Raw genomic sequence first — 67,927 nt, forward strand, 5'->3', positions numbered from 1 at the left:
TTTCGAATTAAGTGGGCTTTCGAATTAACCAAACATACAAAAAACATACATACGATTACTGTAAGTAATCAGAGGTGGTCATTTGCTGTCCCTGCTAGTTTGCGGCTCCAAGGGTTATGTTTTCCAGCAATCCCCGGTCCCAGTTTTGCCGCTAAATCGGGGAAACAGCAAGCCTCTCGGCTGCCAGCGCAAAAAAACACACACAACACAAAAAAAATCTCCTGGTCAACTGAAATGCGCGCCTGCGGAAAAGAAGACTTACTTCACTGCAACACAGTGGTGACACGTGGGCAGCATGTCACCTGCTAAACCTAAAAACTATTCTGTAATACAGGGTGCGCCAACACAGACACAAGAAAGAAGTCACGAAACCACAAACGCCACCACAAACGGCGAATGTGGTGTCGTGACTTCTTTCTTGTGTCCGTGTTTGCACGCTGTGTCTTTTCAGAATGAATACTTACCAACTAGCTCAGCTCTCTGTTATTCTAAAAAACTAGCAAGCTGTGAAAGAAACAGCGCCGGCCCTGCAACTTTGCCTTCTCGCGTTGCAGACACATTTTTTCCATTCACTATGAAGTCGTCCGTTCGAATAACGTCGGTGGTGTCAATGTTTCTCGCACACTCTTAACGTGTTCAGAATCGAAGGTGAATCCGCCACTTTCCTGTCGTGGTATTGCACGCTTCTATTCATCCCTATCATCGCCGTCCCTCGGCAAACTAAGCCACGACACCTTTCCGCTCATACCTCTGTAGCCGGAGCGATGACTCGGTACACAGCAAGCCTTCGGCATCGTCACTCACGTACACCATCTGTGTCCTCGCACACATCTCTCACACCTGTCAGTCACACAAATTAAGAAACAACGAGGGAAACTGAACGCCGATACCGCCAGCCAGATTCCTCAGGCCCCCAGCTCCTGTTACGCAGCGAAGCTCTCCTCCATGCCCCCCCCGCGCTTCCAGCACTGCCGTGCGGCAGCTGCGGCGACATAGCGAGCTCTCCCCATAGCATTACGGAGGAATTTCGTGACCAGAAAAGCATTGAAGGACTCTGGTATCCATACAGTGCATTGCCTTGTGGCTCCCAAGGGCCATCGTTTCCAGATTAGTTTCCGGATTAGCGGCGAAATCGGGATTGAGAATTGGCAGATGGGGGCACCCAAAGTTTTCGAATTGACTGGGCTGGTACTGACCAACGCTTCAAATTATCCACTAAAATTTACATTCAAAATACGGGACCGCAGAAATCCTTTGAACTAAGCGGGATTTCGAAATAACAGAGTTCGAATTAATGAGGTTTTACTGTATTTCTTTGTTTTTGAGTACATTTTTATGAAACTTTCGCAGCTTATGTATATTTATATCCTGATTTGAAATATGCAATGAATTTTTTAGTACACTAAGCTGTTTTTAAAATGTCAAATATTTCATGTATATTGTTGGGAACAAGATTTATTTATAAATTGTGAGAGTTATAAAGCAAATCAGCATATCACAGTGAGCTGGAATCAATACTGTATGCAGTAAAACAAGAATGGATGTTCCAGGCCCATTTGAGCAAAAGTTATGGTATGTTGAACATTCCCAGCTTGATCCCAGCTTGACATCGCTCACTTGCCAAATGTTCAACATACCATAACCTTTGTTCGAATGGGCCTAGAACATCCATTCTTGTTTTATTGCATACAGTATTCATTCCACTTTATTGTGATATGCTGATTTGCTTGATAGCTCTCACAGTTTAGAAATAAAGCCTGCTCCTAACAATACTAAAACCTTTTAATAGTTTCAAAACTACATATTGTATTAGAGCAAGAATCGCATGTTTGAAATCAGCACATAAAAATACATAAGCCGTGAAAGTTTCATAATGATATGCTCAAAAACAAAAAACATGTTTCAGAAGCAGCGTCTCCCCTTAAGTGAAAGGCAGGGAGGTTAAAGCTGTGTAGTTTTAAAAAAAAAGATCTCTCAAGGCCAATGACTCTACTGAGATTATTTGATTGAGCTAATGGTGATGAGCAAGTAAATTGCAGTTGCCGCCTAGCTCGCTTACGGCAACATTCATGCCTAACCACTGTTACCGCTCTTGCCCAGCTGCAAAGACATGCACACCACGTCTTGTAAATGGCGATTTCAACACTGAAGCACGTGCCTGACCATAAACTTTTGCTTAGTGCAAATAGGTGGCGGCATACGAAATCATCTAATCTAGCTTGTTGTATGAGAGCTTAATAATAATAATTGTTGGGGTTTAATGTCCCAAAAACATGATATGATTTTGAGAGACACCGTAGTGGAGGGCTCCGGAAATTTCGACCACCTGGGGTTCTTTAACGTGCACCTAAAGCTAAGCACATGGGCCTCAAGCCCATGTGCTTGAGGACGAAATGTGGACGAAAAGATAACTTGCCGCCTACATGGACCGAAAGTATGTGTCGATCCCTGCCGGCGGCAAGTTATGTTATTGCACGTGTTTTTTGGAAGGTGTGATAAAGCTTGTTCTAACGGGGTTTACTTTTAGCAAGTTATTTTTGTAGTAATGACGTTTCACTTTGCTAGTGGACTGACAATGTAGTAAGGTTGACAACTGGGCTAGTGGTATGGTTCCACTATGGTTAAAGCAGCTCAAGCAACACAGACAGGCACTTGTTGAGTCTCTTCCTTCATCTGTGTTGTTTGTGCTGCTTTAACCATAATGGACTGATAATGTCGTCATCAATGTCAAATATGGCTTTGTTGTTGGCATAGAGGATGGAGTCAGTGTAAATAAGTGATGGTGATAAGTTGCTGATGTAAGTTAGGAGTAGGATAAGACCCAAAATTTATTCTTGCTCAACGTCGTGGTTATTTGTAGAAGAAGCAGCAGCTCTGTAGCTAATAACTCCAGTGCTGTTAGTAAAGTAGCTTTGCAAAAGTGTTAATGCAGGTTCGTAAATTCCCAAGGTTGTAAGTTTAGCATACATAAGCTATTGCTGCAGCAGATGCTCACAGGACTGCAACAAATGGGACCTTTGTTCGGTCATAACTCGCTCTCGTACTCGGTGGACCCCCACCCAGTTAGCCTGTAGCGCAGCAGGCACGCTTGCTCGATCGGTCATGTGGTGGGCCTTTGCCCACAAACTGTTACTGTCGTACTGTGTAGCATCCCGTATTAATAAACCCTCATTTGTTGGCAGTCTTGACTGTGAAGCCTTCTATGCTCTGTGTCAGAGAGTCGATGAACCCCACCGTAGCAGGTTTTGTGCATTGGAGGCGAATCGTGCACTTAACAGACTGCCACTCATAGGGTGAGCGTAGCACAAACCTGTCTACACAAGGGAATGTGGAGCAAACCTGCTTCTGTCCCTAAACATAAGGCATTTCCAGAACTTATGAATGATCAGGCACAAAGTCTGCCCTGCAGTGAGAGACACTCCTAATGTGTTCACACAAGAACTTATTGCAACTTTAGTCTCCTGACGTGTTTGTCCTGGCAGTTTTCTGGCATGTTTTTGTGTGCAGCATATTGAAACGTGTATCTGTGAATATCAGGGACATTCTGAGTGGGCTTGGTCACTATTCTTTATTGAGCAAGTGCTTGCGGTGCATTCAAATATTTGGAAGTGGAAACTTACTGGACTTGAACATCATGTAGTTTGCCTGATGCATCTTTTGTTTCGTTGCATTCACATGTACAAATAAACCTCAATATAACAAACATCACTAACAAAATTCTTGATGCAACTGCATATTTTGCTTTCAGAACTTCATGTCGATAGAGCACTAACTATTTTAACCTCAATATAATGAGCTGTGCTTAATATAATAAAATTTCTCTACTGCTGCAAATGAAGACGGAAGCGTATGGAAACTACTACTGTAGGCGCAAGTAGTCAGATGGTTGAATTCAGTAAGGTTGTTTGTGAGTATACTTTTCTAGTTGTGTGCCATGCAGCAAAGAGCAGCCAGCAAAGCTATTTGCTGAATAGCTGGCATGACCTCAGTATGTCAGTGCACGCAGCCCTATCTCGGAACTCGGAAGCCATAATCTGGCAAGTGCAGTGTATTGCCGATGCACCAGGGGGCATCTGTTTTGGTGCGTTGCATGTAGTGCTGTAGCCTTGGTTTAACAAGTGATGTGTTTTTTTTTGTGGCTACTGCTTCTTGCTGCTTACGTCACAGCCTCTTGAGGTTTTTGACAGCTTGAGTAGTGTATATAGCAGTATTCAACACAAGACCTATCACTTAGTTAGGCTGTTATCTTGCAAGCAATCATGGAAAAGATAATGTTGCAAAGATGTCACTGCACGTTTCAAAATACCGCAAGGCTCGCTCTCCACAGTCTTGAAGTGTGAAGAAGGTGTTTCTGACTCCATGAAGATAGGGGCAGACTTCTGGCGAGATAGCTTTAAATATTGAAACGAACTGACAACTTCTTACTGAAAATGAGTGCTTTCAGGGAACTTATCGCCGCCGCAGTGGCCAAGGGGTGACTGTGCTTGGCTGCTGACCTGAAAGACGTGTGTTCGAACTTGGCCACACTGATTGCATTCAGATGGAGGCGAACTGCTAGAGGCCTGTGTACTGTGCAATGTCAGTGCATGTTAAAGAACCCCAGGAGGTTTAATTTATCTGGAGCCCTCCACTACAGCTTCTCGTAGCCTGAGTCGCTTTGGGACATTAAACCCCATAAAGTAACCAGCTAAGTGAGCTTACCAATCCTATACCCACAGTATTGCTGTTTACTCCATAGAACTGGCTTGCAGTTTTCTTTCTTTTCTTTTTTTTTTTTAACAACAGCGACCAAACTTTTAAGCACTTTTAGAATGCAATGCCTGGTCTCATTTGGGCTTAAACCAGAGCACTACCACCTACTCCATAGTACTGATGCATAGCGTAAACTAAAATATTAGATGACTTACTGAATCTTGCTCAGTTTCTTGGATGGATTTTCTTAGGTCAGACGGAAGTATATTTTCTTGGCTGGAATGTAGGTCAATTTTTATAAAAGCCTTTGTATTACCATACTTCATGGGGCCCAGTGTTTTATAAGGCTGACCTTGCTGGCAAGACAATGTCTACACTGGGAGTGCACTTCAATGCAGGATGAACCTTCTGGATCAAGGCATGTGCGCAGGATTCCTCATCCAGCTGGCAGAGGTATGAGCAGTGCTCGAGCTCGGCGCTCTCAAATGCAGTTCTCTTCCACTGGAGGTCTCTCTGCACTGTCTCCTAGCAACAGAGATTCTATGGATCCTATTGCTGGTAAGGTTGTGCTATATTGGTACTAAAAAAAGCGCCAGGCCGGCGCAGAACACGCAGCACAGTCACAGTGAAAGCTGGAAGAGTGGCCTTTCCAGAGCCTGTTGTAGACTCTCTTGGGGCAACTAACACATGCAAGGCACCCACTACGCCATAAACCACCCTAACTTTCATAAAGTAGGGAAGCACCCACTATTCCATTATTCGTCATTCCGCGGATAAGTGAGGTACTTGCTACACATCTGTAAGTCATTATGTGCACTTTGTTTGTGCCGTGGCTGATCGTGATGAACAATTATGGTTGAACCATAATGGGTTGGAAGCATTGAACGACCCACTCGTTGTGCAATTCGCATTGTGTGACACCTGGTTGTTTACTCTTCTACGACGCTATATTATGTATGTTAACGCGATTCCTTGACCGATATGACACCTGTATAGGGTATTATTGCGAAGGAGTTTGAAGCACCAGTGTCGCTCTGTGGTAGAAGAGTCGACTGCCACACAGAGGGCTCGGGTTCAAATACCATCCAATTCTAGAAATTTTTTCTCATGTCATTTTTTCTTATTTTTCGCGATAGCAGTTACGGACACCAGCAGCGGCGGCGGCAAATAACTACGGCAGCAAAATAGACTCTTGTTGTGATCTCATAACAGCTTTCGCTGTAATATATAAGGGCCTCAAACACCTTCAATGTCACCAGAGCCATGGCCGAGAGCACAGAGTGGTTGCTAACCAATGGCTTTGTAGGTGGTGGGTGGAATCAAAGAATAACAGCCTGCCACCGGTGGTATCTGTCACCCAGGTTGACTCCATCACTTCATCTTGAAAAGTGACATTGAGGGCGTGGAGCCTTACCTTCTGCTAGAGGTGGTAATGCTTGGTTGATGATGATAGTTAGTGAGAGTGGCCAATGTTTTCAGTCACATATATAACAAGTTTTATTATTGACTCTTCTGAGAAATGCAAAACAAACCAACCGACCTGCTAACATGTGTCGCGTACCTTGGTGGTAGTACAGTGGCAGAAAAGCATGGAAGAAACTGCTCCCATTTTGCTGGTGGCATTAGTGGATGTGTAATTTGTTTGAGTGGATCTCTCACTGCAGGTCGGTTAGCACGACACACGCTGCATTTTACGCTATATTAAGCAGGAATTTATGGGGTAATTTCCTGTCACTACCCCGTGTTTTTTAATTGTTTTGAGGTATTAGCTTCGAGATACTTGATGTATGGAATGAAAGATAGTTTTGAGTCTGGAGTAATGCGTAAAAATTTATGTTCAGTGTTTATGTGCTATCCATGTAGCATATCAGGATCTGGTATAAGGCTTGTCTTCGTAGAAAGAGAAGCAAGAGCGTTGAAGTAGGTGTTGCTTAATCATATTCATTTGCCCAATTTGACACACCATTCATTGCAAGCTGAACTTGATGCTCACATATTGCAAGCTCAAAAAGTCTTAAATCCTAACTGCACAACATGCAGAAGCAAAACTGCAATTCGGTCTAGTTGGAACAAATTCATCCTTCACTTACTCGCGCAAAACACACAGGGACTAAGGAGACACACAGGGACTAGAGGGACTAGGGACGAAGTCGCGCCTGTCCTCGTAAGTCTCCTCTAGTCCCTGTGTGTTTTGCGCGAGTAAGTGAAGGATGCACAACATGCACATCATAAAAAATGCCATATTAATGCACAAGAAGGGAGATGTTAAAGGTACACTAAAGGTAAACAGTTTACGCCAGAATGAAAGGTTAATGCTTAACAACCTCAAAAAACTTGGAAGACGCTTGAGCTTCTCCTTCAAGGGTAGAATACGATAGCAGAGGTGAGACAGCTGCGCATATTGCGCATTTTTGATACGATTCCGTTTTCCTGCGCCAAGCTGCTCCAAAAGCATAAAAATCGCAAAAATTGCACCGAACTGCTTCGAAACAGCTTCAAAAGCAAGAATTTTGATGCCCACATCAGCTCCAGTAGCAAAAAAAAGACAGAGTTGACAACATGATCTTAAGCGGCGCCAGGAATAACAATAAAATGACATTTGCAGGACACATAGACGCGCCCAAGCGTGTTTCTTCTATGCACCTTTCTAACGAAGGCTCCCATGGTGCCGCCATAATCCCCTCTTGGCTGTTGTAAATATGCGTGACCCTGCAAAAATGTGCTGCCGTACCTCGAGCGTGCTGCTTCTACTCTCTAGGCTGTAATGTTCTGGCGCTACTTGTATTTTGCATTTAATGAAGCCATCGCACGCTGCATCTGCACATCGGGTGTCTGCGGGTAGCGAGAGACCAACGTGGTAGCAGCACTAAAGACTCGTTGTCTAGTGCGCGCCATGAAACTTGCACGATTTGTGGACCCGTGGTGAGAGAACGCGCGGAGCACTGGCAATTTATGCTTGTGAGTGTTCAAACCAGTTAAAACGATATTAACGGGAACCTCGGCGCTTTATTCGTGGCTCATGGCGCGTTGGCGATCGTATGGCACAGTTTTCATACACGGTGATTTGCCTCTGCTTCATGTCGGGTTTTTAATCAAAACGTGCAACGAGCACTTTGATACGCCTAAGAGGCATTGCTTTGTGCCGGCTGTGGGCTACACGAGCATTTAGGCTTAGCTTTACGACCTTTCTATCGGTCGATGGCCGTTTCGCTGTGTGACTGGCACGCCTTTTTTTTTTTTTTTTTTGCAAAAAGTAGAACAGGCCTCCGTACGTCCGGTGCTTCGTTTACGTGAACACATTACTTACGCTGTGCGGTGCCTGAAGCATGCGGTGTATGGTCGGCGGGCACTTTACGCGACTCACGGAGCAGTGCGCGGGGGAATAGCAAGTCTATGTATTATCGCAAGTCTGTGTAGAACAAGCCAACGCGGGCAGTGTTAATACTGCGGTTGCGCGCGTCAAGAGGCATTATCACCTACCCTCCACCCCTCCTCCCGCTTTCGATTGTCTTCATGCTCAAGAAAATGTTAGGGGTTCCGCGGCACTCACTCTGGAAAAGCCATTGGGGTTCTCCAAGGTCAGAAAGCTTGAGAACCCCTGCTCTAGCGATATTGCACGAAAAGCGGCAGCAGACTGATGCGAAGCGCGTCTGTGTCGTCCCCTAATAAAAGTGTGCTGGACGTTTACAACGGCGCTACGCTCGCAGTACCATGCGCTCGTGTTTGACGAGATAGTCACAGGGTGTCTACCGACCGGGAAAACCGGGAACACCGGGAATTCTCAGGGATTTTGGGTAGTCTGGAAATTCTCAGGGAAAACTCAGGGAAATTCTGCTCCCATCAGGGAAAATCCGCAGTAACTTTATTGAAAGGCAACGAAAGTCACGGTAGCGCTGGCTTGATATTTTGTGAACGCATTTTTCAAATCAAACGGCCGCTGCGGCTGCGGGGAAGTGGCGCACCTCGATGCTGTCATCGCCTTCGGAGCGGTGAAGTGGGAGAGAATCCGGCTAATGCGTGGCATGCGGGAACCATGAACCACGACACATCGTATCGCGCAATGTTGTCAGGGTGTTCTGTGACTACGCAGTGTAGTTCTGTATTCTTTCTCGCGCGTGCTGTGCGTTAGCGCCCGATATGGTGTTTTTGTTATCACCACGTGTCAAGTAACAAGCATGATTAGTTGTAGAAGCGATAGCAGTAGATGTAACGAGCTTGAGCTATCTTGCAAGCGATCGTGATCGTTTATGAAGCGGATGTCTTTGACAAGGCTGGTATCTGGCAAGCCATCCCGATCGGCGAGAAAAAGGACGACGCTTGTTGGCTGTTATCGGAGAGCTCACTCGCTCTGATCCCGAGCTTCAAAGATGCTATTTAGGACTCCGTGAAGAATAGAATAAATTTCCAGGCGAGAGCTAGCGTAACTAACGGCCCCATTCACAGCAAGTGAAAGCTTTTTTCATTCTTTTTTTCCCGATGAGGGCACTGCTGAAACAAGTTTTAGGTAGTCGACCGATATTTTGGGGGGCTGCAGCTCGCAATTACCAGCCACACCACGTGGATGTTTGCTACAAAGCCGAATTCCAAAACTTTTCAGAGCCAAGGCATAGCGGCGACCGAAATTCGCGACACCGGCACGCGTCCCATTTGCTCGATTTGGCGCACGATGTCGGAAAACAGTAACGTTTCCACCTTAATCGGATGTGCCGTAATTCAGGATGTTGCCGTGCTTTCATGCGATCTTAGCCCGCAGCTATATTGCTTTTTTTGCGATAGCAATTATATAGACACTCCGACGCGAATTTTTTGCCTTTGCCATGATCTTCCTTATCAAGTCCAAATCGCGATTACATCACCCCGCGCGTTGTATATGCTATATGCGCGAGCGAAAGCACGCGAGCGCTGCCAACGAACGGGGCTTAAAGGGACACTAAAGAGCAAGACGATTTTTCTCGCATTAGTAAAGTAGTCTTCCACGATACCAAAAACACCACGCTTGCTGCGAGAAGACGCTTAATAAGCGAGAAAACTCGCAAAAAGAAAATACAGGTAGCGACGCCACCTTGGAATTCCCGCACCATTTGCCGTGACGTCACATATTTTTGACGGTGCCTGCTTGGGCCTTCGTAGTTCCTAATCGGTTAAATCGAAGTACATTGTCCTCTGAGGGGGCCAGAGATTTGACATAACGAGTTTGTGGAAATTTTGTCGAGCCAGTGGCGCCAAAATACGTTAAATTCTCTTTGAAATCTCTTACGTCACGAATTACAAAGTTTGGCGTGAAATTTAAAAATGAAACTGTGAAATTGGTTTTCTCCTCTAATAATAAACCTATGGTGGTGAAATAAACTACACAAGAGTTCTCCGAGCACACTTTGTCAATCTAAACCAATTCGTTGTTTCTCTTTAGTGTCCCTTTAAGCAGAGATGAAACGAGCTGACTGTCTCGTTCGCGCGATGGGCTCATGGAGATAGGAGCCGGCGGGTTGGGGAGGTGGGGGGGGGAGGTTGGGGAGGTTGGGGAGGGGGGCGTAGTGGTGATCGCCCTCCCCCCCTTAAGCTGCAGCCCCGTCCCCTCCCTTCAGTGCTTGTCATCCACCTCCTTTGTCAGGCCTTCTGTTGAGTTTGCCCCCCTTTTTCAGGTTGCTTTGCCTGCCACTGCCCAAGAGGGGTAAAGAGAATCTTGTCCCTGCTCTCTACCTCTCTAATAGCTCTACCTTTTCCTGCTTCCCTATGCACATTTACAACGAAGGCTTCCTAGGCACCGCCATAATCCCCTCTGGGCTGCTGTAAATATGCGTGACCGACCAAAATGCACTGCTGAGCAAGGGCGTGACCGACCGAAATGCACTGCTGAGCGGGGGGGCTTCAGCCTTTGTACCCCCCCCCCCCCATTAGGTACCTGACTCCGCCCCTGAGCCATAGATAGGGCACTTCTCTTAGTGCAGCGGCTGCGTTTCCTGAAGGAGCGAGCTGCTAGCCTATATTCATATAAAATTCCTCTTTTATTCGTATATAAATCCCTCGCGGTGAAACTATGACTCTTTTTTTCTAACATGGGATGGTTTTCTATGTTTTGCGTTCGTGGAGAGCAAATGGTTCGGCTGGGCAACATGGTAGCAAAGGCGTTGCATTGCTCTGGGCAACACGCGAGGATTTGACAACAACCTGCAGCAGCAGAACAAGCGCAATTCCACAGTTTATTAAACCCGCATTTGTTTCGTATATACATGTGACACTCTGGCAAGGCATCTAACTGTGATTGCTGCACCTCAGGCTCAACAAAATTGATGTTTTTTCACGCAAAAAATCAAAAAAGTTTTTTCATGTTGCCATATTAGTCGAGCATTCTTGTGGCATTTTCAGTTTAAGATTAATCCTTCGGTAACTATGCCTTGCATGAAAGGTCGAATTTCAGTTTAACGAAGGTCGAAGTTTCGATATAACGAAGTGATTTGCCGCTTTTGCCAACTTCGCTATATTGAGGTTTAACTGTTCTATGTACTATTCAAATGAGATTGTCGTTTTTATTTTCTAACGTGCGTATTAGAGAGTGACATCACCGAGCGATATGGTCTCTACCCATCTTGACATAAAACAAAGTTTTGCTTCACTCAGGGAATTTTAGCAAAAACACCCAGGGAAAACCTGGAAAACTCAGGGAATTTAGAAAAGTCAACTCTGTAGACACACTGAGTCAGTGCGGCGAGGTTTCTTGGCGCCGTGCTCTTTGAAGGTGGTCCCACAGGCATGGGCGTCCGGAGGGGGGCGTGCAAGGGGGGACAGCTGCCCCTCCCTGGAATTTCGGATATTTTTTTATGCGGTTCCATTTACTTCTAGTTCTCCTGGTGGCAAGGGTTAACCTTGTGTGGCTATCCAACCTAGGGTAAACCATATCAGGCTACAATAACAGCGTACTAGTACTGCCGTTTTGCAGACTTGTTCACATGTTCTGCCACGTCCTCTTGTTGGGCTCTGTGGTGGGTGGTGGGTGGTAGGTGCTGTTGCCGAACAAGTCACTTTCATGGGATCCTCGAACCCTTTTGCAATCGATCATGCCCCGGAAAGGGTGTGCACTGACGCAACCTCACTCTTCTGTCCTAAAAACAAAGAAACTTTCCTGAAATTTCATGTCCTTCACTGTGAGCAATCGTCAACAAAACCTAGAGCAATTTGGCCATTCCTTGTGGCCAAGTGCCTAAAAGAGACCATTGCACCAGTTATAAGGCTGCAAAAATGGCAAGTGGCAATTTGCTCCTCGAACTAAAAGACTAGGAACAGCACAACAAACTCTCACACCTCGTAGCATTGGGTAACCTCCCCATCCCTGAGCGCACACCGAAACATGAACACAGTGAAAAGTATAGTATCAGACGTAGACCTGATGGCATTGAATGAAGAACTCCTCGACTAATGGAGGGACCAAGGTGTAATCCATGTGCAGTGCATCACAATCAGACGGAACAACAATGAAATCGTAACAAAGCATTTCATACTCTCTTTCAGTTCAGCCACATTACCCGAGACTCTTGAAACCGGCTATGTGAAACTTCATGTCAGACCTTACATCCCGAACCCGAGGCATTGCTTCAAATGCCAGAGATTCGGTCATGCATCTCAGAGCTGCCGAGGGCAGCTTACTTGCGCTAAGTGCGGCACAATCGGTCACTATGCTGATGGCTGCAGTAATGATGAGGTCCATTGTGCAAACTGAGATGGCAGTCACCCCGCATGCTCTAGACGTTGCCCAGCCTGGAAGAAAGAAAAAGAAATAATTACTGTAAAAATAAAGGAAAATATAACGTTCTGTGAAGCATGACAATGGATTTCATCATCATTCGCACTGAAAACATCTTTCGCTGAAGTGGTGCAATGGGGGGCGGCACCACTACGACCCTGGCCGTTGCCCGGACCACGCCTAGCATGCCGAGGCTAACGCCACCCGCCCCTAAGGTGGTAGCAGCCAGCGCTCCCTGCCCTCGGTCAACCTGTCCACACCAATGGCGTCTGCAAGCTCCGGCAGCAGCCAGGGCAATGAAGAGGCCAAGGGGGCCCTATCAACCTCCGGCTCGGTGGGGGCAAAGACTTCGTCGATCGAAGTGAAGCCCGCGTGACGTGCACATCGCTCTCTGGAGCGAGTGTCCAGTGCCTCGCAAGAGGCTATGGACACCAATCTGTCAGACACCGACAGCGCCTAAGGGGTGGCGAGATTCCCTTGACTGCTCCAAAAAGGACAAAACACCAATTACATTGCCTGACAAAGGTCCTGTAAAATAAGTCAATCTCTATCCTTTTGAGACACACAGCACAATTTTTTTTCTTTCATCGTGGACAAAATCATACCATGGAACAGAAGAGGACTACTTTGAAATGTAAATGACATGCAAGAACTGAGTAAGTTCAATCTACAAGTGTGTGTAAGAAACACACCTAACCCCCAAACACACGAACTTCCTCCGACAATACATTACTTTCCGAAAAGATCGCAAGGATGCTGTCGTATCATCAGGTTGTGTGGCCATCATAGCTGATAGAAATATAGCATGTCAGCAATTGAAGCTCCAGATGGCCCTTGAGGCAGTGGCTCCTACTTTTAAGTAAACTCATTACCATTTGCTCTTTGTATATACCACAACATCAGCTGCACAGACACGATTTAGAACCATTAATAGATGAGTTCCCAGAACCCTGTTTGATTCTTGATTTTAATGCACACAGTAGCTTGTGGGGAGATTCTCATTGTGATGCACGAGGTCACCTTATCGAACAACTTTGCTTTTCCTCTGGGGCACGTCTCTTGAATACGAAGGAGCCCATTTACTTTAACCTTGCAAATAAATCATACTCTGGCATAGATCTTAACATTTTATCGCCGACGCTTTTACCTTGCTTTAAATGGAATGTCCCTAGAAACCCGTATGGGAGTGACCACTTCCCAATAATCCCGTGTACGCTGAACCAAGATAACTACCCCTGCAGGTTCCTCACTGGAAGGTTGACTCAGCTGATTGGGAACGGTACTGAACCCTTACTCACATGACGGGGGCTGAGATGTCCACTCTAACCATAGATGATGCTGTTACGTATTTTACAGCTTCTATACTTGACGCCGCATCTAAATGTATTACTCAAATGAGCCGCATGGGTTCCAAGCAACGTGTTTTATGATGGAACGATGCATGATGGAACGATGCAAAACAAAGTGTGAGCTTTGCTTGGCAATTCTCCAACAGAAGAAAACCTAGAAAATTTCAAGAAGGTCAAATCACAGGCCAGGAAAATGTGTCGACAATCTTGACGAGAGAGCTGGACAAAGCTTAGAGTATCAACTTGTACACAGATGAGGGAAAGGTTTGGCATAAGGTGAAGAAAATTAAGGGCCAGCAAACGTATTCCCTGTCATTAGTAAATAGCCATGGGGAAAGCTTGGAGGATCAAGCTAATTTTCTTGGCACACATTTTGAACACATATCGAGCTCCTCACACTACTCCGAAACCTTCCAAAAGTACAAAGCGCGAATAGAACAACAAAAGTTAGAAAGAAAATCTGCAAAACTGAGGCGTACAACGAAGCATTCCACTTAGCAGGACTGCAGGCAGCACTGAACTGTTGTAATATGTACGTCTACCCCAGGTTCAGACTGCGTAATATATGAGATGCTGCAGCAACTAACCTCCGAAACACAAGAAACTCTTCTTTCCCTCTACAACCTTATATGGTTTTCCGGCGAGATCCCCTCATCTTGGAAGGAGGCTATTATAATTCCAATTCTAAAGCAGGGAAATGATACTTTCTCTGTATCAAGCTAGAGACCTGTAGCGCTAAGAAGTTGCCTCTGCAAAGCATTTCAAAAAATGGTTAACTGCGGCTTTCTACGCTTTCTAGAATCAAATTGCTCGACCCATACCAGTGTGGGTTTCGAGAGGGTCGATCCACCACCGATCATCTCATGCGTATTGAGTCGCGCATACGTGGCTTACGTGGTTTTGGATATTGAGAGACCTCTCACGCACAGGTATACGTGGTAATATGTTCAATGTCATCGAAAGCTTTCTGTCTGCAATGTTTTTTCCCAAACATTTGTACAGGAAACCAGAGTGCCATAGGGTGGGGTGCTCAGCTGTATGCTTTTTATTCAGCATATCACAATAATCTGAAATCAAAAATGGATGTTGTAAACCCATATGAACAAAGGTTATGGTATGTTGAACGAGTGAGTCAATTTCAAGCTGGGGTTTCACTCTCGAATGTTCAACATACCATTACTTTTGTTCTAATGGGTTTAGAACATCCATTCTTGCTGCACTGCACATAGTTCTCATTCCAGGTTATTGTGATGTAGCGATCTACTTCGTAACTCTCCGTTTAGAAAAAATCGTGCTCCCCAAAAGACACATGAAATATCTTGTATGTTAGAAACTGCACATTATACTGCAAAATTATTACATAATTGAAATCGGCACACGAATATACATACTCTGGAAGTTTCATCAAAATCGATCAAGAAAAAATTTTTTTTTTTTCAAGTGCCATGTCCCGAGGACATAATACTTAAACCAAGGACCTGACGTTACACTGCCACTTTCTGCGAATCAGCAGGCATCCAAGAGGGATCACTACAGTTCACCGGCTCGTTTTGAAAGGTTTTCATTTTGAAACTGATAACCATGGTGCCACGATTCAAGTCAAGCCTCAGCCAGGCAATAGATTAAATGGCATTGCTCATTCTATGTTGTGTGCTGTCAGTGGGCGCATTTTGCACACATTTTACTGAATGTAGTGTGGCTATGTAGTGTGCGTTATGGATTACGGGACCACATGCTAGTGCTCGTTGGTGTCAGACAATGTAGACCATTTGGGCACACCGTGGCATCATTTCTACCTGGTATTTTGCCGCTGCCAACTAGTAACGAAACCTGACAGGAGCTTTCGTGACACAGCACTGCATGCTGTGGAATGAAAACATTACCATTAACCAAGTGATAGCACGAGTGCAGTCAGCGTGGCCAACTGAAACCAGAACTTGTTGACACTACTGTGCACTATGCTCCATGGCCGTAATATGTAGCAATAATTCTCGCCTACTGCATGTTTCTTTATTGTTGAAATTTACATGAGTTACTCTAACTTGTAACATGTTGCAGTAGTTGTGTGATCAAAATAGAGGGTCTGACGTCATTTTATGAGGTACCGCAGTGCACAACAAAGGGTACCACTACAGTTTCTCAGTTTTGTTTTCTTACTTATGCTCTGCTCTTGCTAAGAGTGGTGTATTTATTGCAAAAGCCTTATTGTCAAATCTAGCTCTACTTAATATTTTTTTCCTTTAGTGTTCCTTTACGCTTAACCTGACCAGTCCCAGTTTTCTGACTGCTGAGGCATCCCAGCTTCCTGGAATGAAACTGGTGTGTTGTTTGTGGGCTAGTCACTTGAGCAAAATGGGAACTCGCATTTATTATTTTTTTAACGAGAAAGGATTGTTTGAACGCTTTCTTTCTCATTGTCTTTTTTTATCTAGTCGCTCTAGCAAGGTTTGTTGTGTATAAAAACCCTATGTATTATGTACTAAGCAGTGTGTGGACGACTGCCTTTGTGCGTGTGCTAGTGTTGTGCTAGCTCTGTGTTCCCTTTTCTGTGCAGAGCTTCTGTCACAGCTTTCATCAGGTGTGCGACGCACAGCCACTTTGGCAGCACCAAGCACGACATCGCAGATTCAGCAGTTGCAGATGCAACTTCAGCTGGAGCGGCAGCAGGCGCAGGCAGCACGCCAGCAGCTGGAGCGATTGCCTCGGCGCCAGGCGCACTTGGCCAGCCCGGCCACTGCGGCTGCCACACTGCACTGCCCACAGACAGCCACTACACCTGCCTCTGTGCCTAGTGGGGAAGCTCCTGCCCCTGCAGCTCATTTCCTGCTCTCCAGGTGTGTATCCCTGCTGCATGTGGTGTTTGCTATGACCACTGCTTTGAAACAGCTACCGCCGCTGTAGCTCAATTGGTAGAGCGTCAGACACATTATCTGAAGGTCGCAGGTTCAACCCCAGCCGGCGGCAAGTTGTCTTTTCATCCACTTTAATTTTTTCACATTTATATCATAATTAGTAACTACAACACAGTTAAAAAGACTACAAATTAAGTCCCCTATACCTTCGTTGACTGTTGGTTTTCATTAACCTTTTGGCAAAATGTGTGTGCTCAGCCGTACCATGTAACAACACTCATACATATGATATAGCCCATCACCACCACTGTACATGTACAGCAAAAACATTCAAATGGTGAAGATACTTCGATACATTAGCAAATTTGTTATTGTAGATCTAGCCGCAAACGGATATACACAAAAATGTTTGCTTGAAAATCTCTTAACCGCAACCAATTTTGTTTCATGTGAATGAAACGTGTGTTAGTATCTTAACACACATGTATTTCTTGCCCAAAGTATATTACCGTATATTGCCGATTGTAAGTCGACTCCGATTATAAGTCAACCCCCCAACTTGCAACCCCATCTAGGAAAAAAAAAGTTGACTCCGAACACAGCCTCATGCTCAGCCATAGCTCACCAATAAGTTTTTCAGAAGAGGGAGTGATGCAAAGAAACATTTATTTGCCCGTGAAACATTGCTTACGACTCGTCGTCGCTTGAGAGAAGGACGCAGTCACGGTCACTGCCATCGTGTGAGCCTCTGCTGCTACTCGCCGTTGGAAGGGGTGCCGGTGGTACTGAGATGCCGCACGTGGAAAACGCCGCGTGGACCATGTCGGTTGGCAGTCCATACCAGGCTTTGTTGACCCATTTGCTCCACTTCACTCAAAGAAGTGCGCTTCAGCTTCCCTGACTGTGTCTTCGGGTTTTCTTGCTGGAGCTATTCGTTGCAGAACGCGCACATGCGGTCTTTGAATTGCTTATTGAGCGCCACGTCTAGTGGCTGGAGAATAAGTGTCAGTCCGCCCGGAATGATGACCAGCTCACATCCAGAGTCCACTACTGCTTCCTTCACTCGATCTGTGATGTGGCCGCGGAAGGAGTCCAGGATGAGCATGCTGCGAGGCTTCAGCAGTGCACCCGGCCGTCTGCACCACATGAGATAAAAACCATTCGAGGACAGTTTCATCAATAAAAAAGCCCTTTTCGTTCACCCGCACGATAACTTTCCGCGGAAACTTTCTTTCTTTGGCATCGTTTTCTTTTTGAACAGAAGACATGGCGGTAGCTTGTGCCCGTCGGCCGTACAGCCCAACATGACAGTGAAATGGTTTTGCGTGTTGCCCGTAGTCAGCAGGCGAACCTGGCGCTCCCCTTTTCTGGACACGGTCCTCTTGCTAGGCATATCAAACCATACAGGGGTCTGGTGGGCATTGCTGATTTGACCCAGCAGGAATGAATGCTTTGCCTTCAGGTCACTCACGTAGCGAAGAAACTTGCACTGTTTTTCTTCGTAGGCTTCGGGCAACCTTTGGCATACAGTTGTGCGTCGTCTTAGGCTCAGGCCGTTCCGTTTCATAAAGTTCGTGACCCATTTCTTGGATACTTCGAACTCTGTTTGCGGGATGCCGATATCCTTCGTGACAGTACGTGCTTTTGCTTCAGTATCATCGTAGCAAACACTCAAGCTCTTGCTTCTCTGGTCGTGAACCCAATCTCGAACCGCCTCCTCAACAGCAGGGTATCGTCCAGACTTCGGTCCGCGAAAGGAACGGTGTGTAGCAGCGCATGCGAAGATCGTGGTCCTTTGTTTTCTCCATTCCCGCATGCACTTTTCCGACACATCGAACTTGCGCCCTGCTTCAACGTTGTTTTCCGACTCTGCATAGAGGATCGCTTGCCGCTTGAAAGCAGCGCTGTACTGTTGCCGGCGTAGCGGTGCCATCTTGGCGTCCGTTTGGCAGCGTCACAAATCGCGCACACCACTGCTCGCAAGCGAAGTGAAATGCAAAAATGGAAATGCAGAAATGCTGCTTTCGAGACCGTGTTTCCCAAGCAGTTTGCATTAATGCAGCGCGGCGATTTTTAAACGCGCTCCGTAGTTTCGCCACTTTCGTCTCGCGTGGTTTCGCTATAGTTTCGCGATCATCGTGGTAGATTGCAATAACGTCCGGCTCCGGAAGCGGCGCGCAAAGCGCGTTGGGAGATAGCAGTTGCCACAACTCCGCTGCCTCTGCGACTGATGTTATCGATGCGTCGAATAGCAGGGAATCCAAAGACGACGACCTTTCGTCGGACCCCACAGATAAGTCGACTTTACGATTCCGCGTATAGGTAGACTCCGATTATAGGTCGACCCCCGAACTTTGGAAGGGCATTTTATGAAAAAAACGTCGACTTATAATCGGCAATATATGGTAGTTTTATTCCAAAACAACTTATTGGGGTTGCTTTAGCTGCTTAACATGACAACTCTTTATACACTGCGCTGTGATCGGTTTTTGCTTGTCACTCTTGTAATTCATGGGAGTCGGTGCTCTGCTTGCCGACCAGCTAGCGGGTTGCCATCTAGTCACAAAAAATTCAATAAGAAGCCTTGGTACGATGGCGCAAATGTTGGCGTGGAGTTCCCAAATATTGACGTGTCCGTTAATGTATTACCGTTTTTGCAATACCGGAACACCGGGCAGGTGTACAGCAGCGACAACGTTGGTAACGACATTTTTTGTGAAGCATCAAAGATATGCAGGGGGCATAAAATTGCCATGAATTTTCATGTTCTACTTACCTTCTGGCGTAAAGCGTTCGTTAGCTACCTACTCACTAAGGTGCAAACTTCAAAAAATTTTTCTTATATGAGAGACGAGAGCCATGCACGGTGCCGACGCAGCTTCTGTTGTCTTCGGTTCCCTAGGCCACTCGTTAGCGAGAAAGTGTGGCAGCGATTCATCGGCAGACCTCATCTGTTCCAGGAAAGCTGCTGATAGCTCGTTTCAAGCGTCACATGGCACGTAATTGAAGCAACGTTCACTAATAACTACACGCATGCCGCTGAAATATCTGTCACTTCCTTTTCTGGACATCGCTAAATGAAATCTGTGAATGCTAGCGATAGATGTATGCAACAATATAGAATTTTCTATGCTTCTTGTCCATGGAAGAGCATTAATCTTTCCATCCTTCAGTCTACGCAATCCGCAAATAAAAAATGGGAGCTTGAATAGTGTTCGAAGGTCCCTTTAAAGCCATTCTTAAGGAAAAAGCTTAAGGCTTACTGGCAGCGCTTATGGGATTGAGACATATTAAGTTACACATGATCAAGCCTCTGTAACTGGCCACCCACACGGGCACGTTGTACAAATGTAACTCTGTCGGCTTTGCATACACACACAGCGCGCATACGCGCCTTTTGTGCGGTGCTGACCCACCCAGCCATGATGGTGAGCCACTTAACGGTCTTCACATCCTGTTACAATGTCCTAAACTGGAAGGCAATAGGAAGCAGCTTTTTTTATTACCTTACTGGCAGCAGGTTCTGCTGATCATCCTTTCATGTTCATAGGTAGGGAACTTCTTTTTAAACATGAATCATTGTTGCCATTTTTAAAAGATGTCAATGTTTTGATATATTCCCAGGCCATCCATAGCATGGCCTCTCAACAGAGACTGCTTTCCGTTGCTCAGCAGCCATCGGGGTTTCGATAGAGTAGTAGGGTGCTCCGTTGACTCGTTAGACTTAGCGACCTTCGAGGGCGCCCATGTAGCAGCTCGAACTTGGACCTTTGAGTAAATGTACTGTTGGCTGAAAGGCCTTCCAAATGCCGTGTGACGCGGTATAACTGATACCGCAGCACCTACATATGTTGTCTCATTCTTTCCCGCATGCGGGAACCCGATTAAAAAAAAAGTAAGCTCTCATCGTTGCCAAAGGTTGAGGGCAGTGATCTCATGATGCTCAAGCGAGGTGGGGCACTAGTTTCTTAGGATTTTAGGTGGGTGTATTGAAGTGATGCCAAAGTTCGTCATAATTAACGACACCAGCATTAATAGGATATGTTAGAGCATTTACAATTCAATTTTGCATTTATCAGACTCAACGCTTCTAAAAGCATAAAAGTCATGAAATTTGTAGTGTGCACGTACTTCACAGGAGTACGGCCACTAGCGTGGGTTCGGACTTAGCGAGCCACAGGGCCGCGTTTGCCGTCGCCTCGCGTGAACTAGCGCGCCACTGCACACGTACGTTCGAGCGCAAAGGCGCCGAGCGCAACGCGGCAAGTACACAGTACTGCTCTCGAGATCCGCAACAGTTTATTGCCTGCGGCAACACCACAAAACGCCGTACAACGCCCGCTCCCAAAGGCGGCGGGAGAAGCAAACAGGCTTCACCACGCCACGGGCGAAAATACAACACAAATGGTGCCGCTAGCACGTCTCCGCGGGCAACGGGCTCACGGCGACACGCCGCTGAGAGAAAACGGGTCTCTCGCGACTATGCTGCGTACTCTTACGATCTGTGACCACAAGGCCCGATCGCTCGAGTGAGGGCAAACTCCGCTCGCGTTGGCTTCGATAAGTACGGTTTCGGCGTAGTACGACCACGCGCGAATGCACCGCACCGCTCTTCAGCCTAGCGTTCGGAGAGGGACAACGTAAGGTAAGCGCTCGCCGCTGGCGCAAGGCACCGTTAGCGAGTTCCGTCCGAGCGAGCCCAAACGAGGAGCCGACGGACGGGAGAGGAAATGCGTGCTTACCCTACGAGGTCCAGAGAGGGTCTCTCCCTCGCTGCGCGAAACGTCTCGCGGGACACGAAACCCGAGCGCAGCGCCCCCCGTCGAGGTCCGGCGCCGGGAGAGAGGAGGTTAACGTCACTCCCCGCTCGCCCAGCGCCGTAAGACGGCGGAGGAGAGGAACGGCATGATCGGACGTGGGGATGGCAGAAATAGGCGAAAACCAGCGCAATGGCGACGGGCAAGCCTCAATCCCCACATCCCCCTCTCCTAAATTTGCCCTTTACCGGTCTGCCAAGGCAGCCGGCGGTCACCCATGCAGTTAAAATAACACTGCTATGAGCAACCATTAGCCTCATCCAGCCCTGGAGCTGCTGCTAAAAAAGAATACATTATAATGCGAGAAAAATCAATAACAAAGACAATACGATTGAAACACATAATACAATAAAATGGCACTGCGGAAGGGAGGTAATTAAGGAAATTAAGAAAAGTGTTCGTGATGCTTGCGCGAAAGAGCGTCCACAGCGCGGAGGGGAGGCAGAGCGTAATAATTGTCAGCGGGGTGAATGCCAGAGTGCGAGGCAGGAGGCTTTTTTTGAAGTCCTCAAGGCGGGAACGGGTCACTGATGGCTCGTCGCTCTTGTCGGCGATTAGCCTAGAGTCCGACGAACGCCGCTTCGGTGATGGTGCGAACGTCCCGAATTTTTCGGCTGGAATGACGGGAGACCTCGCTGGGACAGCCGGCCCTTTTTTTTTTGGGGGATCAATAAGGCCGACCCGAACTGGCTGCGAGGCATCCTGGAGTCGGCAAAGCGCAGGCATACCTGCTATGTCAGCTGGCTTAGCGCAGGAGCCATGGTGGAGAGGGCAGCCAGGCTTCTCGACGACGGCCGAGAGCAGGGGCACCGCTGGTCTGTCCGGCGTCAGCGGGTCATTGACCCGAGTGTCCACGTAGATGAGGTGAATTCACCACGCGCACTCTTTCCAGGCCCGCACCAATGCACCACGCACGTACGCACGCGCACACACACGTCACTGCACATAGCAGCGCTTTCACCAAGCGCGGCCTGAGTTCGCCGTCCAAGGCCACTGCGCCTCACTTTTCACGGTGTCATGTCGCCAACCGCGCGCGCTCGAGTGGGAAGGCGCAAAGCGTCCTTCGTTCTTCTCCCCCCGCAAGCACCGCTATTCAAGAATCCCTCCGCAGGCACAATATAAAACACGGAAAGAAAGTAAAGAGAGCAAAATGACAGTCAATATGCGGCAAACACAACCGAAAAAAAAGACGTATTAAATACACCTGAGTATTCAAATAAAACAGAAAAAAAAACACTAGCAGCAAATTGGGCGGGCCGACTTCTTTGCGAGCACTGGCCGCAAAGAAGCTAGCATACTGAGGCTAGAAAGTAACTGAGGGCCTTCGGTTGCGGAAAACAGAGTCCGCCGTCCGGCGTGAAATCACAAAGGTGACCGCTTCCTCAGATTATACCGATGCGGGGTCCGAATGCGGTCCGCCACACCGGGTGTGCCCCGTCGCTTGCGCGAAGTACCACAGGGCGCTGGCGCAAGCTCGTCAGACCGTGATGCAAAGGCTTTCAGGTCTGCGATATGGGCACGGCTGAGTTTTCCCGAAATGGGATCTTTCAGCAAGTACGCGAGTGGAGTCCAAGCTTTCTCCACTCGGTACGGACCAAGCCACTTAGGAGCGAGCGAGGCTGAGAACCCCTTACTCGCGTCGCTAAGGGCGTGGTTGCGCTTCAGGACAAGATCGCCCACCTCAAATGCTAGGTCGCGATGCTTGCGGTCATATTGGGCCTTCTGCTGAGCCCTAGACGACGTCAAACTTTGCCTTGCTTTACAGAGAGCTCGACAAAGCCGGTCCCGAAGCTGTGATGCGTAAGCAGAACAATCTGTCTGCTTCTCCTCGTCCCCGAGCTGGCATTGAATGACACTGGTCACCGGATTTGCCAACTCCCTTCCAAAATTTAAGAAGGCGGGCGAGAAACCAGTCGAGCGACTCTCGGATGTTCGAATGGCGAACGCGAGCTCGCTCAAATGGTCTGCCCAGTCCCTTTGACTTTCGGCAAAGGCCGCCAGCATTGGTTTGAGCGTACGATTGACGCGCTCCGTCAAATTGGACTGGGGATGGTAGGGTGAAGTGGTGCAGTGATCAATTCGGAGGGAACGGCACGTGACACCAAACACTCGAGCGGTGAAATACGAAGCGTTGTCAGTGATGAGCCTTTCCGGAAAGCCGAACCGGCAAAACACTTCCTGCAGCTTCTCGAGCACCGCTCTCGCTGTCACCTTCCGAAGAGGGAACAATTCCACCCACTTCGAAAAGTGATCCACGACTACCATGAGATGAATGAACCCCTGCTTACTTCTGGGAAAAGGTCCCATTAGATCGCAGGTGGCCACTTGCCACGGACGCTCACTGACAATCTGCTTCATCAGACTAGGTGGCTTGCCACCCCTAGACTTCACCGTTTGACAGACGTGGCAGGAACGGCAATAGCGATAAACGTCACGCTTCATGCCGGGCCAGGTCACCGTCTTGCTCAGTTTTGCGAAAACTTTGGAGCCACTCAGGTGACCGGCCATGGGTTCGTCGTGAGAGGATCGCAACAGGGCGACTCTCAGACTTTTGGGCATAACCACCTTAAACGGATCGATAGACTCGTCGTCGGTGGCTATATATTTCAGCAGGAGCCCGTCATGGTCCAGCAAATATGAATCCGCCGGGGACTCAGCGACACACGCTGGTTCCAGCCCCCTATCCGCGCCCGCTGCAGGGCAAGCAGCGTAACGGCGCTCCGTCTCCCTGAGACCGTCGCACATTTCGCGACAAAACGGATCACTTTGCTGAGCCTTCAGTAGCTCTTGTCTGCTGAAAGCGATTCCTATTCTCCCAAAGGGGAACCTGGTATCGCGCCCACTCAGGACCGCAGCAACCGCCGCTTGCGTCGGCGTCACGGGTTCGCTCTCGGCATCGTGGCCTTTGGAGAGCTCACTCGCTGGCCGGCTTCGCGGAGCGCTGTTTGCCTGGATAGCAGCCAAGGTTCGTCCGAATGCGGCGGACTCGCCCCTTTCGCCGAACGGCGGCGAAGCCGCTGTTTCGCCCCCACCGCTTGCTTGTGCAAAGGCACCGCTAGCGGCTGTCGCACCGGAATCAAGGTTCTCGGCAGACAATGGGGCACGAGATAGCGCGTCAGCTACCACGTTGGTGCTCCCCTTTCGATACTGCACTGCAAAATTATAGTGCTGTATCAGGAGAGCCCAGCGCGCCAGCCTGCCCGCAGGCTCACGGAGCCGCATCAGCCAGCTGAGCGCACTGTGGTCCGTTTGCACCACGAATTTCGTCCCATCAAGGTAGACGTCAAATTTCCGCAGTGCAAACACGATGGCGAGGCACTCCTTTTCGGTAACGGAATAATTTTTCTCCGCGGGTACCAAGGAGCGGCTGGCAAAGGCCAACGGCTGCAACACGCCATCGTATTCCTGTAGGAGAACGGCTCCTAATCCCAGATCGCTCGCATCAGTCTGTACAACGAACGGTCTGGTCAGGTCGGGGAGTCTGAGCTGCGCTGTCTCCGCAATGGCGCTAGACAGTCGGCAAAACGCCTCTTGCTGCTCAGGTCCCCATTGCCAAACAGCAGACTTACCCAAGAGCTTGGTCAAGGGCGCCTGCAGTCGGGCACAGGACGGTATGAAGAACGATAAAAGTTAACCATTCCCACAAAGCGGCGAAGGCCACGTACGTCCTTGGGCACGGGGAAATCGAGGATTGCTCGAAGTTTCTCCCGATCCGGCTCAATGGAGCCTTCGCCCAGCGTAAACCCGAGTAACTGAATACGGGTCTGCGCTAATTGGGCTTTTGCAGGATTTAACGTCATCGCGGCAGCCCGCACCCTCTCGAGCACATCGGCAACATGGGCCAAGTGCTCTTCGAAGGTTCGTGAGTAAATCACGATGTCGTCGAGGTAGCACAAGCAGTAAGACCACTTTGCTTCCCCGAGGACGCGGTCCATGAGTCTTTGAAACGTCGCAGGAGCATTGCAAAGACCAAAGGGCATCCGAGTGAACTCGAACAACCCTCTGTGGGACGTGAAAGCAGTTTTGCACTGGTCACGCTTACCCATCCGGACCTGTAGGTAACCTTTCGAGGCGTCAAGCGTGGTAAAGTACCGTGCCTCGCCCAGGTTTCCTACGATGGAGCTTATCGTAGGGAGCGGATAGGCATCCTTACGAGTCACTCCGTTTAGACGGCGATAGTCGACGCACAGGCGATGACTTCCGTCTTTCTTAGGCACCAACACAATTGGAGACGCCCAGGAGCTAGACGAACGGCGAATAATGCCTGCCGAAAGCATGTCGTCTAGCAAGCCGTCGATAATCTGCCTTTTGGCGAGACTGACGGGCCTGGGGTTACACTTCAAAGGAAGCGCGTCGCCGGTTTCGATCACGTGGCTAACAAGATCGGTACAGCCCGGTTGATCGGTGAAGAGCTCATCGTATTGGCGTAAAAGTGCCGACAGACGAGCCTTCTGTGTATCATCCAAATGAGTCGCACAGGCGATCAAAGGATGTGGTGCCTCTTCGTGTCGTGTCGGTCGATCCAAAAGGGGGTTTCGAGCCGACGAGCACGTACTGCCGGAGTATGACCCCGAAGTTTGCGCGCGACACGGTTCGTGCCGTCCCTCCCGTTCCCAAAGGGGACTGTGAGAGGAGGACTGCGTTGAGCAGGGGTATGACCCCGAACTCTCCGCGTGGCACGTTTCCGACGCTTCTGCGGCACAGGCAACAGTAAGCGCCGGCGGGCTGATGAACGGCTTGAGTTGGGAAAAGGGCCCATCACGATAGCCGCCATTCGCAATGTCCACAACGATCCCGGTCTTCAAAAGAAAGTCCCGACCGAGAATCACAGGAACATTGAGCCCTGGGAGATGAACAAAACGCGCGCGTCTCATTCGATCTCCCCATCTGACAGTCAACCTTGCGGCGCCAGCCGAATGGGCCACGCCTGTTGCAAGAGTGAATGTCGTTCGGCAGTCCCGCAAGCGCACCGAATGCTTTCTGCAAGTGGGACAATACCTGTGCGCCGAACAACGAAGCGCTAGCGCCCGTGTCCAGCAACGCCGAAAATTCACGGCCGGCAATAATGACCGGAATGAACGGCGCAGTGCGCACCAGCAAGACAGCTTGCCCTGTACGCAGAGGGTAGAAGCAAAGGTTCGGCCGTCCGTGCTTTCACGAACGACCCGCAGTTCCGTTTCCCTGCCTCACAGGAGGCCTAGATCCGGTGCATTCCCTTGCTACGTGCCCTCTTTCACGGCAGCGAAAACAGCGCACTCCATCTCGATCTCTTTCACGAGACGGAGCAGCCTCGAGCTGCTGTGATCGGCTCGCCACGTTATCAAAGGATACGTATCGACGAGCGTCACCCACATTGCGTTGGGTCGGATGGCGTCCCTTCGCGTGGGTTTCAGGTGGTGCAGCACAGGCTGCCCGCCTTTCGTGCGTGTAGGGGTCAAGAGCGCGAGCGCTCAACTCCCATGCACAGCCACTGGCAGCCGCAAAGGCAGCGCCATGTGACTTTTGTTGGGGCACAGCCCCTCGCCAGGCGCAGCGCGGCTCAAGGGCATCGCTGGCTGGCGGCGGCGGGCGATAGGCGCGCGCGGCGAGAAGGTCGCCTTGAATGCGCTTTGCCTCGGCGGCCAGCTCCTCCAAATCGCGGAAGCGACCGCCGCGCAGGTACGCCGAAAAGGTCGGATGTGCCTGCCGAATCACCCGTTCGACGCGTTCCTCGTTCGAGGCTCGGGGCTCAGCGATAGAGAAAAGGTCATCCATCGCGCGTACGTATTCCTGAAGCGACTCATCAGGAGCTTGTGTACGGAGCTCGAGCTCTCGCCGCATCCTACTCTCGTAGTCAGCGGGTAGGAATTCGCGCAGAAAGGCCGCGCGGAACTCCTCGAGGGTTGCTGCTCGGTAGCCGGCAAGCCGATACCACCTCGCCGCCGTATCAGTCAGTGCAGCCGGGACAACGCGCCCGAGCACCTCCTGATCGTCCAAGCCCATTGCTCTCTGATAACGTGACAGAGAGTCAAGGTAGTCTCGGGCGCTGAGCAAATCCCCGTATCCGCTGTATGTTGGCACAGGCAACATAACAGCGGGGTGGGTGCGTTTCGGAACGGCCGAAAGCGTTTGGACAGCTCCCGAGAGCGCTTGGATCATCTCGACGGCGTTTTGCAGCAGCGTCTGAGTCGCACCTGCTTCACAGGAAGCCGTTGGTGCGTTAGCGGCGCGGTCGAGCGAAGGTGAACAGTCTCCCAGCTCGATCAGTGGAGCGGTTTCAAAAGGACAACTGCCCTGCGCGCCATTCCCAGAGCAACAGAGGCTCCTAGCGGGATTTGCCTGCTGTCGAACATAATTGCCACTTGGGGCGGCTACCGTCGACAATACAGGCGCCTGCTCAGCGTGCGGTCGAACTGTCGGTTGCACGGCTGACGGCGGGCAAAAGTCGGCACGGGCCAGGGCCTGCGCCCCATCAATTCCACAGGGAACCGACTGAAAGCGCTGTGCCGTCGAACTGCCACGCATTTCGAGGGGTACTGCAGCAGTCGAAGGTGCCTGAGCACACCGTTCGGGTAGGGCAAAGGGCCCAGTCCGCAACGATGCTCCATCTCCAAAGGGAGCTGGCAGGCGCTTTGTGTCGTCCCCACAGGGGGTTGCGACACGTAAGGCACTGGCCTCATTCTCCTGCAACGCGGCATCCGCCAGAAAAGTCAACGGACAAAAATCCCGCGAAGCAGACATGTTGCGGCGAGCCCGAGACGCACAGGCGTACTGACTCGCTAAGAGCAGTCAAAAGCTTAATGAGCTTTTGATACCGCGTTGGGCGCCAGTGTAGTGTGCACGTACTTCACAGGAGTACGGCCACTAGCGTGGGTTCGGACTTAGCGAGCCACAGGGCCGCGTTTGCCGTCGCCTCGCGTGAACTAGCGCGCCACTGCACACGTACGTTCGAGCGCAAAGGCGCCGAGCGCAACGCGGCAAGTACACAGTACTGCTCTCGAGATCCGCAACAGTTTATTGCCTGCGGCAACACCACAAAACGCCGTACAACGCCCGCTCCCAAAGGCGGCGGGAGAAGCAAACAGGCTTCACCACGCCACGGGCGAAAATACAACACAAATGGTGCCGTTAGCACGTCTCCGCGGGCAACGGGCTCACGGCGACACGCCGCTGAGAGAAAACGGGTCTCTCGCGACTATGCTGCGTACTCTTACGATCTGTGACCACAGGGCCCGATCGCTCGAGTGAGGGCAACCTCCGCTCGCGTTGGCTTCGATAAGTACGGTTCGGCGTAGTATGACCACGCGCGAATGCACCGCACCGCTCTTCAGCCTAGCGTTCGGAAAAGGACAACGTAAGGTAAGCGCTCGCCGCTGGCGCAAGGCACCGTTAGCGAGTTCCGTCCGAGCGAGCCCAAACGAGGAGCCGACGGACGGGAGAGGAAATGCGTGCTTACCCCACGAGGTCCAGAGAGGGTCTCTCCCTCGCTGGCGCGAAACGTCTCGCGGGACACGAAACTCGAGCGCAGCGCCCCCCGTCGAGGTCCGGCGCCGGGAGAGAGGAGGTTAACGTCACTCCCCGCTCGCCCAGCGCCGTAAGACGGCGGAGGAGAGGAACGGCATGATCGGATGTGGGGATGGCAGAAATAGGCGAAAACCAGCGCAATGGCGACGGGCAAGCCTCAATCCCCACAGTAGTCGTTACTATGCACTCATTAGCTCGCACTCATTAGGATTAAATCGCTCGCGCTTTCATAATCACTTGCCTCTATGTGCTCAAGGATAGTGCGAAAAGGGGGAAATACGGCAGAAAGCGCTAATTGGGCTTGAATCCTGAAATACCAGACGGTAATTATAGGGTTTCACAAGGAGCTCAGCGGCGACTTACTAAATCGAGCACATAACCTTGAACACAATGTCTATATCGATTGCACTAGTCTAAATTCGGTAATGCCCGGATGAGTTACGTAATTAGCATATCGCCTACTGCCACAGTGCGTTTCGTACGTACAAAGCCGCTACTTTTTCTTCTCACATCCTTCTAATCTTGAATAGTACCATAGGTGCGCCACAAGGGCAAACCTCTTCGTGCCTAATCAAAATGTTCCTGTGCCATAATGGGTATTTACTGTAGAATATAATTCTAACCAAATAAACCAGAAACAACTTTGAGCATAAAAAAACAGCATCGCAGGAATGATGACACGAATGCGACGCGTGTTTCTATGACCAACGAAGTTAAGGGAAAGCTTGTGTAACCATAGGAATTGCGGCGTGGCCTTTGATTCAAAACAGTGACGCCGTTTCGCCGGAAAATATTCTGGAAAAAATGACACAGTTTTCCCCCTGTATGTATCTGCAAATTGTTCTCATTGAACAGTTGTACCCTTAGCAATGCCTGATGTGACTATCAGACTTCGAGTGATCGCACAAGGTATTAATTGTTCCACGGTGCTACAGCAAGTACACTCTAAGAACAAAAGGGGTCAAAAAAGGGCCACGGCACCGTGACTCTCTTGGGGTATCCAGTCGACCCCTTTTGAAAGGTAGAAGCAGACAAAGAGTCAGCATTTCTGAAGGAGTCACTCGACTTTCGTTTCGTTTCGACTGGTTTCCGTGATGAAGTCACCGCCGTACACGCCTACATATCGCTCGTTTGCCGTTAGGCGCCGTTGTAGCGTCATGGCTCGCCGTCGGAGCCGGGCTGGCGCGGCGCCTCGGCCTCCTCTCTTAGTCTCTTCGTCGATCATTTGGAATGCGTTGCGTTGGGTGCGCGGGTTGCGTCAGTTGCCTGTCTTGTAGTTTTGTGTCCGAGCGAACACTTGCATCTTTGGTGGCGGGTGATACCAGGCTCCGTGCTCGAAGTAACGGTTGGAGGGCGGAATATTCATGGAGCTGTGGACACGGCCAACGTGCAGCTGTTAACGGTGAGTGTACTGCTTTCGTAGGTACTAATTATACAGCTTTAGCTGGGCGTCTGCAGCAGCAGCTCTGCGGAAGTAGGCTGCCAGGCATTTCCAACAGGAGCCTGCGTCCACGGGGCTATTGCGGATGCCCAGCTAAAACTGTCAGTTAACGAGTTGACAGCGTTAGGCGCGTTGCTGTACAAGCTCCCATTAAATGAGCGATGCAAACAATTATCAAGGGTCATTGTTTGCTGATCGCACATTGTGTCTGCACTGCTGAAGGTGCAAGATGCAAATATGATGGAATACAGAGATGCATCGAAGAGAATGGTGGTGTTGAGGATTTGTCCGGTTCGTTTGGCTGCTTGGTGGGCACCATAGAGCGAGCGTGAACTGCTGTGCAAGCCCTCAGACTGGTGGCAGCGCCAGACCTCGAAAGTGGTATGGTATCTTCCTGCGTGCTTTCAAGAGCTACCTGAGCGGCATCAACGGCGTGTTCGTTCCTATGACGCCGCAGTGACTTATCAGCAACTGAAACGTCACGTGGTGCCCTTCATCATGTGAAGTATGAAGAAGACGTCGAATTGCGAATACGAGCTGTTCATACGGCCTACGACGCAGAGCAGATAGCACAAATTGTAGGGCTGCTTTTGAGTCGCTGAAGATCGACCATTGTTGAGGTGGTTGTCGTCAAAACAGTGGGTAACGACCTCAACAAATTGCTACGTTTTAAAATGCCATTTGGACTACGCTGAAGCGAGGCCACTCTTCTATGCCGGTTATGGCTAAGAGTGGCTTTCATGAAGTCATTTTCTTCTTGCATTGAAAAGGTCGACAACAATTTTTGTGGCGAGGTTGGTAGTGGGAAGACTTCAAAACACATCTTGTGCGACTGTCCTCACTACGCTGTGCACAGAAGATCACTCGCAATCGCTCTAGCTCGTTTTGACCACAGGCCAATGTCGGTAGCGACCATTCCAGAAAATCGCCCTTAAAGCGAATGAAGGCCACGAAGGCATTGCAAAGATTTTCCAAGACAAGTGACTGGCACATTGATGTAGTATTTACCGCGGGAAATGACCAGGACACAGACAGCGTGTCACACATTCCATTGTGTGGTCATTTTGTGCGCTAAACGCTACATCAATGTCGTACCGACACGCCCAAAGCGCGATGTTGCAGTCTAATCTGAAATGTTGGGTCTGCGCGCCCGAATTCCATTCTGGTTGAACTCGTGCTTATATCTCTTACACTCTCTCTCCCTCCTATAGTCCGTATGTTTTCCCTCTCTCTCTCTGATATATATATATATATATATATATATATATATATATATATATATATATATATATATATATATATATATATATATGTGTGTGTGTGTGTGTGTGTGTGTGTGTGTGTGTGTGTGTGTGTGTGTGTGTGTGTGTGTGTGTGTGTGTGTGTGTGTGTGTGTTTACTCCCCCATCCATTTCATCAGTATAGGGCGCAGCGTAAAAGTCATTCCAAGTTGCTTAGCCTTTCCCCCTTTCCTGTTTCCTTCCTTCCTTCTCGTCCATCAACATAAATTGTTAAAGCAGAGGTAACTCGTCACTGTTTCCTTTCTTTTGCTGACTTACATGAATGCACGCAACAAGGCACTCAGTGACGTCCGGTGTCGCGTCAATCATTCCTTACGAAATACGTTGCCGCCAGCTGCTGCTAGATCGAAGACATAGTCATAGGACGGCTAGAGAATCCTAATATCCGGATGGAACCGATCTCGTACTGTTCTATATATAGCTCTCTTATTTATTCCATTTTTATTATATACTTGCATCTGCCGAGTTGTATTTTTATTTTCGCGCGAAAGATTACTTATGTTAATTACACTTCATCCACGCGAGCTATGTCATGTCGTCATAGGGGGTATGAGTATAATGATGCAAGGGGCAAGAACTACCACTGAACGGCACATCTACAAAGTGTACACCTACAAAGACGGCCTATGGATTCCTGTGAAAAAGGGAACCATTCCTGCAATTAACTCTCGTGCTCAATAAATGCATCGAAACTGCTCTGCTCTGCACATAACAGTGAAAGAGAGGTTAACAACAGCGACCGAAAAATTCTAGGCTTGAAACCAGCGCTTCGACAAAGATACTCGCAAAGAGTAGAAACCCAGATGAAGCTTCAAAGCCACGTGTATTATCACACAGAGGGAAAAAATGGCACGAGGAGGCTCACGGGAAGCGGTGGAGAGAAAACTTAGTGTTTTCTTACGACTTTGCGCATTTCGAATTTCCCTCGAGGAACTTCTTTAGGCAGTTTTGTGCGCCTCAGCTGTTTATAAGTCGAAAACATCTCCCCAGCAGGTCGAAATTGCTTTTATTTCAGTCTTATCTGCATTCCCGAATGCGATGCGGTAAGCACTTATTGAGTTTTTTTTGTTATGGTCATTCTATTTTCTCTTTTCTAAACTCTGCTCAAATTGAGGCAGCAAACTTACACTGCAGGACAAAGTCCAGCACATTGCAGTTTGCTTTGTTTTTCTTAAGCAAGCTTAAGCAAGCTTAAAAACAATAAAGAATACACAAGCAAAACTTTCGTGAATGTCATTTTAATTCAACTTATGGGAGAAAGGATGAGCGGGTGCAGGTTTTTGGAGTGCGGAATTCAAGTGTATTTTTGTTGCATTTGGTCGTTTGTTAGTGGTTCGCTTTTGCATGAATACGCACATACATCCTTATTAGTGGAACCTAGCAAGTTTGGCCCAAGAAGACAAAGTAAGGCAGCCGGCCCTAACCACCTCAAGTACTGTTCTAAAACACTACTCGAGGTTGTCGAGGCCAGCTAGCTTACTTTGTCTTGTTGGGCCAAATATTTTGCAATACTCATCTATCTAAACTAAAATATTTTACAGTACCAATAACATGTTCAGCAAAGGTCAGATGTAACAAGCAGTCATTCATCAATCACTCGAAAGCTCCGGCTTGCCTAATTGTAGTTTCCGGAGAAAGACCTTCGTACCGCAAGCTGCTGTCATTACAAAGTATAAACCAGGACCCCACTTACGCAGCACTTCGCTCTAGAATTGTCCCGCAAGATTTAAAATTTTGGGGGCATAACGTCCTAAAACCATGACGTGATCATGAGTTTCGACCAGGTGCGGTTCTTTAACATGCACCTAAATCAATGTAATGTACATGGACCTCCACCATTTTCGCCTCCATTGAAAGTTCCGAAAAATTTATAACCAAGGCTTAAGTGCCTAAAACGCACCAACTTTTCTAGCGCTATAGCGATACAAGCCATCCACGACAATTTGCAACAATCATTCGTAATCTTCCACAAAAATTTTATTAAAGTCCTTAAAACGCGCACCGCTGTGTAGTAGAAATATCTAATCAGATGTCCCAGAGCATGTGAGACGGCTATTGAATATTTCTAATGATTTAAGTTGTTTTTAAGCGACCAAACAGAGAGAGAGAGAAGGAAGGAAAGGCAGGGAGGTTAACCGGGCGGACGTCCGGTTTGCTACTCTGCACAATACACCTAGGACAATAATTTCTGCGCACTCACGGACCGAAACTACGATATCATCATGAGGCACTCCGGATTAAATTTGAACGCCTAGATTTCTTTGACGTGCATCTGGATTTAAAGGTATACTTACGTTTCTCACTTATTAGATGCGAAGTATCTTATGGCGGAGTTCAATCCGGTGGTGGTGGTGGTGTGCGGCGTGACCACCCTTACTGCGCATGCGCATGCCCTCTCCACTTCCCCTCTCCCCTCTCCCTCTCCGCTGCCCCCCTCTCCACTTCCCCTCTCCCCTCTCCCTCTCCGCTGCCCCCTCTCCATTTCCCCTCTCCCCTTTCCCCCCTCTTCCCCTGTCCCCTCCCCCTCCCCTTTCCACTCTTCCTCTGAAACGCGGGCTAGACATGCCGAAATTCTCTCCTGCGGAACGCCGTGATGAGCACCAGCGCATGCGCGTCCCCTCTCCCTCTCTCTCCTCTCCTACGCTGCCCCCCTCTCGCATGCCTGCCGACTGCGTTCCCCGCTCGCCCTGTGAGAATTAACGGCCAGGCTAGAGGGAAGACAAGACGCTCGTAGCGTTCCTCTTCGCGTTCCACGACGCGAGGTCGATAGAATGCCCAAAGAACGCCAACGGAACGCAGTCGTGCAAGTGCACCGGCTTCGCATCGCCTCATGGTCCCCTTTAGCGGGAAATGGTGTAATTTTTTTCCAGTATTACACTACCTGAGAGTCTTAACGGAGCAGTCGTTATGAAGCCTCGAATACACTGTTTTGAACGCGACGCGTAATCTTTACCTTTTCTTCAGAAGAAGGAATCCATCGAAGGAAGCGAATAAAAATGTATACATGTTTCTACGTAATTTACGGCGGGGTAGAAAAAAATCCCGCCATCTTCCTGCAAAGGGAACCCTGAGTAGCATGCGAAACAACCATGAGTCGACTTAGATTTCTGTAAATGTTTCATTTTCTTCATCACTGTTCATGGTCTTTCTATGCGAGGTTCCCCTGATGTTGTTACTCGTCATATATGATTTTAAGCTCAGGGGAACGGTTCCCCTGATGTTGTTCCTCGTCATATATGACTTTAAGCTCAGGAGAACGTTTTCCCTGTAGTATAACGGCCTTGTGGTCCGTAAAGTATAACATTAATGGCTCTTGTTGCAAAGGTTGCAGCTTGAAGCTTGAGAATGCGATGTCGACGCGCCCGTTTCGCTTCGGCTTCGCGAGCCCACCGCTCCGGATCGGCTGGGGCACTGGCTACGTCGACGCGACGCCGGGGAGACAGGCCTCGTTCATAAGCTGCTTTGCATCTAAGGGTACCTTGCATGATTTATGGCGTAGTGGTATCTTGCATGAATGACGATGATTTATGGCGAAGTGGGTACCTTGCATGATTTACACTAGAGCACGCGCCGCAGTGGAGCGAGCGCTCTATCGCACGTCCATATGTCAGGCAAACATTCCTCTCTGCACACCATGCGCGAGCTCTCCTCTCGTGGCAGCACTTCGTTCTCTTCTTTCTTCCACGCATCTATATAGTGGTACGCGGGGCACTGGTCAGGCCGGGAGGACAGGCCTCGTTCATTGGCTGCTTCGCATCTAAAATACATGCGCAAACATTTTTAACAGTGAAGCTGTTTAACCTGCCGTCATATGTATGCCGTATCGCGATTCATAAACGGGTATGTGCCACAGAAACTGGGTAAGTCCCATTACTCACCACAGGTCCACTAAAAGAGAAGAAGGCAACAGTTAGTCCAACACTACGGGAAAGGCAACGACGGCTGCGAGAAGACCCCGAAGCGATAGAAGGCCTACGTCAGTGACGATGTGCCCGTAGATCTATGAGAGGTGTGAACGCTTGGTTCCAGCGCCAGTTTCTGTCTCTGGAGTTTGGACATCCGCGTCGTGTCTGTGACAGTGAGGTTTAACTCAAACCACTGCGCTGAGAATCAACGTAGAAACAATGTAGCTGAAGCTTAGCAATCGACAGAGAAGCGACTTAGAAACACAACTCATCACCTAGCTAAGGATTAGAAACAACCTAGAAGCAACCAAATTAGTCTTCAGAATCGTCCAGTTTCGCTGCTTCAAGGCTTGCGCGGCTTAGTGCTCAGTGCAAGTTTCGCCAATTTTTTAAGTTCCCAAAAACTGCAAAGAGGAGACGACGACGCAGAATGCGTAGAAGCAAAAACATGGCTGATTCCTCTGTCATAGGAATCGGTATAACACGAAAGTAAAACCTGTCTTCACGGGCGTAGTTGAGCGTTTGTTGTGCATTGTTTCGCCCCGAGGGCGAAGGAATGAATGCTATAGCAGCAAGTTGTAATGTCACGCGAAGAACGGCAAGCAGCTCGAAACTTGCAACGCGCTGCTCAAGCAGAAAGGACGCACGGAACGAACATATACAGGATGAGCGCCAACTAACAACTCTCACAGCTCGACAGTTAAAGCGCGCTGGTCAAATACAAAGGAGGATCCACGAAGCGAACGTACAAGTATACAAAGGATGAGCGCGAACTGTCGCAGATCTAACTTATTTGTTTGTGAGCAGCGCGCTCCTTTCGCAAAAGCGGCCGCTGCAGTGAGCGAAGTGACCTTCAACTCTATGTAACTCTACTGTAACTTCAACTGAGCTCTCTGTAACTTCAACGCAAATTTGCGGTGAGAGCGCAAGACGGACAAGGTAAGCGCGCGCGCACGAGCGACCACGCCCTGTAGAGGCGCACGCTCATCACAACGCGTGGGGCGAAGACCTTTAAAGCTGGAGTCACTGGAAAAATTTCAGAGTATCGCATCTGTTTTCCGCGCGCCGCCGCCGCCGCGATTGGCTTACTCGCATCACGTGACCTTTTGCCGCCATATCCCTTCCAAGCGCTTTGGGTGCAGGCGCGTTCAATGCAGAGCGTGGCCGGACATTTAGCAGCACCACAGTCCCCAGAAATACTTCGTCCCTTTTTTAAACGCGTCATGCAGACAGGGGCGTAAGCAGACATTTTTTTTCGGGGGGGGGGGGGGGGGGCAACCTCCTTGATCCGAAGCGGAGGCCTGGCAGGCAGATGTGATCGAGTGCCATTTCGTGCTATGTATGCCACGGGAAAAAAATTTCGGGGGGGAAGGGGCACGGGCCTGGTGTGCCACCCCCTGGCTACGCCACTGCATGCAGATGCCAGAAGAGAGTAGCTCACCATCAATCGAACGTTACTGGTGAGCTACTCTGGGAATCTCGTTTGCCGTGTGCGAAACATTAATGTCAAAGAGCGCCGTTCTACGTGGCTGCATAGTTGGCCTGAACGAATTCGCCCCCCTCGAATAACACTCCTTCCTGCAGTGAACTACACTAACTTTGCTGGAAAAGATCTTATGCGACAGGATACTTCACATTTGCGGTTCGCTATGGTCAGCGATATTGAAAACTACATACCGTTCTATTTTCTCGGCTGTATCTCGACCTGTTGAACAGATTATGCAGGCTATCCGAGTTATAAGCGTGTCACGCACGAGAGCGAAATGAAAGATTTATTAAAATAATAACTGTTTACTGGTGTACCTTGAAGGCAATTTTGGCATGATCATTTGGCATTGCACAAAACAAAAGCGTGGAACTCTGTTGATAAACTTGGTATAAGGCAATGTTATCAAGCGTATTGTTAAATTTGTTGCAAAAAAATGCTGCTAATGCTGCATTGCGCCGAGCGTACCCTTAAAATACTGTATAGTTGGTGAGAATTGGTCACAGCAAAAAAAAAAAAAAAACAGCAGATCCCGCGCATTGATAGAGTCGATTTTATGCAAGTCCTAGGTCTATATACATACTGTGTTGCAGTAGCATGCGCTTTAAAAATTCCGGGATGTGCTATTTCTGATCAAAAGAACATAAAGCACTGTGCCGAGGAAGTTTTGATAAGAGTGCATTATGAAAAAAAAAGTGCAGCAGTGCAGAAACCGAACCCCAGCTGTTTACGCGCTGGCAACGCCAAAAAAAGAACTGTTTGTCGGAACACAGCAAAATATTTGCAAATTCATTGCAACGTTGGGAATAATAAGGAGACAAGAAATAGGAAATGAAACAGTTAAGTAAAATGCCAATCATTTTTGATGGCCTATTTTCTACGTATCGCAAGATAAGATGCACCCTTCCTACCGCACGCGGATTCGCCCGTGCGTTCGGCTGCTGGCGTTCCGAATCAAGACGTCGCGCACAACTTCCAATTACCGTACACACACAACTTCTATTACGTATGTCAACCAGTTGAACAGCAAGCATGGTGCGCAAACAAGCTATGCGTCAGCGATCAGTCGAAGTACGCAATGTGGAATGTTCTCGATGTTGTTCGATAACGTTCTCGAGTGCAGTGAACCTGAACACAGACTGCAAAGCTAGCGCAAACAGTCATGATTCACGAAATGTCGAAGTAAATGGCATCTCGTACGATGTCACTGCGCTAATGCAACTATGTTTACAGGTCCGGATCTAGCAAACACGCCCGGGCATGACACGAAAAGATACCGATGATGCCATGAAGAGAGTTCGCGAGCACATGGCAACATTCGCCGTACGTTTCATTAGTTACACCACTAACCGCGCAGTCGATCCATACCTGTCGATGACTCGAAATCCCTTCTAATATCCTCTTGAAGAAACACACACACATAATGCCGTTCTGCCGAGCGTAAAACGGCACTGAGGCTAAAAGATCGGTCACTTCTCAACACACGCTAGCAACGCGCCGGACGGTCTGGAAGGGACATGGCCGCCGCCACCCAATGTTGCCCGCGTGCAGCCTACCTTTGCGGTACTCTGATTTTCCAGTGACTCTATTTAATGCGCGCCCTGAGCGCCATCTCCCTAGGAATAACGAAAACACGCTGATGTACCACCGATCTCTGAGTTCCGCCACCGGTAAATGGTGCATTTAAATAGCACGCCATTAGTAGGACGAAGCACCTGCCGTTTGTGGTGGAGTCGTTTCGCTCCGTGTGCTGGGGATCGAGGGGCTCGTAAGTTCGACTGCCGGTGGCGGAACTTTTTCTTCTAGTTTTTTCTTTGTCATATGTTAGTCTTTATATTTTACAACGTCATATCCGTGACGGAAATGCGTCAGTGGAGCCGTGGTGGACCCCGGCATAAAACACTTTCGTGTTAAAAAGCGCTTCAAAACACGACAAACGGACAGTTCACGATTACGTGCCAGAGTTTTAGGAAGCGAAGGAGCAAAGCAGAAACATCTGTTTTTCTTTGAAGCTCTTTCGAAGCATTTTCGTTTGAGGCTTCCTATTCACGCAAGATTCCGAGATGACTCGCAGGCTGAAACGGCGCATTTTGCCGGGCTTTCGATGCTGCGGCCGCCACAACTTATTCAGCTCAAGACCTGCGTTGCGAGAAAGTTCTCGAAAAAGTACAAACACAAGCTGCGGTTTTCTAGCGATCTAAAAACTTAATGACAGTTTTTTCTATTAGTTTTCCTCTGGCGTGCACGCCCCATCCTGTTGGCTAGGTTCCACTTAAAAAAAAAACTGTTTCCTCAGTGAATCTGCAAAAAAAAAAGTGCGAAAGGACGTACAGGTGATACCGCACGGCGAGAAACACTTCTATTATCAGTGGCCAAAAATCGCGCTAGTATAAAATCCGGCCTTGCTTGTGTCACGTTGATAGCAACCTATATTTGAGCTAAGTGCACTTAACATGCGAAGCGATATATAGTTGCCTAGAACTCCTACAAGCCGTCGGGGGCATAAACGGACTAAAATGCGTCCTTCCGATGCCGCGGAAGCTACTTATTATATATTTTGTGAAACAGTATGCAACTTTCAAGGCGGTTTAGCCGAATGCCCTCTTTCTTAAAGGGACACTAATCTGAAACGACGAATCGGTTTAGATTGATAAATTGTACTCTGAGAACTCTAATGCTGTTAATTTCACCGCGATGGGTTTATTAATAGAGGAGAAAATAAAGGTCAAAGTTTCAGTTTTAAATTTGGCATCGAAATCTCCGCGCGTGACATCACGGATTTCAAAGCATAATTTTCCGTATAATACTGACGCTACTGGTTCGACGACATTTCCTGAAACTTGGTGTGGTCAGCCTGTGGCCCCCTGAGAGGACAATGTACTTCATTTTCTCTGATTAAGAACTACGTAGGATCTAACAGATGCCGTCAAAAATGTATGACGTCAAGGGTATTGGTGCTAGAATTCCAAGGTGGCGTTACCACCCGCAATTTCATTTTGCGCTGTTTTCTCGCTTACTAAGCGCCTTCTTGCGGCAAGGATGGTGATTTTGAAATTGTGAAAGAGAAATTTAGTATTATGAGAAAATCTTTTTTCTCTTTAATGTTCCTTTAACTACACAGTCATAGTTACAAATACACCTGTAGTGTGCCGTTATGCAGCGATGTAAAAAGACTGCATGCATGCCTTTACGAACAAGAAATATTCGCCCTCCTGAACACTGCGTGCGTTCAACGTTCCTCGTTATCTCATTCAAAACTTTACGCACAGCAATGGTCGGTCACAGCATTGACGTCATATATTATAGCGGCGCAGAAAAAATGACAGCGCTCGCTTCTTCCGCAAGGACGTCGTCGCTCACAGATATAACAAAATCATTCCTGCTGCTGCAGTAAATGATACCATTAGAAGGGTCAATTGATCGCTAGGTGCAATATGCTCTACAATATTCGGGCTATATTAATGCGACGCTAGTCTGTACGAGCTCAAGAGCGTGTAAAATGAAAAAGAAAAATGGACAACTTAAATGTACATGTTCCCGAGAAAATATCGACAATTCGCAAACTTGGCCAATTCCATTCTATGTCACCGCTAACAATGTCTTACATCACTCTCTTTGCCTGAGTGATACGAATGTTATCTAGAGGTGGTGTCGCCCCCTCTCCCACCCCCCAAACACACACACACACACACACACACACACACACACACACACACACACACACACACACACACACCACACACACACACACACACACACACACACACACACACAAACACACACAAAGTCACAGTTTCGTCGCAAGGGCGAAATAATAAATGCGATAGCAAGAAATTGGAATGTCACACGAAGAACGAGAAGCAGCTCGATACTTGCAGCGCGCCGTTGAAGCACAAAGAAGGGCGCCCGAAAAGAACGCACAGGCATACACAAGACAAGTGTGAACTAAGAACTGTCACAGTTGTTACGTCTTTGTGTTTGGACAACGCGCTGCAAGCGCCTACAATGGAGAATCAGACGCCCTTAGATATTTCTTTTTTTTTACACGGCCCGCCGAGTGACCCCTCTGCGTCTCCTGCCACACGGGGGCATCTGACGCAACGTGAGCCCGGTGTTCTTTTTTTTTCCTTCCACATAACGAGTGGGTACAGAAAGGGGCAACTTTGTCGCGCGTGTCTGAATGGCAGTTTTCAAATGGAAAGAAAATGTAGAAGCGTTCCGTGATTGAAATCACGCTCAAGCTCCTCTGAGATTTGCTTACCACCAGCGGTAAATGGTGTATATAAATAGCTCGCCGTTATCTCGCGGGTGCATAAATAGTGCATGGTTGAGTTGTCGAACGCAGCGCGCTGGGGGAACGAGGGGTCGAGGGTTCGAATCCCCGGTCTACTGCTTCGGAATTTTTTCTTCTATTCTATTTTTCTTTGTGCCTTTTTTATATATACACACATACATATACATACCCGGGACATGACGGCGACGGCAAAAATCAGCCGAGCGTGTCCATATAATTGCTATCGCGATAAAAGCAGCTAACGGCGCAAGCTCTTGCTCACCAATTGCAGCCCCTGTGATGTTAACGAAAGTGCATTGCAAGGTTAGTTATAATAAGAGGTTTGGCAAAGCCGCTTAGACTTCTGCAGCTTGATTTCTCATCACTAATTAGCATGCTGTTAGGGAATATCTTGCATGTGACAGCGCGCGAAACGTGATCGTCCAACTAACAAGTGAGCAATAAAAAACAGACAGGCACCTAGCTTATACTTAAAGCAATTTAAGAAACGCATCACATGCCGGAAGCGCAAGATTACTTCCCTCCTCTGGTAACACACTAGTTGCAAAAGTGGCCTTCATTATACGCATCTGAGATTCTGAGCAGTGAGGATTTTCCATGCAGCTATCTGTCTAAATGTAAAAATCTAAATGCGTATACCCAATTTCTAAGAAGAATACGTTCACCGACTCCGCCCTCCGTCCTTAGAAAAGAAAACGAACGCCAGAAAGCAAACGCTGCGACGTTTCTAAACTGGAACGCACGGAGAAAACGTAGCACGTCGTTGATTTCTATTATGAAAGCAAAGCCAGAACACCTTTTCAATGCTCAAACGAAAGCATATGCGTAGATTTTTTTTTTTCCGACGTCGTAGGTCTTCTTCTACGCCTACGCTTCATGGCGCTCAGGATATGCACGACGTTAATCACGGCACGTGCCGTCGTCTAAAGATTTCCTTCAACTAAAAGGCACACACAGAGACCACTGCACAAGAAAAGAAAGTGAGGTGGAATATATGCGCAATACTTCATCACACTAATGAGCATACGGAGTACCCGTACTACGCATGTTGTATGTGACTCGCATAATCACGGTTCAGAAGTCAGGCCAGAAGGGCGTATAAGTCTTCCTGAAGTTTTACGACACGTGCGCTGGTCATTAAGCACACATCTAAGCCATCCTCCACCGCGAAGTAATACCGCAAGTTTGTCAACTGAGCGACATTAGAGTTATTATATGGGTCCCTCTTCCTTAGGGGCCCGAATATGCCCTATGGCTTGTAGGGTAGTTGCCGTCCCCCTTTTCTTTACGAGTATGTCCTCATTCCTTTCATTGAAATTCACAAGACAGAAAATTTATTTTTATTTAGATGAAGGCTGGTTTTAGCCATATTGATCGGCTGCAGTGACACAGGTCCCGACTGTGGTCATTGTCAGTTACCAGAAACACTGGAACATATATTTTGCGCCTGTCCAGCGTACGCACGAGAACGTCAAAAACTGATCTCCTCGATAGGGCAATATCATAGTAGACCATTAACTGATGAGGTTGTGTTAGGTCCTTGGCCTGACGTCAGCAGCTCAAGTGTGGTTATAGAAGCAGTCGTAGCTTTCTACAAGCCACTGCACTGGATGCACGTCTTTAGATTTGCCCCAGCGTCACGGAACTATATTCCTATCTCTCCACCTTACCATCGTCATTCATCACTCTTTCGCTCCCCCGTCCCCCTTCCCCAGTGTAGAGTAACAGGCCAGAGCAAACTATAGCTCAGGCCGACCTCTCTGCCTTTCTCTAAGTAAATTCTCTCTCTCGAGAGAGAGAGACGTATGAATGCAACTCACCATCATGCAGGTCGTCTAGTAGGGCGCCTTAAAGAGGCACTGGAATACTTTTCCAAGTAACCATCGAATGTTTAATAAAGGAGTTTTATGACCACACGAATCGACCACCGCAAAAATTTTTAGAACCCGTCAAGTACGAGCGGAGTTAACGGATTTGTCGCAAGCTGTAATTGCTTTCTCTCTTCTCTCGTGCCGACGAGCGCTCTGGAAGCTAAGCGTGGAGGGATGACACGGGGGAAAGAAGTTACGTCACACGCACGTCATGACCTTGAGCACTTTTATTTTTTATTTCTTCGAACGCGCGGCTTAGTTTCTGCGTGATCGCGAGCGCGTGCGAGGGCATGTGGCGGGCTCCCGCGGCGGCCCCGATATCTTTTCTGCTCACGATGCTCAAATCAGCCAATGGCGGAGAAGTTTGGTATATGGCGCGGTCGTTTGGGTATATGGCATCATTTGTCGAGAGAAGAGGGAACGATTTCCAGTAGATTTTGAGAATTATTTGTTAATTCCAGGCCATGTGCTGCGCAATAATATTGGGGCCGCGTGTTCTCAGGAACCTCGAGTACCGAGAGGCAGTGTTTTCTGACCATATTGAAAAAAGGGTTGCGGGGCCCCTTTAATGACATTATCGGCTTCCACTAGCTGAAGCCGGCTGGCGCTGTCATTGTGGAGGAGAGACCGTGTGATCAAAGGCTCCTGGTTGTCTCATGTGCTTATGCAAGACCGCAATAGGTGTCTTTGACAAGAATTGGGCAGTTATGACGGGTGATGTCGCCCTCCATGAAGCCCTTCTATTTGAAGGACTGCATCATCTGTATTGTTACGCTCTATTTGAAGGTCACAACATAGATGTCACCATATTAAGTTAAACGTATATAGCTCAACATCCCTAAGCATAGAGAGAGAAAGAGAGAAACCAAAAAATGTTAACCAAGCACAAGGCTGGCTGGCTACTCCACATGTGGGGAGAGGTGAAAGGGGGAATAACAGTTAAAGCAGAGGGAAAAAAAATGTGAAAGAAAGGAGAAGGAGAGGTTAGGAGCTCAAGCAAGCACGTGTCCGGTTTGCTACGCTGGGGGAAAGAGATTAAGGGATGAACAGAAATCAGCAAGAGGGAGAAAAGTGCTATCAGGTTGAAACATGTCCGACTGTCCATGCCCTACAAGTGATCACTAAGCATGGTGGAATTTAGGAGCGGTAGTGATGACCGCGTTGGTTTGCAAGCCTGCGACGTGTATGGCTACGGTCTGAGGATCTTTTCTTTCGAGAATGGTCTTTGGTCTAGTCAACTTAACGCAGTCGTTAATGTGAACGGAGAGGACAGGCACTAACCGTTCGCATATGTTCGTGATGTTCAGTTTACTTTCGGAAGCGCAGTAGGGCATTGGTGGGCTCGGGCGCGTAAGAATGTGTACATAGTAATCTCATAAGACATTTTCATCCGAATGTGTCTTTCTTCAAGGAGGTGGGGTCTTGCTTTCAGGGCACATCGTAGAGTTTCGAAGGATGGAAAGCGGCACAGAAGGTACTTCAAGTACCCTTGTGGAGTGGCGTAATGTATATATTTCTTTTTGCGTCAGTCGCTAAGGCTTCTCCGTAACGTCATTAATCATAAGATTGCTGTACACTTCGGACTTGGCGTAACGACAGCGTACACTGCAGTTTTATTGTGAAAGTAACGTTGTAAAAACCTTTGCTGGTGCTTTACCATATAAAAATTTATGTTTGACGTTTATGTTGAAGTTTCGCTTGACAGCATAAGCAATGACTTAGTTAATGACAACGCTAACGTCTTCTTGCGCGAACTAAATCATTTCTTGCGCTGAAAGGCGTGTGTTTTTTTTTTCTAAAATGGTCATCTTACTGCAAAGTACAGATAATAAACTTACAAAATACTTCTGCACCTCTGTAGATTGCAGGAAGTTCAGTCATATTCTGTAATAATACTTATATTCCCTCCACCTTCTGAAATCATCATGCCAGTAATAATGGCTCATGGACGCATCGCATCAGACGGTCCGATCATCCGAGTGAAAGCTGTACTTTCTTAAGGACAATAAAAAGAGGACAAAATAACTGCGCGTGAGCAGCTAAGCGGCATGGCGGGGAGGTAAACCTCAACACTTCTCTATAATGCGCCCTGGGCTATTTCCATCGGAAAATAGAGTGGCGGCGCAGCCAGGAACCACAAGTATGTGCCCGATACAGCGACTAACATACTATCGCGAACACACTATGCAGTTTTCTAAGTAACACGACTGTGCTATCGACGGCAAGATAGGAAAGCAACAATTCACGAATGCGCCTATCGTATGTCGCATTTCACGCAGCATATAAGGTTTGCTTTGCCTTGTTTGCAAGCACACCCATCTCGCTTAACTACAGAAGGTTGGTGCGCGATTGTGACAAGTAAGACAGCTGTCCCAGTTCCTGTTGCGATAAGCCATGGCATATAGCGTCTGTTGAGGACGAAGTACCGGGCACACCTCCGTCCAACCGCATAAAGTATGCTAGCAGCCCAAAAGACTTCGTTGGTCTGCTGGCTGGTTGGGGACTTTTGGGGAGTACCGCCAATAGGCCATATATTCCCTTGTATTGTAGCATATCTCTGCAGAAAGTTTGGCAAAGCGCCAGCGGCGTCGGGTAATCATATCGAGAGGCAGCATATCTTCAAACCATTCCCAATACTTTCAGCGAACTGTAATACGTCTCTTTTTTTTTAATCGGAAGCATCGTTGTCTTGCCGTGTTTGGAGCTTCTCGCTGTGTGTTCGAAAAATTGTCGAAGACATGACCATACTGTACTACGAATAAGGTACATTGATTTGTGGTACTGTTAATCTTCGTATTGGGTATCGTAGGGCGAACACAGACATGAGAAAGTTATTGTGTCGCTTGTCTTTTTTGGTGTCTCGGTTTGCCATACGCGACTTCATACTAAGACGCTAGCACCGCGCGCACATCCAGTCGTGCATATCCACTTTGCGCCAATTCCACAGCTCTCATATGTCGCGTATTTTTCTCAGGAACATCTCGCTCTCTCCCTCTCTCTCTGTGCCCGCGTTCTACTCTTATCTCTATTTTTATTTCTCCGGGGAGGAACCCAGCCTCGACGTATCGCATTGACAAGCTCACTTTCCAAACCATGGGATTCCTCGATATCTTTGAAAAGCCTTCTGAGAAGAAGCTCATTGTTTCTTCTCAAGTGAACTTACAAACACCCATTGTCTTGACCTAGCGTAATTTGAAGCAGAAGCGCAATATCAATTGATCAAGCTCCGCAGATTACTGGCAATGGTGAAGAAAACTGTATTTTTAGGAAAGCGCGTGCATATAGTATACGTTCGTTCAGCTAGATGGTTACCTTTGCAAGTATGTTGCATCAGTCTCTCTGCAACCCAGTTAAAATGCAAGCAGCAGATATTTTCAGAAGCCAGTAGCCTGACACAACACCCAATAACATCGTTATTTCGTTTTGCTGAGCTTTGTTGTTAAGCTCTGTCTTTCGGCGATGAAGCTATGACGCACTTTGTCAGCCTCTCGCTCTCTTTCTGCTCCCGCTGTTCTCCACGCAACGCTGGCTGCTTCCAGAGCAATTAGCAGTTCGCTGCCGTAGCCTTTGTGTGGAGGGCTGCGCGCTACTGGCTCCTCCCCGTCCATTCGCTAGTGCTTGTTCGCTTGCTCGCTCTCTGGGCACATTAGCTGCTCCCTCTCAGGACACGCATGTCACTGCGTCTAACGAACGCGTCACGCGTTGGCTCCTAAATTGTTTCCGGGCGAATGTGACGCGCAGATGCCGCGGATTGAAACAAAATGCGTGCAGCCACACTCTGTATAGGGTGTAGAAACATGTTGCCAAAGTGAGGATGAGAGAGAATGGGAGAGAGAGACAAAAAAAAAAAAGAAGCAGTATTTTTAAAGCGAGATATTGGAGCCCCTGGATGTTCGTACAGTGTTGTCACTTGACGTACGCTCAAAATGTTACTCTGCGTACCCTCTTCACATAATTTACGGTCGTTTAGCTTGGAATGAACAACTTTGTTTCCCACACGCGCTATTACTCACCGCGTCTGTACATAAGCAGCTTCTTCGCGTTCACCTAGATAACTTACAAGAGTAACGGAGATAAACGAAAAGAAAAAAAAACAACGTTTTTCGTGCATTGGTAACAAAAATATTGTAACATGTGTATTTATTTGTATTTAATTGTATTTATTTGTGCTTATTTGCAATGCAGTTCAATACTAAGCACTTCAGTTAAAAAAGGGGTCACTGCCATAACTGTTCAAGCGGCTGTGGGGGCTTAACCATATAAAAATTACCGGTCATTACATGCACAATGTACAATAAAAATTGATTGATTGATTGATTGATTGATTGATTGATTGATTGATTGATTGATTGATTGATTGATTGATTGATTGATTGATTGATTGATTGATTGATTGATTGATTGATTGAAAAAGGTTAGTTAGTGAGCACGAGAAAGCAAGCTAGTTTGGGAAGAGAGAGAAAGAGTACCATTGAGCACCTGATTTCAGTAATTATTCCGAAGTAGAAAAAAAAGAAACAAAAAGATAACCACTTCGTGGTCTGCTGAGGTCATACTGCGCAACTGGAGAAGTACCAATACGAAACATATTTTGCTTTATCGCTCGTTTTTCCTTTTCACTACTAACAGGTCGTCAGGAGGCAAAATATGCGTGCTTCAAAACCTAGAGAAGTACTGCCGTGCAAGTAGATTAAGATCTCGGAGAAATGAAGCGTGACTCGCTGGAAAACAGCACAGACCAGCGCCGTGCGTGTCTATCTGTGTCTCCCGTCTTCGTCTGGGTCGTGCTGCCTTTCGCCGAGTATGGACAAACTCGCCGAAGACAAAGTACGATTAGATTAAACAGGCCCGTGTCTGCCTTTACAATACATTCTGTCAGCGCACGCAGCTGCTTTGTGCCATCTGTCTTTAAACATCATTTTTGCACTGTTGGGAGTGTTAACCTAATTAGAGTAGACAATTGCAACAGTGTTTGGTCCTTATAGAAACGCTTTTAGAAAGCAGCATGGATGCTAAAGCTAAGTGCCCTAAAGGCACCCAGTAATGATAGTTGTTCGACGTTGCAAAGCGAAAGTTATTGAGGTTCGGTCCATCCTATCCACGATTAGACACGACCAACTCACATCGTGAGCAACTAAGCAACTGACGCTGTCTCTATAAAGTGCACCACGACAGGAACAGTCCTTTACCATGAGATAGCTCACTTCCGTGACACAGGGAGTTGTAATTGCGAATTTGCTACGCTGTTTTACCTGCGAATTTCAGTTATAATCCGCTTAACGAGCGGCAGAATATACAAGAGAACGAAAAACAAAATGTGCCCCATTTTTATCGCTTATTCGTAGCTCTATGATCGATGCTCACCGTCTAACTCGTACTTTTAATTACAAAGACCAGGATAAATAAGGGAGGTTGTGGGATCTTTCATTACACGTCATGCCCAGCAGGTTGCATAGTCAGGTAGCATTTGCCGCTGAAGAAGGGAAAAAAATAACGCAACTTCCACTTCCCGGCGAAATGGCGGGGATAGAGCCCGGGCCTCGTTTGTGTAGCGTTTAATGACTACGCCCAGCAGCGCTCGTCGAACCACCACCTCCCTGCAGGCAAAAGCTGATAAAGATCGATTAAGGGTCGAGCAACAAGCCGGACGTTTAAGTTCCCCGTGCTTTAGCCGCCTGCAAGGTAGTCACCTTCTCTAAATTCGCAAGCATGTGCAAGGTCAGCAACATACACCTGACGAAAATAAAGAGAAGAGACGGGTTCAAAAGAAAACGCTCGTGCCGACTTTCCAACTTTTCATTTCAACGAAATATACACCTGCCCGAGTTGTCTGTGCGCGCTCAATCGGGCTTGTGTGCCTTCATGTGTGCGAGCGAGCACGAGTTCTGGCAACACAAATTTTCCGTTTTTATATATATTGGTATATATTCACCGCTCATTTAAGTTAGCAAAGTTCTGATAAAAGCAGTGCTCCTTTTCTCTGGCGATGGCACGCGAACGCTGGCGCAAAGAATGCGGTAAGAGCAGCTAAAACACGTTGCGGGAGAGTTGGTTAGAAATCAAGATCTACTGTGGAAGCGCGACAGGACGATGGCGTAGAAATTATTGTTGGGGTTTTATGTCACAAAACCACAATATGAAGGACGCCGTAGTGAAGGGCTCCGCAAATTGCGACCATACTGCACCAATTTTGCCTCCATATAGATGCGGCCACCGAGGCCGAGATTCGATCCCGCGACCTCCGGGGCAGCAGTCGAGCACGATGGCGTGGAAGGAAACAGACACACAGACAGAGCGCTGCTTTCAACTGAAGATTTTATTTTCGCACGCATCGATAAAGACAGGATCATGCCCCAGACACGTGTACGGTTCATCGATATGCACGAGTGTACGTTCAGTTTTGTTTATTTTCTTTCCTCCAGTTCGGTATGTATTTATCGGTTCTGTGGAAAATGAAATCCACATTTTAAAGTAGCGCTGTCTGTGTGTGTGTGCTTCTTTCTGCGTCCTCGTTCAATCGCGCCTCCGCAGTCGGTCACGGCTAAGAGCAGGTCAACACTACCATTGCAACATGTTCTGGCTGTCCCCGGTGAGAAATGGCTGCTGCTCACAAAGCGCCGGAAAGAGAGAAGAAGAAGTAGAGGAAGAAGTAGAAGAAGAAGTAGAAGTGGAAGAAGTACAACTACAAGTAGAAGAAGAGGAAAAGAGAGACAGGATGGTTAACCAGGGCTGAGCGCCAGTTGGCTACCCCACACAAGGGAAGAGAGAAGGGAAGAAAAGATTATGAAGGGACGAGGAACATCACTGTTGTCGTTGCCGCCAACGTAGTAACAGTTGTTTGATGGGCGTCCCAGGTGGTCAAACAGCCCCGTAGCGTTCCGAAATATTCATCTATATAAAGCAGATCTTTCAAGCTCTAGAAATCTTAATAAACTTCAAAGTAAGCAAAGCGCCAGCTGCCACGTGGGCTAAACCTATTTTTAGTTTTCATCAACGACCCCGTAAACATCGGATGATCTCCACGTTAAGCGCTCACGAAAGTCGAGCAGCAACAATCAGGTTCCCCAGAGCTCGCTTCAGGTTTCATGCTCGCGCATCCTCAGCCTCTATTTGTTGAAAATTTCACTTTCTGAAGAAGCGATTATTCTTTGCTGGCGCGGAAAATTTTAGGCCTCCATACTCGTCTGAGTGCTGTCACCGAAGTGTCGAAGAGCGATCGCTGTTTCGAAAGCCGAAACTCCAACACGCCACGCTTATGGGTCCCTTCGTTTTGCTCACGTCAAAATACGAGACAATCAGAGGGAGAGAGATAGTGACACTTAAGCAGCTGTGCTTCTGACATCACTTATCCATCCGGTATTTCTCGCGCACACGTTGACTTGACGTCAACTCAATGCAGCATCCTTATTTATCTCTTCTCTAACAGCCTTTACCGTGGCAACGGCATGCCTGCACCGTTTGTTGCGCTTACGCGTCCCTTCCTTCACCTGTTAAGGCCTGCAAGAGAAAAGTTAGCGCTGAAACTACAGCAAGGGAGATTGGGAGGCTTCGCTAAACCCATCGTCTTTCTCGGGCAGGCACCTGTGGCAATGGGGCGCAAGTGAGAAAGCGCGTCCTAATCTAGGCGCACACGTCGGTCAATGGTTGCGCCCTTGTGTCCGTGGCAGTGACGCTTGAAACTCCTGCCTTTAGGCTTTGTTTGCTGCTGCCTGAGCTCTGGATTTGCACCGCCTTCAATTTCCGCTTATGCCCCCGCTATCAGTAACGTCAAAAGTTGCGACGAGGCCTAGACATGTGCAAGCAGAAAAACCACATCCATCGACCTTCCGTCCCTTGGAAAAAAAATTTTAAGCTGTTCCATCACTGCACTGCAAACGCAAACTAGCCTAATTGGGCGTTTTAAGGGCTACAATCCTCCTTAATACTACCTTCATCTGGACAGTACTACCTTAGGGTGTAATGAGGTGGGTGTAATAAAGTTCTGCGTCCTCAATTTTACTTCGTTAAGAAATTATGTGGAAGAAAGGAGGTAATTCACTATCTGACGCCATTCGTCGAATGGAGTTCAGAAACCAAGAAACTCCCATCTCATTTCCTCTGGCATGTTTTCTCTTTTTTTTTCTTTTTCGAAGCTTCCATAATGCCTTCAGTGCTGGCGGGCATGCATGCAGCTGTGCGGGGGAAAGAAGTAAAAGAAAGAGGCGGCATGCTTCATCGCACTAAAAATCCCTTGCACAGATAGCCCAGAGAAAGAGATATACGAGACCCTCCGAACGGCTGGAGAGGAAACGAGGAAGCCCTTTGGCCTTGGCGGCCCGCCCCCGCCAGGTCAAAAGCAAGCCAGACGAGGCGCTATTGAAGTGAAATGGGACAAAGCTTCGCGCCGCATGCGCGCGCGAAGAAAAAAAAACAGAAAAAAAAGAAAGAAACGTGAGGAGGGAGTCGTTCCCGCGGCGGCGCGATCGTCGTAGCAGCGCCTCGTCGTAGCTAGGCCTTGTGAACACCACTTCTCAAGTGATCAGCTGTGTCGGTCGTGTGTGCGCGTTTTGTGCCTGCAGCCTCACTGTGTTCTCGCCGCTGGATGTGATATGCGTGGTTTGACGACAGTGCGACATGCTGCGCTGCGAGTGCGATAATCGCGACGGCCTGTCGACTCAAGCGAGCGTGCCGCTGTGCATTACCAAGCAGATGATGGGCACCCTGCGTGCTCGGCACAGTCAGGAACAAAAATGGTAAGTAATACTGATGTTCTCTCTCTTTGCGAGCCCTTATCGTCGCTTATTGCACCTGTAGATGACCTTCTGCACATTGCGTCGATTGAAAAGTGCAATGAAAAGCAAAAAAAAAAAAAAGAAAGAAAAGAAAATCGGCATGTCAAGCTTGCGAAATGCCTGCCAGCGCACCATGAGCGTGGCATGTGACCCATGCCGTACATTACACGCATGTCATTCATTGTTTCCATGTTACCAGCCGTCATTTATGTACGTCATACAGTCACGTCACGCTATACCAGTCTTGGTATGATATCAAGTTAGAGAACCGGACGTGAGTGCACCAGGCTCCATGCCGTAAATGACATACATGTCGTTATTTTCATGTTACTATATGTCATTTATGTTCGTCGCAGAATCACGTCACGCTATATCAATTTAGGTGTATGTCAAGCTAGCGAACCGGCCGCGAGCGCACCATGAGCGTGGCGTGTGTACATGACATGCATGTCATTATTTTCATGTTGCCAGCTGTCATTTATGTTGGACGTACAGTCACACTGCACAATACCAATTTTGGTGTATATGAAGCAGGCGAAACGGCCACTAGCACCCCCGAGTCCATGTTGTCAAAATAAACGCCATACATGACAAGCGTGTCATGATTTGCATGTTAGAAACTGTCGTTTATGTGCGTCATACACTCTTGTTACGCCATACCTATTTTGGTAAATATCAAGTTAACGAAACAGTCGCAAGAGAACCAAGAGAGTGACGTGTAAATCATGTCGTTAATGAAATGCATATCATGATTTTCAGGTTGAGACCCATCATTCATCTTAATGCTGTGGTGCGCAAAGGAACGAAACACGAAGGAAGGCAAACGAAACACGGCGTGTTTCGTGTTTCGTTCCTTTGCGCACCACAGCATTAAGATGAGTTACCAACTCGCCCAGCAGTCCGTACTTCTCAAGAGTACCCATCATTCATGTTCTTCATGCAGTCGTGTCATGCCACACGAATTTTGGCATACATCCCATTAACGAAACACCCACACGAGCTATGAGTCGTAGGCGGCTAGATAGATAGGTAGATAGATCCGTTCAAAGTTGTAGAAGTGTTTAACAAATGCTTCACATTTAAGTCGTTAAACACAGATAGCAATGATGTGTGATGCACGTTTTGGAACTTCTGTGAATATCACTCATGCTTCATACGACCAGTCAATCGACCCAGGAGTGCTCCCTGATAAAGTTGTTTGCACGATATAATTTTCTTGCCTGCGATAAAGCATGAATGAGGCATGATGCTTTCAGGGAATATACATTACAGCAAAAGCCACGGTTATCACATTGTCACATGATGGAATGTGCATAAAGGACAACTTTGTTTTCGATTTATTCTTTTCTCCAACTTCATTTGTTTGTTTTAATCCTTCATCATCGTGTCAATTTGCGCACATTGACATGTGACAAGACCGTGCGCTCTCATTTTGCAGCATCTACCTTGGATGCAGTCAACTACCCTGGACATCTTTCTCCCGCCATGCAAACTGTGAGAACCCACCGAAGCACAGATTGTCAGGAAGTGAAAAGACTTTTCGGCAACAATTTTGCATTGCGCACTCTGCCCGTCTCCTGAAATAGCATATTAAGGTACATAAGCACTGTACCTTCATACATATGCATCAAGGAACAGTGAAATAGCATATCAAGGTACATTAACATCATTAGCTTGGATTCATTTAACTAGAACGAATAAATCATGTTAAAGCTATACAATGATGGCCATATCATGTGACAGACATCTGCTAAGTGCAGTGTGTATTGTGAAGCACATGCGTTTATGGCATTGAATGAATGGATAAATGTTTATTCCAGCAAAATACAGGAAATGGGCCTCAAGTGAAAAGCGACAATGGTAGCTTGAGAAGTGTACAAGGCCCAGTAGAGCAAAAGAGAAGAGAGAGCAGTGGAAACGTGTGCACGTTCAAAGGCAAAACATATACGCATACAAAAAGAAACAGGAAAGACAAAGCAGAAGAAACGTGCACATTCAAAGGCAAAACACCTACGCCATCTGCACTGTGAAAAAATCAAAAAGGGTGAACATTTACGCTAGTGAAAACAATGAAAATCAGAAAACAGTGAAAACAGAAAAGAAGGAACGACCATTCAACGGCATGGAAGGAATGCAACTTCATTGGTCACGTATCAACAGTGGAATTTACATGTGCATATTCTTAGCCATTAGGAGATGTGCAAGGCTAATTTAATCGCATTGATATAAGTCAGCTGTTGAGTCTGTTGAACCAGATTGTTGAATCATCTTGTTTATTCCCTCTCGTTAATTTGCTGTTTTGCATTATGTTGCCATAGTTTTCAAGGTCAATACATAGTATCATGACTGTTGACACAATATGACAAGGTGAAAGCGCTGTTATTGTGCCCAGGCCTAGTTTATCCTCACTAGAAGTGCGCTGTTTATTTTTGCCATGGTTCAGTGCCAAGTTGCCCAATCTTCACTCCTAAGCAGAGTAGGTGCGGTTAATCAAGACCTTGCTAATATTCACAACCCTTTTAAAGTGTACTTATAATGATAACTTTACTGACATCAAAAACTACCCACATAATGGTAAACATGGCGAGAGTACACTTCTGGTGGTGTTTCGCATTTTTTTTGCATCCGTTTGTTTTTCGCCCTGTGCACACGAAGTGAAACGCTCACAAGGAAATATTTAGCAGCATCTCAATGTTGTATTTATTTCGTGTTTTGACAAAATGTCTGCGATAAGGATAGTCAAGTGCGAATCTTTGTTAAGACATTCATTTTTATGTGTACAGAAATCTTAGTGGACTTCTTTTTTTGTAATTTTCAGGAATACACTTCTGGCAAAGCAGCAAGTGTTGCTTGCCCACCAGTCTGTGTTCAAGACAAGTGTATTGTGGGCATGAGTGTCGGCAGGATTTTGTCTTGGGGGTGCAAGGTGGCGTAACGTGTCGGCCTGATGAGCAGGAGAGCATTGGTGTAGCTTGCGTGGGGGTCAAGTGCTGGTGTGTCTTGATGGCGGCAGGTGCCCTTTGTGCAAACCCCTGCCGACACCCATGATTGTGGGAACACCCTGATGTGCCTCACTTTACACTATGTCGAACAGCTCGTACATCTTACCACATTTAGGCCAACACTGGTATTGATGCAGAGTGTTATGCGCAATGCTGCGTGAAACGTTTCTGATATCTTGTGCATTTGAAAATTTCGCATTGTTTAAAAAGACGCTGAGTGGACCCAGTGTTATTCAGCAAACATAAGTCTTAACAGGGGCAGTTGGGTGAGTTGGTGTATATTCATAGTTAAAGAGGGTGCAAAAAAAAATAACAGCACAGAGAAATCAAGGGGACAGGATGACGCGCTACTAGCAACTGAAGTTTAATCGAAACCACAGAAAGATGTAAACACACAGTACGAAAAAATTACAAGACTAAACAATCAGACATCCACAGAGGAATGAAGGGGGCAGACAGGACAATGCGCTACTAGTAACTGAAGTGTAATCAAAACCACAGAAAGATATAAACACACATGACTAAAAAAGCCAAGCACATGTTCAACTTCAGTTGTTAGTAGTGTGTCGTTCCGTCCCCTTTGTTGCTATGTGTTCTGATTTCGTTTTCACGTTTTCCTTACCTATGAACTGAACTCCTGACTGTTTCACAGTCTCTATATATGTGAGGTCAATATTTATTCATCCTCATGCCATATCAAGTCCTAGGATCCAATGTGCAAAGCGACCAGTCACTATTTACAGGAATTTTTTATTTAGTGCCTGTGATTGCCTAATTGCAAGTTGACGTCACAGCCATGGTGCCTGGATTATTTTCAATGTGGTAATTATGCGTAAGCCATCAAGTGAGGAATTAAGGATGAACTTTGAGTTACAGGTGTTACAGATGGCACTAGCTGGCATAAAAACATTGAAGCATGGCTGTACTTGTTATGCATATTAGAAGTATTGGTACATTGCAGTCATGTGATTATGCCGACAAGTTCCCAAGCACACTTCCAGAAATTTACGATGGCTTCCAGGTATCTGTGAGTAAATATGTACAGCAACATATAAAGGCAACCTTGTAATTTTGTGGGCATTGCTGAATGCTTTTATGCACCTTGGTATGTGGACCTACAGTCAACACCACAGGTCTATTTTGGGCTTTTTTGTAGGAAACTCAACTCCAAAATCATGTGCGACATGTTTGATGTCATAGGGCAAACTAATGCAATAAAAAACTGTACAACTGCCTGTCTACACGGTTTCATATTTCCCAAAAGTGATGCTAGCCTTATTGTACTAATTTAATTAGTTGCCTTCGTGTGTAGGCTGACACCAAGTTCCTTGGGTAGCTTATTTTTTTTGGATTGTACTTACATACTGGCACGGTGAAGTGCACACGTTAGTGCGCATCATGATGAGATTTTACACCCTACTTTCGTATTGCTTTACTGCTGTGAATTATGTATAGTGCTTAGGCTGTACTGTATATGTTGTTCCACGTATTCAGTTTTGGGAGTAGGTTCTGTGCACGACGATGGAAATATATACCTATATCCTTACATTGACACGAGAACTGCTGCTGCTTTGATTCCAATAAAATGTTGCAACAACTGGTTCTTGTATCAATTGAAGTATGACTACTTGCCTTGCATGCAAATTGAAGAAATGAATTTGTGCTTGCAAAACAAATTGCTGAAACACTGCCTGCTCAATGTAACTGCTTGTGTTTTATTACCAAACACATTGAACAGATGATTCACAGATTAGGACACATTGTAGAAGATAGGCAACAGAAAGTTAGCCAGAAAGTTATCACTGTGTTCTAACGTAGATTGGGTGATCTTTTATCAATAGTAGCATAATTGAAGGTTGCTGTTGTATATATAAAGTTTAACGTAGTGTGCAGGTGGACGAGGGAGTGCACATATGATAGTTTTTCCAGTTTTCTGCATATTTGCTACAGTCCTCGTGTTTCTGTGTTACGATTGTGAAATTCTGAATTGCAAACAAGCCAACCTCTCTGCTGCTGTGGTGAAGTAATTCAACAGAAACCATATTTTCTCAAGAACAGCTGTTCCATTGAGGAAGAGGGTAATGCTTTTTTTTAATGAGTACTGCATCATCTGTCTGAGGGGAGGGCCAAGTACACATGGACGTTCACAAGCAGGGGCGTAGCCAAGGGTGGGGGGGGGTTGGGAGGGTTCAAACCCCCCCCGAAATTTTTCTGTTTTGCTTGCTTATATAGGCACACACACATACAAACGCCCGCATGAACATACATAAAGTATGGTTGAACCCCCCCCCCCCCCCCGAAAAAAATTTCTGGCTACGCCCCTGTTCACAAGAGAGAAGTGCAAGTACATTTTTTTGTGTTGTGGGAGACCTGTCACTGGTAAACTGGGGAGGTTGTCCTTGACCTTGGGCACGCGTTAGGCATTCGCTTTAACGCGGTGGCGTGATGCTTACCAATAAAAGCTAATTAGTAAGAATGTAGGTAGTATACGAGTATGAAAGCAATAAATACTGAATATGCGTTATAGAGAAGCACTGAATGCCGTGCTAAAGCGTGCATTGCGAATAAGCGCTAATTGCGGAAATGATAAGCGTTCAGCTGCTCAGAAGGCGCTGCTGCCCCTATAGCTGCGTGCAGCTCGCGGCTGTACGCGCGCATTCAACCTGCATTCAACGCACTTTGTGTAGGCGCGTTACAATGTCCTTGTAACTCTCGAATTTCTGCGTGTGTAATTTTCATATGCGAACGCAGGCGGTCCACACTAAAGGGTGCATTGCGAATAAGCGCTAATTGCGCTTATTCGCAATGCACCCTTTCCGCAACGCAAGCGGAAACAGATTTTTGTTCAGCTGCTCAGAGAGCTCAGAGCGCGCTGCTGCCCCTGCGTGCAGCTCGCGGCAGTACGCGCGCATTAAATGCACTTAATGTAGGCGCGTTACAATGTTCTTCTAAGTCGGGCATCTGCGTGTGTAACTTTCATATGAGAACGCAGGCGGTCTTCGAACTGCTCATAACAGCTGCCGCATCTGGACTCGCGCAGTTCGCGGCTGCAGAAATAACGAAAATTGCTCCACAGCATACGCTCATGGAATGCACATGCGTTCGCTCATCTGAAGATACCTTTGTCACGCTGGTATTCACGAATTTAGCGCGAGCGAAGAGGGCACACGTTTATAATTTTTCTAGCGGCACGACACGGTGAACCGGAGAATTCGGAGCCGAGGGTGTTTACGTCGATCGGCTCGGCCTGCATGACGCCCCACAAATTATGTATTGACCTTCCGCAAGAGCAAACACACGCCGATGGTACAAGAACAGAAGTTCGAAGTTGTGCCGACGGGTTACCAGCCGCTTTGTACATGCATTGGTACATATATAAGCCCACGAAAAAAGCAAGCTTTCTAGTGGTGGCGCTGTGGTGTAATGGTTATAGTGCTTGCTTTGAGTGCGTGTGGTCGCGAGTTCGATTCCTGTGTCGTGCGTACTTGTATGCAAATGTCATGTTTGTGCATGAATACTTTGGTGTCCGTTTTCTATTATGTCCTAGTGATGAATAGTAGCGGAAATTGGCCGGTAAACGTAATGTAGAGCCTAAAATATACTTTTTTTTTTTCATTTCGCGACCGCTCTAGGGCCTCGTATAAAAGGAGGTTTTAACAGCTCTCAAAAGAAGGAGAAAAACTCTCAATGCGCTCTGTTCAAGCCCCCAAAATGGCTTAAATAAAAACACCAACTTTACCTCCAAAAGGAGGCTTTAAAAGCTCTCAAAAGAACCAGAAAAACTTCCAATGCGCTCCGTTCAAGCCCTCAAAATGAGTTCAATAAAAACACAAATTTACCTCCTTAGTTCCGTCTAATCACTGCCTTAAAGGATGTAAATAAAACCTCCTTTTGAACCTCGTTTTGAAGGGGGTTTTGCGTAGTACCTTTTGGATGCACGTTATGCGTCGAGCCCGAAACTCCCTAAAAGGCTCAAACCCGTTTGCAGTGTGGCAGTATGAAAAGCCAGGCTGATCACGGGAGGTGAGAAGCTTAATTTTTTCTCCAGTGACGGAAGGTCGCTGGCAGTGGCGTTTCTGTCGCCTCGCGTGTCAACAAAGCTGAGTTTCGTGTTTTTTGACGTGCATGCTCCAAATTCTTGACATGTGTTGCTCAAATTCTCATCATGACTGTGGGTATTCGAGCTGTTGTTGAGCTGTTTGGATTTGAAAGTATACACTTGGCAGTTAATTTGATTGTATATAGTAAGTGAACAAATCTTCGCCTGTAAAAAAAAACTTAAGGCACCTTCGTACTAGTGGGGCTAAGCCTGAAGGTAGTGCGGAACTCGGCAGCCTTCTTTGATTCTCTTTAGTTTTCTCTGTATTTCTTCCTCTCTTTCTTTATTTTCTCTCTACTATCTGTTTTTAACACGAACGTGTTTTATGCCGTGTTCTACCAAGACTCCAGTGACATATTTCCGTCACGGAAATGACGTCGAAAAAATGCGCACGATCAGATAGATTGCAAATGAAAGCTTAAAAAAGTTCCATCAAAGAGAGTCGAAGCCACGACCTCTCGCTTATCGACAACAGATGCCGGGCATCCTATCCACTGCTCCACCGCCACACACTCTGGATGCTTTATAAACGCGGTTTTTATATATAACACTTTCCTTTCACAGTGCTCTTGGTCGGTGGGGTGGTGTCATGATAGCTAGGTGGGCTAGTTAGTATCGCATTATGATATAAAACTTTGAGCGCAAATAAACTTATTCGTCCTGCGTCGTTTATTTGCGCTCGAAGTTTCATACCATAATGGGGTAGTGTAGCCGTCTGGAAGCGGTGAAGTCAAGTAATGCATGATGACCGTGCTCTTCGCGATTACCTCCTGCAATGCGTCCTTGCTATGCCTTCGTCCCAGTCGGCGCGTTTCGAATAGCACAACTGCAATTTTGTCAATGCCCTAACACACCCTGATCGAAGTATACTGCGCGGTAGACAACACGGACAACAGGAAGACGGGGACAAGCGCAGACTATAAACTGAAGGTTTATTACAGCGAAAGCTGTTATGAGATCATTTCAACGGCCGTTTTTGGTGGCGTAGTTGTCCGCCGCCGCCGCCGACGCCGCCGCCGGTGTCCGTAACCACTATCGCTCGAAATAAAAAAAAAACGAAATAAGAAAAAATTTCCAGGATGGAACAGGGTTCGAACCTGGGCCCTCTGCGTGGGAGCCCAGTGTTGTACCTCAGAGCCATGCCGGTGCTTGGAACTGCCTTGCAAAACGACGCTATACAGGCTTCATGTCCAGAAGGAACCACATTAACATATGTAATTTAGTGTGGTAGAAGAGTGAAATAGCAACCACGCACCACACAACGCGAATTCTGTAACCAGGCGTCACACAATGCGAATTGCGCAACGAGTGGGCTGTTGGATGCTTCCAGCCCACTACAAGGGGCTCTGCAATAATTCTTCATCGTCATCAGGCACAACACCAACAAAGTGCGCATAATGCCTTACATGTTTTTAGCGGGTACCACGGCTCTCTGTTGAATGACGAAAAATGGCATAGTGGCTGCTTCCCTACTTCACAGAAATTATGATTTATAGCGAAGTGGGTTCCTCGCAAGTGCACTTGCATTGGTTGCCAAGGAAGCCCATAAGCCCATCATCCATTTCCTCAGGGTCTCAATAAAGTTCTTCCCCCCTCTCTCTGTCTCTCTTTCTTACGTCAATGTATGTTATATTGCATGGTGGGAGAGTTCAATAGCGACCGGGCGTCACACAATGCGAATTACGTAACTGGTGAGCCGTTTTAAAGCTTCCAACCCATTACAAAGGGGCTGAGCCACAGTTCTTCATCGTCATCAGTCGTCACGTAAACAAAGTGCACATAATGCCTTACATATGTGTAGCTGGAACCTCGCTTCTGCGCACAATGACGAATAATGGCGTTGTAGGTGCTTCCCAATTTCACAAATATTGTGATTTATGGCGTAGTGGGTACCTTGCTAGTGTACATGTATTAGTAGCCCAAGAGAGTTTACAACGGGCTCTACAAATGCCGCTCTTCCAGCTTTCGCTGTGACTGTGCTGCGCTTTCCGCGCAGGCCTGGCATTTTTTTTGACATGCTACATATGTAGGAAAGAAACAGAAAAAAGATTAAAGAAAACAAGAAAACATAAAAGAAAGCTGTTAACAAACAAAGGGAACATAATTTGTACACTGGATGCGCAGACTATCAACCTTCAGTTGATAGTCTGCGCTTGTTCCCGCTTCCTGTGTCCGTGTTGCCTACCACGCAGTATACTTCCATCATGAATCACCAACTGGCCCAAACTTCCACTTTGCTTAACACACCGCGAGTTGGCGAGCTTAGGCCCAATTCTCGGCCTCGCTCATAGCATCCATCCATATTAAAAAATTGCTCTGCGACGCGCGCCTGCCTCTGACTGCATTCCCCGCTTAAGCTCGCCCCAAGAAAAATCGCGGCCGGGTAGAGAGGATGCACGACGCGTGTTGAGTTTCCTTCTAGTCCGGCCGTGGTGTTCTGATTACTCTTTAACATGCCGCGAGATGGCGACCTTAGATGACGCTCCTCTGGCTGTCACACCGCACTCTCACCGTTAGCTACTACAGCTACCACATAGGTTTGTCTAATCGTTCATCATGGACGTTAGTCATCGGGATGGAGATGTGCCACCAAGCGGTTACTTGAGCGCATCCACGTTAAACGGTACTATAGCTGCCGAGCGCCAGTAGACATTGAGCAATCTCTCTTATATCAATGTACAGTAAATATTCAGCAACTTCTGCGAGTACACGTTTTACTTTCCTGTTATACCGATTCGTCTATATATATCTATTTCTTTCCCTTTCTTGCGCTTTCTATAATTCTTTCTCTTCATTCCCAACCCCTCTCTCTCTCTTTCTATTTCTCGCTTGCGTCCTCTTTCTTTCTAACTTTCTCTCTTCTCATTCTTTCTATTTACTCTATCCCTCCTCCTTACCCTCCTCATCACCCTCACATCTCTGCTCCTCAAACTCACTTCGCTTTCCCACCCCCTTGCTATACATCCATATAAGGCTATGCTATGCTCTGGTAGCGTGCAGAGAAACGCATGTCCAATAATTTTCTCAACAGTCCACTTCATTAGAATGGTAACTCAACTAAGCGATGTATACGAGCAAATGGAAGTTCAGCCAGAATGGTATATTGCATTCGCGAGGTGCTTATCCTTACCGCCTACTAGTGCATAATATTCGCTCTAAAGATGACTGCGAATGTGTTCGTCATTGTGTAGCGATTCGAACAGAATGAACATATTAGTTCTCTGTGCGTACTGAATTGCTTCTAAGGGCCACGTCTATGTTGAATAAATACCATGAAAGAAAGAACAGTGACTAACGGCAGATGTGTGCTTGCATGTTTCTTGTGTCTTGTAACATAACTGTGTTAGTCCCGTTTGTGCGACGACAATCGGAAATAACGGAAACAAAAAAAAATAAAAGAAACAGCCCAGTTGAAAATCAGTTCCGCGGAATCCCGCAAGGTGGCGGAAGGGTTAACAAAGGGAAGCGCCTTTCCGGGACCAACGCCCCGGAAAGGCGTTGGTCCCGGGTTCAAACCCCGGATCAGGACGAATTTTTCGGCGACTTAGAGGCTTCAGTTTTTGAGAAATCTGTATGGGTTTACTTGTGGCTTCGTGCTACAAATGGGTGGTTGTCTATTTTCCCTTTGTTAAACAGCCGAGTGTTTAAGACGCTCCCCTTCGGATCATGGGTACACGGGTTCAAATCTCGCCTTGTGAATACTTTTTTCTTTCGCCAGTAATTCATCTCTTACTCTTTCTTCCTCTCTCTCTCTGTACTCGCTCTCTCACCAAATCAGAGTTATTACAGGCCACGCCGGAGAAATCGGCGCACGTGTTCTGGGAACGAATTAGGAGAGGACTGAGATGAAGAAGAGGATTGAAAGAGCGCGTGCCGGTTCGTGTTGATCATTTCTGTTCACGCGTCACGGAGCAATGCTCAGCTGAATCGGCTCAAACAGCTCCGCTGTTAAAGACCAAGTTGGACGCCATCTCGCCCTGCGAGCGTGAATGTCAAGCGAAGCCCTATCGACACCCCGCATGCTGAAGGGGAGGGGGGGGGGGAGTATGTTTTATTATTACTTTAGAGTAATGGTAGTATGGTAGTGATAATCGCTTTGTGGTCGCTCTGAAATACCGTGATTGGTTCCACAACCACTTTCAGCAAGAATTTCTTATTTGTTTCTTTCGTCGAGCATTGTATTCACGCTGTTCTTCTGGTGTATAAATCCTGTGGTCTACCCATGGCAGTCTTAGGACGAACTGGATGAGTTGCCATACGGGTTTCCCATTTATATATATGAAAGCGCGAAACACACGCGGGTAGAAGAAAGGGCCATTTGACGTCATTCGAATCCCTCGTGTGAAGTGCAAAGCAGCTGAAACCTAATATTTACCGGGAACGTGTGGAAGGGTGTTCCCATTGTTCACAGGCGCCTTATCATCTATCATGCGGTTTTGATAGTTATTGTGCAGTTTTATTTGTTGAAACAAATATTGAGCTCTATGCTGTATGGCTGACTGCAAAGAAATACATGCCGTCTGTCTTCAATTTTTAAAGGGCCCCTAAACCAACCAGAGGTCGTAATTTAGTTGTGGCGTTACAGTTGTGCACGAGTGTGAAGCGAACGCTAGCGGAGTTAGACGAGTTTGCTCATTTCGCTCTTTCCTTCGCTAACGCTGCGTTCGTCGGCTTGTCTGTCCACCTCTCCGAATGCCCTTCCTCAGCGTCTGACGTGCAAACGAAAAACGCAAGGAGCATGCGTATCTGCTAGCAGAGTAGTGGTGAGCAGTGGGATTTGCCGAATTTATATGGCACGTACGCGCTATATGAGTTCTGTGCTGACGTCACAAATTTTCAGAGCAACGACAAGTATACGCTTCGCCGTAAAAAGAACAAGCTGCCATGGCTATGCAGACTCGCTAAGCTATGCAGCGAGGCGTTTCCTTTTCCATATTGCTCGGCAGCATTAGTAAGCTGAAAGAAGTTATGGAGTGAAGTAAAATAAAGAATGAAATAAGGTAAAGTGCAAATCTCGTAACTAACCGCACGAAATGTAGCGAACCTTAAGCAGCAGCGCCCTCGTAATTTGCTTTATAATACTGAAAAAAAAATGCCAGCAACCTTTTTGACTAGGTTAGTGACTATTTAATATAAATCGATAGAAAATTATGAAGCTTTCAGATCTTCAAATAAATGGAGAAGTGGAAACTTAATTACGAGAACTTAGCGCTCGTAAAGGTGAATAAACCACAAATGCAGTGCAAGTGTTAAGTTACTTGCTGCAATAAAATGCACATCTTAATTCAGCAGTCCCGAAAATCATATTCTCGATATTGAAATGAAGAAAAGGTGGGCATGGACAAAAACTAAATGAAGAATCGAGCGAGGGCCATCAAGGTGTATCTGTAAGCTTGCATAAGTTCTTATTGTGCCCTGTCCCTTCTATCATATTTTTCCCTGCCCCTTTACCGCATATTAAGTGAGCACCGGATAGCAAGGAAGTCTACAGACTAGCTGACCTCGCCATCTCTGCTATCTTCATCCTTTCTTCTGTGAGCAAAATATATGTTTCAAGTGAAATGAAAAACGACAAAGAAAACGCTACGCTGTAGAACCAGCAGAATCTCCATTAAGGAATTTCTGGAATCCTTCCTGTGCCACAGCTCGAACGTCAAAACCCGCGGCAAGAATAAGCGAGTGCCCTATAATGATCTACCACTCGTGAGTGAAAAATGATGGCGCCCGACGCTGTGAACTACATCGCAGCTTCACATTTCGACCGCTGCGCCACAAACGATCGCTGCGCCACTTCGACATACGATCGATGCCCGGCTCAGCATGGCTTGCTCGTATTTTCTTTTGAGGTAGGAATAACTGCAATAAATTTGGTATTGGATATCAGTAGAGAATGTGAAGGTCACATTTTATGCTAACGTTACATTCAAGGAATGCGGTCTTACGCACAAGTTATGTGCAGGGGTCACCTCATGAAATCGCATTAGAAATTTGGGTTAACAACGAGAACGTCCAAGTATAAGTACTGGTAAGTGATGGCCAGTAGTATACTACGTAGTATCTGCAGTAGTATACTACCAGCTGTGGTATTACATACTACTGGTGGTATTTATAACGTAAGAACTTATACCGTAAGAACGTTTCGACGATTTCGAAAGAAAAGAAAATAGAATGCTGATTCGTTGAGTGAGGTGACACACGTGACGCAGCTATCGGTGCTTTATATGTAATGCCTTAACGCTAGCTAGCCTGCGACTGAGAGCGTATGTTTGCGCAACAATACCCCCTCGAAGGTGAACACTGTGAACAGCTTAGCCTTTAGGCTGTTTATTAAACGTTTGAGTCTTGCCTTTATGACTCTCGCGTTGCAATAAGAAAATGTGCCCATATTACGTGAAATATGGGATGATATAATGAAATCCACGTTAAACTAACCCCCGTTTCTGCAAAAATGATATTCCGCCTCGCTCTGCCCTCAGAGGGAGCGCACGTCGGCGCCTGCATAACGAACTTGTTCGGAATTCCGCCGGATACAAACACGCACGTTCTCAAAACGACGCGAATGAAAATAATAAATTACCGTACACGCTGCACCTGTGGTGAGTCCCGATTCGCTCGAGTGCTCGGACAAGGCACGTTCGCGGCGTGGGCATCTCTATATAATGGCGACAGCGATCGTCGCTACGATGAGTGAACGTCACGCTGGCCATCGCGCACGCTACTCACTTTGTTACAGCTGCGTCCCGAAAGCTCGTTATACAGTGGCGTATCGTGAGATTGTGACCACAGGAAAAATAACATAATGACAATAGGTGAATATGCACCACTGTCAAACTTTCTTTCAATCTTCCCACCTCTAAACATTCCGAAATGTGCTACTCAGGTTTCGTATGTGTGTGTGTGGTGTGTGTGTGTGTGTGGTGTGTGTGGTTGTGGTGCGTGTCTGCGTGCGTGCGTGCGTGCGTGCGTGTGTGTGTGTGTGGTGTGTGTGTGTTGTTTGTGGCGTGCGTGCGTGCGTGCGGGTGCGTGCGTTGCGTGAGTGCGTGGTGTGTGTGTGTGTGTGTGTGTGTGTGTGTGTGTGTGGGTGTGTGTGTGTGGTGTGTTGTGGTGTGTGTGTGTGTGGTGTGCGTGCGTGCGTGCGCGCGCGCGCGCGTGTGTGCGTGTGTGGTGTGTGTGTCCAGGAGCAGCATTTAAATATCAGTGTTGTAGTGGTGTTTGACGAGTGTGCTGCTTTCGTGGATCACTAAAAATAATAGATAGGATGATAGATGATAGATAGATAGATAAGATAGAGAGATAGATAGATAGATAGATAGATAGATAGATAGATAGATAGCAGAAGCACACGAAAATTGAGAAACGGGGCTTCCGACGTAAAAACCACTACGGAACAAAGTGAGGCGAGAAGAAAAACACCTAAGCTAACGAGTATGCAGCACGACTTTTCGTGGAACTTAGCAGCGGTGGCTTGGCGCGGCTGCACTTTACCGGCAGGGACACGGATGCGTAGGCGCGCTATGGAGATTTATGGCACGACAGGTTAGCCGCTAACCATAAAAAGCAGGGCACGCAGGACGCCTGCGCCTCTCGCTTTTACCACAGCGAGTGTACACGCGATCAACAAACAGCGCGGCTTGCGCGTGATTGCGCGCACGCGCACGTGGAGAACAAAGAGTGCAAGGAGGTAAGTAGAGAAGGAGTGACAGAGAGAGAGAGAGAGACGGAAGAAAGAGAGACGCAAACAAAGCAGGTGAGTTGCCATGCTTTTAGCCACCGACGCAACACTTGGTTATAGCACGTTCGCACGCTCGGTCACAGTGGTTTCCATGGCCTCATTACACTAACGCTTTTAGGTGGGCGCAATAGGGGTTGCGCATAGTACACACTTTACCCCTACGTGAGAATTTCACCGCTCTAGCTCCCGCAGTCCTTGCGCATTTCTCCAGGGGCTCTCCTCAACCCCTCTCTCGGCTTCCCAGAGCTCGCCACGAGCTTCACCAGCGATTCACTACCTTCGCTTCCCTAATTACGCCTAACCTCTTTTCCGAGGTGTACTCCCGTAGCGTCACCAAACGTGCGGGGAAGTAGATTTCACTGTTGCCGTTAGCAGTTTGATACAGTGGCTTCCAGTTTCATCGTTGCGGCACGGTGATATAATATGCTGCTTCTAAAAACAACAAAAGAAAGACGCCTTACGTGGCTTACATAGGACTCCGCTTTTTGCTCAACACCACGAGTAAGCGACGAACTCCAGGCGGAGTTCGTCGGTTTCACAGCGTCAGCGCTGTGAATTTCATCGACGCAGACGGCTTTCTCTAACTTGCGCAATCGCAGTAAAAATTTTGGCGCAGATATAGCGAGTTCTAGTTTGTTTGAGCAAGGCCTGCCTGAAGGAACAGGACCGTAGCGAAACCCTGGTCTGCGGTTTTTCTAATCTGCATAACGTTCGCAGGTTCTTCTCATCCTGTGATGCGCTCCAAGCATCCCGACAAAGGAGCGCTATGATGGTTGGTTTTCGCCAGTGGGATGCCGCACCAACCGACAAAAAATAAAACGAAGCAAAAGCGCAGCCTACATTCTTATGACATGCTACAATAAAAAGATAACGATTTTCTCGTGGGCCCAGCGGAAGCAAACCGGCTGGCCTTTGTATTGCAGGATTAAGGGGGAAGCAGGCCATATAGGTATTTTTGCGTATACGACCAAAATAATGGGGGTGGACAACGTGAAGAAAAGAAGCCGTGAATCTGGGTGATTTTATGCGTCAGGGCACCGTACCATTCTCCGGAAAAAAAAAAGAAACCCGCAG

At 47.4% G+C, this 67,927-nt stretch overlaps 2 protein-coding genes and 1 non-coding gene across 3 annotated transcripts; 2 read left to right on the forward strand and 1 right to left on the reverse strand.

Annotated features, from left to right (window-relative positions):
• The first annotated feature begins 5,069 nt into the window (after positions 1–5,069).
• Positions 5,070–16,680, forward strand: LOC119375904 (E3 ubiquitin-protein ligase KCMF1). Its single transcript, XM_037645929.2, has 2 exons — positions 5,070–5,250; positions 16,334–16,680. Exons 1-2 carry the CDS (start codon positions 5,085–5,087, stop codon positions 16,678–16,680), a joined length of 513 nt encoding a protein of 170 aa, XP_037501857.1. The 5' UTR covers positions 5,070–5,084.
• Trnam-cau (transfer RNA methionine (anticodon CAU)) lies at positions 16,671–16,743 on the forward strand. The gene has a single exon. It is a non-coding gene; the product is annotated as a tRNA-Met (tRNA).
• Positions 16,744–17,559: 816 nt separating this feature from the next.
• On the reverse strand, positions 17,560–27,508 carry LOC119375903 (uncharacterized; the record flags this gene model as incomplete). Its single annotated transcript, XM_037645928.1, has 3 exons — positions 17,560–17,767; positions 25,018–25,039; positions 26,914–27,508. Coding segments are annotated over 3 exons (825 nt in total), but the record flags the coding sequence as incomplete, so codon positions are not given.
• Between the last annotated feature and the right edge of the window lie 40,419 nt (positions 27,509–67,927).

The sequence above is a fragment of the Rhipicephalus sanguineus genome, unplaced genomic scaffold, assembly GCF_013339695.2.
Source record: "Rhipicephalus sanguineus isolate Rsan-2018 unplaced genomic scaffold, BIME_Rsan_1.4 Seq10104, whole genome shotgun sequence".
In the NCBI taxonomy this organism is placed as follows: Eukaryota; Metazoa; Arthropoda; class Arachnida; order Ixodida; family Ixodidae; genus Rhipicephalus; species Rhipicephalus sanguineus.

Coding starts and splice junctions, on each gene's coding strand:
- LOC119375904 (XM_037645929.2), top strand. CDS start 5,085: ATGCAGGATGAACCTTCTGGATCAAGGCATGTGCGCAGGATTCCTCAT. Junction 5,251..16,333: donor TTCTATGGATCCTATTGCTG/GTAAGGTTGTGC, acceptor TTTTCTGTGCAG/AGCTTCTGTCACAGCTTTCA.